Below are 72089 nucleotides of genomic sequence, written 5' to 3' on the forward strand. Positions count from 1 at the left end.
GTGCTTTAATACCTGAGGGAAAATGTCTTGCTTCATCCATCCAGATGAATTGGCCAAATCAAGGCTTCCAGCAGGAGCACCACGCATCATCTGGGCTGTAAATCTTACTCTGGGGAATATGAAGGGAGGTGGTAAGGCTATTCCAGCAGCACTGACACAGCAGCACATCGTAACGTTCACCCCACGCTCTCCTGATCTAATTTGTCCAACTTGCTTAGTGCCAGTTTGACATAAAATTTGTTGTGATTTTGGAACGGTGTTTATCCCTGTTTCATCCAAATTCTAGATTCTTGTTGGTGGGGGCTTTACACTGTCATAAATATTTTCAAGGTTGTCAAAAAATGCTTTGACGTTAATGCGATTGAATGCCATTGCTCTGGCAAGGCTGGTCGACTCTGGTGTTCTTAAGCTGAGATCACCCATTCGCTTACGGAAGCCCTTTAACCAATCTTCTCCAGCCATTTGATTTGTGTTCCATGAATCTGGAATTTTCTTCTTTTTTATTTGGGCATATTCAAATGCCAACTTTTTGACGTTTAATTTGTCGAGACCATAGAATAATTTTGACATCTTAACAATGTGGATTTTCAATGCGGATTCTTCGTCCATTGTAAATATCTACAAAAATAAACATTCAGATTAGTTTTTTTTTTCTCCTCTGCTTTATTTACACTTCTCCATCACCATTCTCTTCTGTATCAAATCATGATAAAGAGTTGGCTAATTTGTTGTTCCTGTTTTATTAAATTAGGCTACAATGACTGATGAAGCGAAATATTGAAATTTATTTTCTTTACCTACTTACCAGCTTACTGGTAGGCTATCTATTCACATCAATTCTGCTGTATATCATGCTTATGACTATTTAGAACTAGGCCTAGGTTTAAGTAAAGCAAAAACTTGTAATCTTAATGCTAAACAGAGCTATAAGTATCTTAGGCCTACTTACTTGAGTTGTAACCATGGTCTTTTTTTTAACTTCAGTACTTCCTGTAACCATATTTTTCTTGTGGCGATGCAAGGTACTGAGAGAAATCTCATAAATTTTGGAAGCTTTTCTAATACTCATAGCATTTGAAAGAACATCATTTATAGCTTTTTTCAGGTTTTGTTCAGTAAACAATCCCTTATTTGACTTTCTAGGTTTGAAAGTAGGCATGATCTGTAATTCAAGAACAAAAGGGACCTATGGAACACCTATGTGAAACAGTGTTCCATAGGTCCCACATAGCCATGATGTTTAGATAACTGGTTGTAAGTTTGAAATGATGCACTTCACTGTGCTGCATTCTTGTCTATATACTGTTTAAATAAATGGTTTCATCGGAGATTCTGCGCTAAAAGTCCTGCTTACCCTAAACTCCTGAAGAATTCTTACAAAGTTAGACCTCAAAGGTACATTTTCAAGCTCAAAAACATAAAAAAGCGTTTGCGTACTTCAAAACAGCCTTTTCCAGAATTTTTGAAGTTGATTTCTGCTTACATGTCAAAACAGTGTTTCTAAATATAAATATTTTTTTAAATCCACTTTTGGTTTGGGAGCAAATCTGGTGTTCCATAGGTCCCGGCGTTCTATAGGTCCCACACTTCCCCTACCCCAGAGTATTGTAAATGGCACCCCAGTGTGCCGTGGCACCCCGGTTGAGAACCACTGATCTAGCATGACTGGTGGCACCTGGAGCTTTAAATGTAAAGTTCTCCTTTTCTGATAATGCACTTTCGAAAAACACAATAGAAAGCACAAGAAGCTCTCTATAATCCTTACGGAATTTGTTTGAATCCTCAGAAGAACACTTTAGCCAGTTGTAACAAAACATCAGCACATCTGGTCTTTGTCCATCATGGCCAAGCACTGTTGTCACAAATATCGTAATCATTAAGATTCAGTGATGACAAGAGCTCCTTCAAAGCATTAAATGTGCTGTCTTCTGGAGAGGATGTCTCTCCACAAACAGTTTTGCATGCAGCACCACATGCTAACTTCATTTCGGTCATTTTCATTTCGCCTATCATGTAAACGTAGCCTCAAAGATGTGGTGCCGGCAAGCAAATAGAAGGAGGTTTCATCTAAAATATTTAAGACGAATCAAGGCAAACATTCTTGTTTAACATTTTTTGTTTCTTGCTTTGTAATATAACTGGTTTATACCGGTTTGCAACTGTGCTAATCATACCACTTACATTGCATTGTCTCAAGAAACAAATGAAAAGCAAAACTAGTAAAGCAGCTGGAATTTTATTAGTCAATTCTTTTGTTTATTTAACATATAGTGCAGTTCACATAGTTCATATAGTTTATTTAACATATAGTGCAGTTCAGTCAATGCATGTCAGCTGATCGAGCTAGAAAACTTTCATTTCATACATAATTCCAGTAGGCTATAAATATTCACATTTAGCAAGAATTATTTGTTGAATTTCGTGTTTTTTAAGATTATTTTTGAATAAATTCCTGTGACAACAGGGCAAAAATTACTTTTTAGCAAAAATCTCAAAAACTAAAGGCTTTAGGGTTTAGGCTATATAAATGTATTGAATGGTGATAGGAAAGTGGACATTCTGCATCCATAGCACCAAGAATGAAGTCTCTAGCACTTACGGATCTGAATATACCAAAATATAAATTTTGGGCCGCGTCGTCACGAAAACGCATAATACCGGCGTAAGACGTCTTTGAAATTGAAAAATTTTTGTTGTAAAGTTAATTGTAACCCCAAATGCAAGTTTTAGCAAACAGGCTAAAAAATCCAAAGAACTTTGTTTTACGTGGTACATCCTAATACGCAATATATGTGCTGAATAAAACAAAAATTGGTTGCTACGTCGGCAACTCATGTTTAAATCATATGTTTGCTGATGACATTTGCTGCATCTTGCCTAGTTTGTGTGGCTTACAAAATTTGTTAGATGTTTGCCACAAGTATGCTGTTAACATGAAATTACTTTCACTTCTAAAAAGTCATTTGGTATGTTATTCTCCCCCAAAACTTCTACCTTTCACGTGCTCCTCTGATTCATCTACAATAGATAAATCTGAAATTGTGTTCACAGACTCTGTAAAATACCTGGGTGTATTGAGAGTTTTCTGTCAGATGAAAAGATATTTCAAGGCAGGTACGCTCTCAGTACTGTACGGTACTGCAAACAATGCAAAATCTCATTTTGCTAAATGCTCACCCGCTGTAAAAGCATTGTATTTCGCTCATATTGTATGTCGTCTTACGCATCCCAGTTGTGGAACAAGTTTAGATCTTCCAATATAGAACGATTACATGTTGCTTACAATGATTCTTTTAGAATATTTTACAATTTGTAAGTTATCAGATTTATATCAGACCTGATGTCATGTGATTGTTTTCATCGTTCTGAATACTTTCGATTCTTCCAACGCTCATTGTATGTAAGTTTGTAAGAGTAGATATTTTGTGGCTCTTATACTGACGCATGGGCGCCGATCCCTATAGGACAGCGGGGACATGTCCCCACCATCTTTTTACATGTCCCCGCCATCTTTTTACATTATTTTTATAACGTAAAAGGAAAAGTAATAAACGAATGTCACAATTTTATTAGTCAGACGTTTAAAATCTATTGAAAGAAGGGACAACATTGTGAGGGGACTTCAGCATGAACATGGCCATGGTTAACCTCCTCAACTTCAAACACCAGAGACAAAATATCGGTCAGAGTATTTTGCAGTCATTGGCAGCGCGCAGCAAAATCTTACTGACTATTTCAAGTCGATCAATTTTGAGCACTACAAAATTCTACAATAATCACTCTTTAGTAGAAAGCTACAATCACATGTGGTAGACGATTTCCCGAGTTCTCTGACACAGAGTCCCTTGCACAAGAACTAGGCCTATGCTTCTTTCGAAAGCACTTCAATGGAAAGTCGGTGGAAGATTTTCGAATGATATTCAAGAAGATGCCATCCGCTGTTCGGCAAATGTTTCCGCAAGTGGAACTTTTTGTGCAACTTTACTCATTTCACCAGCCAGCTCGTGTTCAGCTGAAAGGTCACTTTCAACTTTCCGACGTGTCATTGGTTACGATCTACCATGACATAGAAACGACTAAAGCATGCAATGGTCTGCCATGTGCACAACAAAGTTTTGAATTCGATCAACTTCCATAACCTCTCCAAGGAATTTGTTCGCCGGAGACTCGTTTCCGAGTGTTTGGACGTCTGCTGTCTGACTGACAATCAACAAGTCTGGCTGAAACTGACAATCAACAAACACGGCGCCAGCCTTCTTCATAGCCGAGAAGCTGTCCTCAATGTCTTGGGTCATAAGTGTGACCTGATCTACGGTTGATCGTCCGTGTCGGAAACCAGCTTGTTCACGGGGGAGCTGTGGATCTATTATTGGTTCGACACGGGCGTAGATGAGTCTCTCGAGGATCTTGAAAGGGATGCAGAGCAGAGAGATTGGACGGTAGCTCTTCGGGTCCCCTGGGGGCTTCTTCGGCTTAGGAACTGCAACCACAAGGGCTCTTCTCCAGATTCTGGAAATTCTCAGGTGGCGCAAACAGCAGGAAAGGAAGTCTTTTAAAATATACATAGGCCTACACCGCATTAGACTTGTACCTACTGTATTTATTTGTTTGTCAGAACCAATAAATTTCCTAGCAACACCTTTTCTAGTAGGGGAGACCGGGGCTAAAAGTAACAGGGGTAAGTTGTAACACTATCATTTTCTCCCCATCTAAACAGAAAAATGTTTTTCCCTATTGCGCCCTCTATCAAGTGTATTGTAGCTAAGTTACAGAGAAACCCTCGTTTCAATATCTCTCCGTACAGTTGAGTTATAACGAAAAGCATTTTTTGCCTACTGAAAGTAAAATTTTAGAAAAATAAACTTGTAGTCACTACGACAAGAAAAAGTAAGCTAGAGGGCTGGTCTTTTTTTTTTTGATATAACCATTTACTTAAGTATTTAAAAAATTAAAGGTGACCAAAAATATGTGGCATTTTATTGGTGAAATATCGAACAGTTTATGGCTTACTGCTATTGGGGCAAGATGTAACAAGAGCTGTGTTATGTTCTTTGGCAGTAAATGAGCTAGATTACTTGGTAACTGTTACAATTATGCGTAATTATAAAAGAAAAAGTGAACGTGGGAAGATTCCACTTGCATCACTGGAAATGAGTCTATTCGAAAAATTGCCAAAGATTGCAACATATATATGCCATGTGACTTTGTACAGACTGGTTAAGAAAGTTAAAAGTAAATTTAACTAGCCTACTGATTGTAAGAAAAAACATTGAACACCTGTAGGCCTATGTCTTTCGAGCGTATTCGAACAGTTGTAGACCGGGAGAAAACTGGGTCAGGTGTGAAAAGTGCCATGGTTGGTCGCATTCTCAATGTACCGAGGGATTGCCAAAGTATTATTGTCACCTTTGTGAGTCAAAGGAAAAATTTTTTGAAATGCCTATTATATTGAGTGCAGTTTTGCTTCAGTGTGTACCTTCTGGTGAACATTTTCTGACCTTGAGGAGTGAATAAACCTTTCTTGAGCAAAAGTGAATGTTTAGTAAAGTGTTTGCTATTTATTAGCAGCAAAAATATTCTGTTACAACTTGCCTCTGCCTGTATTACAACTTGCCCCAGATCCGGGGCAAGTTGTAACGCTCGATTGAAGTTTTTCTAGGCCAATTTTCTCAAAATCCTTAATACATATCACAGGGCTTTAGGTGGAATAATATGCGTAAATAGTCTACCTATACAACTAATCTCCAAAAAATTCGCTCAGACTTGTTTTTACAGACATATAATAAATAATGCAAAAAATGTTACAACTAGCCCCGGTCTCCCCTACCTTTCCCAACACCTTTCCTAGTAGTCTAAATGTCCCCACCAATTTTAGAGAGCGATCGGCGCCCATGTACTGACGACATCCAAAGTAGCTCTCTGTGACCTTTGTGCATTTGCACTTTGCAGTGTGTAGTAATAGTAGTGGTCCAGTTTTAATCCGGTGATGTCCCCGTTACCGAGGGTGGCCGGATTCACCTCCAAGTGCCGCAATCGGCTTCATACACTGCCTCCACATCGATCTATCTAACGCGTCCTCTCTTGTGTGTATTATTTCGTTGTTTTGTTTTGGTAATATGACATGCGACCAAAAAAAGTCGTTTTTGTGTTGCCATTCAAAATTGAAAAAGCTTTCGATATTATTCATAAAAAAGTAATCCTATGCGTAGGATTATCGCGCCCCAAATCAAAACACTTTTAAGAAAAATGCTCTAAATCCAAAGAAGATACAATAGTTTCTTTGACTTTACCTAATTTCATCCCGGCTCTAAACGTAGACTACCCTGTCAATAGTAGGCTATTATGCCTATCTAGGCTACTTTATGTTGATATGTGGCAGAAAATATATTTGTTTACATTTCTGTTTTGTGAATTCTAAAATATATCTTTAATATTTATCATACAAATAGCCGTTCTGCCTTGAAATATGTGAAGGAATGATTCAACATTTTACTCTCGATGGACCCCTCTGGTATTGCTTAGTCAGATTCATCAATTTATATTTGATTATAAAATGTGAATCATCAGCCTCCCATATTGCAAATAAGAAGCTAATACAATTTTGCAATTGATTGAGTTTCGCTTTTGGCATTAACATAATTTTGCTCAATACCAATGGCTTTATAGTAGCGAATCTAGAAAAATTAGAGGGATCCAGAATGAAATACAGTTAACAAAGTAGCCTAGTTAACGCGACTATGTCCCCACCTCAACATCTTAATTGCAATTGGCTACAAACGAACCTGAACATCTGTTTCTTTTCTACCCAATGTCATCTTGGATATACATTTTACTTGTGCTTGTTATAAGTCAGATCAGATTTTTTAACGTTTAGGTCCATAACAATGTTATTCGTCAGTTTATCACCTAATAGGCTAAACAAGGGGTTTTTGACAAGTTGAATATTTTTAGCGGTCCGGTGAATAAGTTATTTCACACAGAACCACAAAAGTTAGATTCTCTGTACCAAACCACTTTTTCAGGTAAAATAGCCTATAACTCGACTTGGATTTCTGAGAAAGTGTTGGGGAGTCTGGGGGCGAAGCCCACCAGCAACTAGTAGGCTATAATCACAGTAAAGATTGCTTCCTCTCAGTAGAAATCTGTTTAAAGAAGCCCTGAAACGTGGCAATGAGGATATTCCTCCAAACGCTCAAGGTCCGGATTCGGACCGCAGTCCGCCAATTGTGTCAATACGTACAATCAGTCATTACTGGATGAAGATGATGACCAGGACTTATTAAGCAACTGAATGTAAATAACTCAATAAGTGGTGTGTGATTCTTGTACTGCCAGTGTTTCACTATTGGTTTTGTTTCATATAAGTCTTTCCATTAAACTAATGAGTTAATTTCATTTTGATTTGTTTTTATAAATTCCTTAAACCCAGGGATAGACGCCAGAATTAGAGCTCTAGCATGAATATTAAGTGAATTATTGTCACTATACTGTTTTGGCGGCCATCTTGAAAATGACAACTTTCCGGTGTTTTGATTCTCCTAGATTTTTAATATATTATTCTTGATGATAAATACTAGAAAAACCTTTTGTAGGAATTTTCTGGGGTCAAACCATAAGGGAGTGTGGGGATAATTGGGACGCGTTACAACTGGGACACCTGCAATATTTCCCGCGTTTTACATCCAGTCATGCTAACGATCACGTGTTCACGTAAACATCAGTTGCCTTTCACTTGTGTGCAGTTGAGACCATTGTTGTAGCAGCTATTCAACTTCAGTGGCTGTAAGTAGTTTTTGAGTGGTAAAAGTTATTTTTTAGGCTTGGCATTATTTTGTAATAGTGCTCGAATTATAAAGGTATATTACTTTTAGTGAATTGGCTGTGTTGCTTCAGGTATCAGCTTGCATTGATGGTAGTAAAGAAGTCATCCTTTTGCAAGACAAATGGTAGAACTACAAAATGGTGTAAAAACATCTTGCAGGAAAACTGGGACAGGCAGTCCCAGTTCTCCCCGATAGTAATGCTAGTTCTCATCGTAGGGTTAGATCTTGAGAAAAAACACCGGAAAAGGTCTATCTCTGTAGTGTCGCTTAAACGTCTGCAAAAAAGAAATACATTGCTTGTGATGAAAGCTCAGATGATGACAATGTTGTGATGATCATGGCGGATAGCAAAGATGACGAACTTGAGAAAAGTGAAGATGAATCTTTAGATCCAATTTATTTAGGAGGTGTGAATCCAAATGCCTTGCAAATGGGGTCATATGTTCTTGTAGAGTTTAAAATAGAGAAGGCTCCCATTCCTGTATTATATGTGGCTCAAGTTGAGGAAACATTTACTAAAGATGAAGAGGTGATGGTTAACTTTTTAAGGAAAACTAGTAAATTCAACAACAAATTTGTTCATCCGCAAGTCCCTGATTCCCACCCTATTTCTCCACTTGATATTATTATATTTCTCCATTCTTCCAAAGTCATCTTCGAAAGGAACAACACTTTGTAGGTTACCAAGGACAGCATAATATTTGCCGTCGAGTTTGGAGATCTTGATATTCGCTAAAAGATCGAAGATATTTTTTCACAAACATGTTTGAAACATTGCATTTCTATATAGTGTGCTGCTGACTGTTAACATCATTTTCGTTATTTGAGTTTGTTATTATTGTAATAAAACCAAAAGACAAGTTTCAACAGCAAAATTTGTGTGCATTCTTACCCCAACCCATTTCACCCCAAGGTGTCCCACTTCTCCTAACGACGTGTCCCAGTTCTCCTGCACGTGTCCCATATATACCCATTTGACTCACTGCTTTCAAATTCAAACCATTCATTTTTCTTTAAACCTATAATTTCATGCAATCCAAGATTGATGAAGGGCATCAAACTCCACAAAATATAAGCGCTACTAATAAAATCTCGGGAAGCAAAAAATCGTAATTTGCGTTTTTCTGAACCCTTAAAATTTTGTCCCACTTATCCCCAGTCTCCCCTATATTGACCTGACTATAAGTGAACAAAATTATCGTTTTTGGAACTACTGTATTATACATTAGCGTAGGCTATTATATAATATTTTGTTAATGTCACTTCATTTAAAGTCAAATATAGCTGTTATTGAGTGGGCCTACCTACTTGCTTATTAATTGTGACAATAATAATATCATATTTTAAAGAAGCCGTAGTATGACGATACTTCGGAAAAATATTTAAATTTTGTTTATCCGCCAATTTGAGAAGAAAAAAATGGCGGATTTTCAAAAAAGGCGGATAACATTTTTTCACCAAAAGATTTTCACGGGGATTTTTTTTGGTCAGTGTAGCCTACATAATCAACAGAAACAATGTGCAAAGTTTCAGCTTTACACCAATTAAGTCAAGGTTCGGCCCTTTTTTTCGCTTCAACGACTGGACTATAAACGCTTATCGTAGCTTACGTGCCGTCAGAGAAAGACGGTGTGAAGTTTAAAGACATCCCCAAAATGATATCTCTTCAGGCGTTAGTTAATATCACAAAAAATTCCACCAGTAGGCTACCGTAGCCTACGTGAATGTTAAAAGATAATTAAGGTAGGTGACCCCCTTGCTAAAAGTGTAGCTTGCTCTCAGTAACTAAACCATAAGTAGGCTAGTGGCGAAGGTAACATTTTCTCCAGGGGGGCTTTTGATTTTTTTTTTTTTTCGAAACGAAAACGCCAATTTGCGAATAACAACCAGTAGGCTAACGCAGGCCCGTAACTAGCTAGGGGGGGGCAATAAGTACAGTAGAATTCGCCTATAACGGCTTCGTTTATAACGTCAATTCGCCTATTACGTCACTTTTCGCTCGGTCCCGACAGAATTCCTATCTTTTACGTACATTGTAGTTCGGCTACAACAGCATCGCCTATAACGTCAATTCACATGTAACAGCACCCTTTATTGGTCCCCAGACGTCTTTTGTTCGTTTATAATGTCACTTTAAGCCATCACCTTCACCACGAACGGTCAGTCTTTTAATCCAGTTAGCGCTGCTGCTTGCAAAATGTCTTCCCTTTATTTTGCTACGTCGTTTGCAGCAGGGACTTTAATTAACTGAATTAACTTTTTTCTTGCTTGAAAAACTATCGCGTGTAAAAAGCAGCTCTACAGCTAACCTTTAAACAACTCAAAGCAATGAGCTGTGTTGCACAAATTTCCTGTAGCCTACCTTTCGCTGTAGGTTATTTTTTTTAAACAATTTTTTTGTTTACTGTATTTTCTGCGTGACTTTTGTCAGTTTGGTGGTATACAGTAAACCTGACTGGATCATACACCTCTTTCTTTAATCAAAAAACAGTTTTGGAATAGTTTGCGGTAGTTCGTCTATAACGTCAATTCGGCTATAACGTCAGTTTTTGCAATCCCCTAGAGGTGCCGTTATAGGCGAATTCTACTGTATTCTAGAGGGGGCCCAACTTTTACCTTCCGCATCATGTATGAAATCGACGTTTGTACATAATGTGGTATATTTGCGCAAAAACATTAATCGTAATAGCCTATAGCGGTTACATTGGTAAGCTATAGATTACACTGGTCTGCACGATTTTTGCGGCACAAATTTTGAAAACTGATTTAGAGTAATTTTGGGGCGCTGAATCCGAATCTGACCTCAGATTTTGCCTATCACGTCAGGTTTGTGAGATATGATAACAACAAATTGTTACTTTTGTCAAAAGTGGAAAATTTGACGTTGCGTTTATTACACATACACATTGTGCTACATCCAGAAATCCAGGCCATGTGGTGCATAAATAGCTGCAATACACCCACACACTATAATTTTGATGCCAATTTGTTTTCTAAGCAACATTATTAAAAAGGCGGTAATAACAAGCTAAAAAGGTGGCTAAAAGTATACCTGACTCCCCCCCGTCAATGTTTTGCATGAAACCACAAAGATTTAAGCAGACCAATGGCAATGCTTGTCCAGTAACCTTATTTAAGCTGTTTTGGCCTGTCTAACTTTAACCTTTCGTTATAGCACTGTGGGCTAATTATGTTGGTAGTAGCTTAAACGCAACGCCAAATCTTTCACTTTTGGCAAAAATAAAGTATTTTTGTTATCATATCTCAAAAATTTAATGTGATAGGAAAAATCTGAGTTCGGATTCAGCCAGGGATGGAGGAACCACGTGGGCCTAGTGGGCATGGGCCCCATCTACTTTATTTTCTGGGTGGGCCTGGCCCACGCATTTTTGAGAGCCAAATTTCTTTGAAAAGGTAGCGAAAACGGCAAATTAGAGAGGGAGTTCCAAAAAAGGTCTTCACTCATTTGATAGCCTACATAGTAGTTTGATTATATCTTTGATAGCTCAATGATGAAATCCAATCTTCAAACTTTTCTGTTGAGTCCATTATTGATGTGCAGCACGTGTGGGTGTGGTTGCGGTTGCGTGTGACTGGTGGAGCAATCTATCAATCAATATAATTATTCTCTATGCTCTCTATGGTTAGAACTATGTTATCATTACATATGCACGTACTGCAGCCTGTAGGCAGTGATGGGCATTATCGGCGATAATTATCGGCGATAAATTTTTATCGCTTATCGCTATCGCTCAATTATTTTTTCAGTTATCGTTTATCGTTATCGCTCAATTATTTTTTCAGTTATCGTTTATCGTTATCGCCAAAGGCAATATTTGATTATCGCCGATAATTAATCGCCGATAAATTTTATTTCGGATCAACGCACAAGTGGAAAGACCATGAAAAGTAATATTTTTACCAGCCACCTAGTTAATGAAACTAAAATTAAAACCAGTTCTTTTTCAGTGCCTGAAGTGTGTATGCACAGGTCGTTGTCAGGGGAGGGGGCACGCCCCCCTGCAGCGACGGCCCTGACAACACAATAATTTTTAGAGTTGCAAATTGCAATGCAATGAAATGCATGCAACAAGTCTCTTGTTGTTTTGCTGCAATCGGCAATCGCGAGTAAATTTTACAATTAAAATGTAAGCGCACAGGCGGTACAGATTCCTTTGAAGCGAAGCGAAAGAAATTGGCAAGTGGTTTGTGAAAGTGTCGCAATACGAGGCCGCTTTTAGATTGGAAACATGGTCTTTCGCGCTACCTTATGATCAACTATTTTATTCTTGTGTTTTCTTTTTTCTTTGGAAGTGTTAGCTTTTAGTAATTGTCGTAAAAAAATAAAATCTCTCTAGTCAAAACATGACACCTACTGTTTTAAGTGCATTAAATCTTTAGATGAATAGATTAACTAAAATTGCAAGAACTTGCCTTGAGACGTGCGGTTACGTCACAAACTCAGTTTAAAAGACAAAATTCACACACAATAACAACACAAGATCGGTTATAGACTGTAAGATCGATTTTTTTCTAGCTTGGCGATATAACTTTAATCCAAAAAGAATAACCAAATGCGTAAGTGCCATTTAACTTAAAAAGTTAACCCATTTGTGCCGAAAGTGAAAGTAGGCTACTTAAAAAAAATTTCGAAAAATTTAAATATTGCATAATTATGACCTAAAAAACATATCACAATTATTTTTTTCCTAATTGTGTTTGTACTTTTTGAGAAAAAAGCCGTCCTATATATAAGACGCTAGGCAAATCCGTTATCAAATTTCACAAGCTTGATGGATTTCACAGTGTATGCACATTTTTACTACCAATAACGCTTAAGATAACTAATAAATTTTCAAGCATTTGGCGCTTTTTGGAATTTTTTCAATTATTGCTGACTTTGCTGTAAACAGCCCTGCAGAAAGCAAAATACAAAGTTTGGAATTTTTTATGGTATTTTTATTTGATTTAATTTTTTTGCCTACTGCACGTATGCGGCAGTGTAACTCAATTAATAAAAGCATCCAACTGGCATCTGAAGGTATAATTATAAGCACGGCGGTTACCTCAGTGGTTTGATTCTGGATCAAGAGGTTGAAGATTCGATACTACTGCCGCTGTTGCGATTCTATTCATGCATAACTTACAAAAAGTTTTGTCCCTTTACAGTATTTTATGTTCGATTTTTCGTCATGTTGATGAAAACAGTTCGTGCTGCATGGGATGGGGCAGCGCTAATCAAAAAAAAAAAAAATTATCGTTATCGAACATTATCGGCGATAATTTATCGTTTATCGTTATCGCTTAACTTTTATTTGATTTATCGTTATCGCTTTAGGCATTTTTCGATTATCGATTATCGTTATCGCCTCACTGAAAAATGAGTTATCGCGCCCAACACTGACTGTAGGCTATAATGCTGCATATATTATGACTCCCAGGTGGTACGGTACTATAGCTGTGTGTGTATTGTGCACTAACCCTAACCCTGAGTTTAACCCAGGGATCTCTGAAGAACAGAGATCTTTTATTCAGAGATCCCTGCCTTAAAATTTCGTCTTTGAATCATCGGATTTGAATTGTCGGCTTTGAATTATCTGCTTTGAATTGTCGTGATACCGTGTATTGTTGCCTTTTTATTTGTGTGTACATCGCCACATTTTGTACAGCGCTATAGAGCAATTCAACAATTTTGTAAATTTTTTGACTAAATCCGGCCCAAAAATAGAAAATTTTGCCTGTTGTCACGAAGGGAAATTATGAAAACGCAATGTGTAAACCAGGGGTCGGCAACCTTTTTCTAAGAGCGGGCCAAAGCCAAACTTACATGGTCTTGGCGGGCCGTAGCCTATTAATAGGGGAGACTCGGGTAAGTTGGCCCAGCAAAATGAAAAATTGAATTTGTGAGCTAATAACAAAACATATGTTACAGCGAATGCTATTGAAGAGTAGAGAACTCATTACTCTAGAAGTGGACATATTTTTGCATCAAACATTCTTAGGTATATAATTTTTCAAGTTTTTCGAAAAAAATAAAATGGACCATCTTGCCTTCCTGTGCGGGTAATTTGTCCCACCATAGAAGGTAAGTTGGCCACGTGGGAAACATGTCCATCTACGGTATATTAAACAGTGGAAAAGTTCTTTCTCCCCAATTTTATTTTCTTTCTAATTATTTCTTGGTTTTATAGAGGCATACATACCGTACATAAGTTATTCTATGTATGCATTCATGTATGGTTTATAATATAATCTACTATTAGGCTATAATGCTGTATTTTATCTCAGTAAACTGTTTTTTACATAAGTAGCCTACACCAAATAAGCTTTCGAAAATAACAAAGGTTGTATCAAACATCATGTAGTTGGAACGGCATGCCTTTATTCCTAACGATCTGGTCACCTCAACGATACTGATAGGTAGGACCTTGTTTGCAATAGGCTACAAACCCCATTTTTGCATGGGTACCAATATCGGAACATTTTTTAATGTATCTCCGAAACGAGGTACGTTTTAGACCGTCGCTTGAGAAGTGGTTAATACACATTTCCGCGATTGGTTTTCTTGATTACTTATTATTATTACCATATGGGTTAGGAATAAGTTGTCGCAATTTGTGGCATAAAAACGATGTTAGGAAGTGTTATATTGTTATTGATCGCTTAATGCTGATGTAAAGCCGCGATTTACTTACTTTGGATACTTGATGATAGGCTACTTCAATCTTGCGAAAATAAGTCATCGTATTAATTAGTCAATTATTATCATTCTATATAATACTTCATGAAGGCATGGTGGCCAACGTACCAATCCACGAAATGGGCCAACTTCCCTGCATGGCAACCATATTGTAAAAACTAAAATTTATGTCAAACTATCGAGCTTCTAACAACGGTTTCACCGTCAAAGTGAGCCTTAATAACCAATCTAGCGCTGCACTCACTAAACAATAACCTTTCTTAAATAGTAAGAAAAAACTCACTCGACATCTAAAAAATTCTAAAATCCAAAAATTTCAAAAATCATAATTTTTCATACAAAAATCGTGCTCACATGTTTATACTGCTTGCTAGAGCCTCCCAACCTGGTGATAAGATAGTTTTAACAGCACTTTCTCAGTATGCGTACGATACGTAACAATAACTATTGTAGTTAAAAAATTATTTAGAGTGGGCCAACTTGCCTATTGGGCCAACTTACCTGAGTCTCCCCTACCAGTTTTGATAGATTCAGACTTAGAGGCATGATTTCAAGGCGTTAATGTAACCTAATGCCTTCAGAATATCGGCTAGTAATATCCTTGACGAGAATCAGCTGAACAAATTCTTAAACATCAAAATCTTTGTTTACTGCAAGCACAAATACAGCCAGGTTAAAAATTGGCAGTCGTTGATTGTAGCCTACAGTTCTTTCAGTAGCCTACTATAATGTTGGAATCCTGGTGTTCTGCAACTTCCACATGGTCATGCAGGAACTGTTTTATTGCGACTTGCAATTCCTCCTCTGATGGAATATCTATCTTCAGTTTCGTATATAGTGGAACTGGAATGAGGCATTCACGGTCCAAGAAGTTTTCATTTTTTCTTGAAAGGTCACGAACAGATGTGTAAAACCATGAATTGTCTGCCAATCTTAGTTTCAAACTGCAAGTACAGAAGCATACCTAGAACGCAAATGCCAAGGTGGTTGTCCGGTACTTCAATAACGCTTAGTGGCAGTCAACTGCACAGTATTCTAGAGACTGATCGGCTATTACACTACTTAGCTCAGTTCGAAACTGGTGTAGGCCTACTCTGGATCTTACCAGCAATAAATCTCGAGTCTGTCTGTTTAACACAACATTCGACCAAACCATTGGACACACAGTGTTTGCAATTAAACAACACAAGAAAATTGAGTATAAAACTGAAAAGTTAGCGAACAGAGCTAGTTAACATCATTTTTTCCAGGGGGGCAAACATTATTGCAGGGGGGGCTTCGCCCCCCCTGCGCTCCTCCTAGTTACGGGCCTGAGGCTAAGTCATATTGTGTAAGATCAGCCTACCATTCTCAGCTTACATAGACGATAATTTTTTTACTTTGCGGCAACCAGTTTACTCATTTAGATATTGTGATATAACACTCTTGACGTCTGATATAATGTTTTACATAGACGACGTAGTGGGCTTAGTCAACCCAATGAACCACGCGTATTGAGAGCACGTTCAGTGGCGTAGGCTACGTAGGATTTTCTTGCTGGGAAAGAGGAGAGTTCGATATACGTAACTTGATATTTTCTTTTTTATCAAGAGTAGCTTAATGTTGCTTTATAGTCTGGCCATTTGACGAAAGGTTTAAGGTACCGTAGCTGAAACTATCTGTTGATGAAATGTAAACTCTCACGGTCTTTGTAGGCATAGAGGAACCGCCTACGCCCACGTAGGGGAAGGTCGGGACCTGCGAGCCACTTTTTTCTTTTAGATGCATATCTTCTACGTTTCTCAATATTTTTCTCTAAAATTTGGTTTTGCAATGCCTTGTAGTGCTACCTACTCTACAGCAAAAGCACAAGTTATTATTTCAGCAAATGTTTAATTTACGCTTAAAAACATAAACACGCGCCAAGCGGGTTATCGCACCCCACATGTGGGGAGCGATAAGCCACAATTGCGATAAGCCAAAAAATGTTGTATTTTAGCAAAGAAATCACTTCGCCATATCAAAAATACAATTCTAAAACATAGTTGTATTATTTATGTGTGAAATCAATCTTCAAGCCAGCTTCCAAGCTTTAAATTTAGAAATAAGCGATGGAGAATTTTCAAATGATTCCTTGGGATGAGTTGTCAGAATTTTCATGTGAAATAGCATAATTAATAGTTGCAAACGAAACAAAAGTCAGAATTGTGATATATCCTAATGGAAAGGTGTGAAAGCAAAAAAATGATGTCATATGACACTTTAACATCTACTATCACAGGCACTTGTCATGGCTCGTAGGTCCCAACACAAGGTGACTCAAGGCTCCCTACCTGATCGTTCAGAAATGAAACAACAGCTGAAAAAAAACTAACATTGCTATCTAAAAAACTTTCAGCTTAATCTCATCATAAATACATCACCTACCACTACAAAAAAGTTCATGAACATTTCTTGCATAACAAAGGAGTTATTTTAAAACACAATCAGCCAAAAAAATTTACTTTTTTAACTCAAAACCTATAAATCCTCTTTGCACCTCCATTTTTAGCACAATTTTGACCAAAGGTTTGTGGGAAAGTTATCCAGGCATAAAAAATATAATGACGTCAAAAAATGCAAAAAAAGTACTTTGTATTAAAAAAAACGGGGGTGGATTATGGCTCCCACCATGATCATGGGTCCCGACCTTCCCCTACTTTGTTTTCTGGGTGGGCCTGGCCCACCCACTTTTGAAAGCCAAATTTCTTTGAAAAAGTAGCGAAAATGGCAAATCAGAAAGGGAATTCCAAAAAAGGTCTTCACTCATTTTATTCACACTAGTTTGATTATCTTTGATCGCTCAATGATGAAATCCAATCTTCAAACTTTTCTGTTGAGCCCACAATTGATGGGCAGCACGTGTGGGTGTGGTTGGTGAAGCAATCTATCAATCAATATAATTATTTTCTATGGTCTCTATAGTTAAAATAATGATATCATTACATATGCACGTACCGTAGCCTACTGTATAATGCTGCAGATTATTGCTCCCAGGTTGTATTATAACTGTGTGTGTACTGCATTGTTGCCTTTTTATTTGTGTATAGAGAAATTTAACAATTTTGTAAATATTTTGGCCAAATAGGACCCAAAGCTATCTTGTTGGCACGAAAGGTAATCATGAAAACACAATTTCAAGAGTTAAGTTATTATTAAAGATGTCAGGTATTAGGAATGCAACAAGGTTATGGGAGGTCTGAAGGGCTTTGCCCCTCAGAAGTTGGATTGACTTTGACAGCTGTGCCTCTGGGCCCACCTACTTTTAAAATGATTCCTCCATCCCTGGGTCTTTGAGTGTGTCACTGTACTTTTGGATTGAATTATTAGATATCTAAATATGAAAAGCATGATTGAAGGCCTGAACTGATAAGTAAAAACTGTCATAGTTCGATTCACAGGCAATGTCTTCAGATTAAAGCACATACTGAACCTCTCTTTGAAAGTTTAAATATCGAATGCAATTTATTGGGGTATTTCAAACAAAAATTATCGCACTCTGAACACATATAACGAAAAAGAAAGCCTACCTTACAGGGACGTGTGAGTAGGGGAAGGTATGGACTGATTAGCCACTTTTTCACATTAAAAGCTATAGTTGGTTAACCAATCACTCTATGATGAGGAAACTTCCACACAACATAGCGTGATCACTTCAGTATATTGTGTAAAAAACTCAACCACATATAATTATAGGATCAACAAAAATATTTGACAACATTGACGGTGATCAGAGTGGTTCAAGGGTGCAAACGCGTTTGGACCCTTGAACCACTCTGATAAGTATGACCTTAAAGATGTTTAGAGCAAACTTTTATGATACAATAAATACACTGTCAAATGCGCACACTGCTAACAGTTTGCAAAAATAGATTAAGCAATATTAAACTGCGAAAAGTCGGTTCAAAACTTTTTAATGTCGACTGTTTGTTTTGTCGTTCCTGCAAGTGGTGGGGGGAGGACAAAAACAATTGATAAGGCATCACCAGCTTTGCTAGTCATTATAAAATACTTTACACTCTACTTACAATACACAATAATTTCTAAAATAAAAAATAAATGAAACATGTTTATTGTTCCTCAATTAGGCATTGTGCTAACCCATGAACTATGTGGTTCAAGGGACAACACTTTTGGTGGATCATCGGTCAGAACTGTTGGAGACAAAGTTCCATCTTAGCTTTACTTAATTAGAATGAAGTAAAGTCTAAATGAATTGTACTAAATCCTGCACTATATAGCCCATTACAATTTCTGAATTTTATATCTCAATGCTAGCTGTATTTAAGTTTCTGTAAAGCTCCAAACGCAAACGAGAAATTTTACTAAAACACCTCAAAATCACACCCCAACCTCTAACTTGCAAAATTTTAAAAGATTCCATCCAGAACTTTCCAAGAAATACAATTGAACTAAATGCAACTTATTTAGTTGATAAAAAATCTACTATAAGGTTTTATTCGAATTTGGAAGGGGGTGGTTCATGGGTCAGGTATGGTCATGGGTTCATACCTTCCCCTACCATCGCGTTCCCCTCCAAAACGCACTAGTGGGTCTCTACTTTTTAGTATAGATGCTATGTTTATCAAACCATAGGTTGTGAATTCAGATCAAAAACATCAAACTGCAGGTGTCCCACTCCACAAATCTTATTTTTTGTTATGATTTTATGACAAAAATTGACTTTTTTTATGATCTTTTTGCTTATTTTATGCTATTTTTATGCTTTTGCACCGGCCACATTATATTGCTTAACTGAAGTTACATTCGCCAAAAAAGTTTGAAAGTAATCCACACTACTGACGAGATACCAGCGACTTAAGGGAGGGATTTCAAGCAATTTTGATTATTAACTAATATACCATAAGCAAACGAAACCAAGCAACAACACGGCGTTTATCATGATACACAGGAAAAATATCTAAAAATTGCAAACGTTTTCGGCTAACATCAAGCCCTTGTCAAGCAGTTTGAGAAATGATTTGTACTACAATGAAGTAAGAACTGCTAGAGAATTGATTACGCAACAAAACTGATAACGGCACAACATGTGATATTTAATTAAAGACGTTTAACAGATAGGATCCTGCGGCAAAAAGCTGACTGTTAAGTGTTGGATTGAAAGATTTGATAAACAGGGCTTCGTGAATTTTTGTGTCGAATTCAGAAAAGATTGTTCGTATTCTCATTCTTTGAGATTGTTCCAAAGTGTTTTTCTGAATTCGACACTAGGTATCCAAGACCACTTCTGCTTTTAAAAACAGTCCACATAAAAAATTAACTTTTTTAAATCACCAAATCAAATGAGCTGCAATTTTTATGATTTTTTATGACTGAGGTAAAATTTTATGACTATTTTATGGTTTTTTCAAAAAATGATAAATTTTATGATTTTATGCCGAGTGGGACCCATGAAACTGATTCCACAATCTGTTGGGACTCAATAACAAAGAGCTATGGAGTTTAACTGTAATAACTAAAGCATTTTCATCATCGTCATTTTCGGCCTATGATAGCCCAGTAAGACACTGGGTTGAATGCAAAACATCCCACTTCAACAAGGTAATTACAAATAAATTGGCCGACGTGGAGTTTCCCTCTGTATACAAGCTCGCCTCCTAAAAAGTTTCTGAATTAAAAATTCATCTCGAATGCAAAAGTATACTTTGGATAATCCCTGTCAACGTTTTTGGATGCCTTTATTGAACATCTTCGTCGTTTCACAAGCATTTAATTTTGCACATTAAGTCTTATGCTATCAACCATTAAAAGACAATTTCCAAGAAAGCGTACCCGGTTAATTAATTTCTTCTGTAAACTCTTAAAATAGCACAAATCTGCTGGTTTCGCTAATGTAAAATACAGTAGAATTCGCCTATAACGGCACCTCTAGGGGATTTGCAAAAACTGACGTTATAGCCGAACTACCGCAAACTATTCCAAAACTGTCTTTTGATTAAAGAAAGAGGTGTATAATCCAGTCAGGTTTACTGTGTAGGCCTACCACCAAACTGACAAAAAACACACAGAAAATACAGTAAACAGAGAAATTATTAAAAAAAAAAAAACTACAGCGAAAGGTACAGCGAAATTTGCGCAATACAGCTCGTTACATACAGTAGTAAAGTTCATTGTTTATTAGCAAAAAAGGCATTGATCTTCAGCTGTTTCGGTTTTGACACGGATTTCTCTACCACATAACGTTCAGCTTTTGCTAAATAATGTAGGATTTGCTCGCTATTGTCGTGACTTCGGATTTATACAGTAGGCCTATACACTTTATACAGTACTGCACGAGTGCACGTACAACTGTTGCTTTGAGTTGTTTAAAGGTCAGCTGTAGAGCTGCTTTTTACACGTGATAGTTTTTCACGCGGGAAAAAAGTTAATTCAGTTAAAGTCCCTGCTGAGAACGACGTAGCAAAATAAAGGAAAGACATTTTGCAAGCAGCAGCGCTAACTGGATTAAAAGACTGACCCTCGTGGTGAAGGTGATGGCTTAAAGTGACGTTATAAACGAATAAAAGACGTCTGGGGACTAATAAAGGGTATTGTTACATGCGAATTGACGTTATAAGCGATGCTGTTGTAGCCGAACTACAATGTACGTAAAAGATAATTCTGCCGGGACCGAGCGAAATGTGACGTAATAGGCGAATTGACGTTATAAACGAAGCCGTTACAGGCGAATTCTACTGTAGTCATATAACCGATGGATGCAAATAAAATGCTAAGCTATAAAATGTCGAGTTTTTGTAACATTGTTGTCACATTTTTTTAATTTGAAATTGGCGATAAACGCTGAACCAACTGAACATGGGTGGGCCTCTAAATAGAAATGTGAGCCAACTAAGGCTTTGGAAGCGGTAAATAGGGGCTCGCGTGATGCCATGGAATATCCAGCTTCTGTAGCAATACTTACATTTTTTTCAAATAGCCGAAAACATTAAACAAAAGAGAAACGAGTGGGCCTACACAGCCGTAACCTCGATGTAAACAATTTGCTGGACTACCTTTTTATAGGACTGGACTGTAATAAAGGACTGGGAGGGACTTCGAGAACAAATCTAAAATGGACTTTCTGAAAGCGCACTAGCAGCCTATAAGTGATTTATTTGCTGGTAACAAAGGCAACCTCACGCATTCTGATTGACACATCATGTAAACGAGTTCTTTGAATTGCTGTTGTATTGTTGCTCACTTCTCCACACTAAGAAATGGAAAGGCAAAAAGCGTATCGAAACGGAAAATCGAGATCAAACAAAATTTCTTTGTAGAAACGGAAAATCGAGAACAAAATGTAACTGGGAAATGTAACTGGGAAATGTAAGTTAACGCTATTCTTAAAAACTTAACAATGTGTAAACGGTGGAATCATTTAAGCTTCATCTCCTTCTTCTTCCTCCTCGTCGAACTCTCCTTCCTCTTCGGCGGTGGCATCCTGGTATTGCTGGTATTCGCTGACCAAGTCGTTCATGTTGCTTTCGGCTTCAGTGAATTCCATCTCGTCCATACCCTCACCAGTGTACCAATGCAAGAAAGCCTTTCGTCGGAACATAGCAGTGAATTGTTCCGAGATACGCTTGAAGAGTTCCTGTTGAAAAAAGCATGAAAATATAGGAGCTGGTGATAGTTCCGAGAACCCAAATAGCCGAGTTATTGAAATACAGTTTTAGGTTGACAAAAGTAAAATCATTTACATTGCACTGTAAAAACAATACCTGAATGGCTGTGCTGTTGCCAATAAATGTGGCAGACATTTTAAGACCACGTGGTGGGATGTCACAGACGGCGGTCTTGACGTTATTGGGAATCCATTCAACGAAGTAGGAGCTGTTCTTGTTTTGGACGTTCAACATCTGTTCGTCGACCTCCTTCATGGACATGCGGCCACGGAACATGGCGGCAACGGTAAGGTATCGTCCGTGTCGTGGATCGCAAGCTGCCATCATGTTCTTGGCATCGAACATCTGTTGGGTGAGCTCTGGGACGGTGAGGGCGCGGTATTGCTGGCTGCCTCGGCTGGTCAAGGGGGCGAATCCGGGCATGAAGAAGTGGAGACGAGGGAATGGAACCATGTTGACGGCCAATTTACGAAGATCAGCGTTCAACTGACCTGGAGAAAGAACAGTGTTAGGCTGCTAACTTTACTGCGGATACATGGGCAGTACCAATAGATGACAAAAGCTATTACTAAAGCTCTAGCAAGGTTTCTACTGTGAAATTAAAATTTGTAGTTACCTGGGAATCTAAGACAGGTGGTGACACCAGACATGGTTGCAGACACAAGGTGGTTCAAGTCGCCGTATGTTGGGGTGGTAAGTTTAAGGGTTCGGAAGCAGATGTCGTACAAAGCCTCGTTATCGATGCAATAAGTTTCATCTGTGTTTTCAACGAGTTGATGCACGGAAAGGGTGGCATTGTAAGGCTCTACAACGGTGTCAGACACCTTTGGTGATGGTACTACGCTGAAGGTGTTCATGATTCTGAAACAAACAAGTGACTACGTAAAAATTGTAATACTTTAATAGAAATGGAAAAGCCACAGACCCATAGCAGTAACCAAGCATACCTGTCTGGGTATTCCTCACGGATTTTGCTAATGAGAAGTGTTCCCATTCCAGATCCGGTACCACCGCCGAGTGAATGTGTAAGTTGGAATCCCTGGAGGCAATCGCAGCTCTCAGCTTCCTTGCGTACGACATCGAGGACTGAGTCAACAAGCTCAGCACCCTCTGTGTAGTGACCCTTGGCCCAGTTGTTACCAGCTCCACTCTGTCCAAAGACGAAGTTGTCTGGTCGGAAAATTTGACCGAATGGACCGGATCGAACGGAGTCCATGGTACCAGGCTCAAGATCAACAAGGACGGCACGGGGAACGTATTTGCCACCTGCAAGACAACAGAAAGTCAAGTGAAGAGTAAAATCAGCAGACAGCTGATGTAAGGCCCTGGTTACACACCGGACTAGCTTCATCAAAGGTTATGCAAAAGTTCTGCGGAGATGTGAAACCCCAATTTCTAATGAAAAAGGTATGAAACGAGCAAACAAAAGTGTATTACCAGTGGCCTCATTGTAGTAGACATTGATTCTCTCAAGTTGGAGATCGCTGTCACCATGGTAAGTTCCAGTTGGGTCAATGCCGTGTTCATCGGAAATAACTTCCCAGAACTGGAAAATAAAAGTTTATTTATAGTTTAAAATCAATACTAAGTCCTAATCTAAACAGTGAACGCAATGCTATACAGCATTGCTAGGAAAACGTATCCGCTCGCAGTTTCAAGCAGAAACCAAGCGACATGGGTTTCAACGACATGCTTTAGTGCCTGTTCGACTCACCCAGTTTGCCAAGAACCCACTCAATGAGACACATAAGCCAACACGGCATGTTAACTTTCAAAACTTTAATAAATCCACCAGCCCGTTAACCGAGCGAATTTAGCACAAAAACTCATCGCTCTCTTTAAAGATTCACACGCGACGCCATTTTACCATACGCGTCATCTACCACGTGACTTCTAATGGATGCTGTTGAAAGTCAACCACTATCTGGAAATGCTTCAAACAATTTGCTGAATTTGTCGTAGTAAAAACATAACCAACAAAACTATGAATAAAGTGAACGTTTAACAAGCTTTCGCTTAACACAGGACACGAAACCAGTAAAAAACCTAGATTAGTTTTCACTTTATAAGTAGATTGTTAACTTCTACACTGCTGTCACTTTACCTTGGCTCCGATCTGATTTCCACACTGACCGGCTTGTAAATGAACTATTTCACGCATTTTGATCAAAAACAATACTGAAAGTGAACTTCTTAGTTTGTGATATCAACAGTAACGCAATTCGAGACTTCAGCAATCAGTAGGCACCGCTCACTCTGATCAACAGTTTAGAAATCGCTTAACATATTCATCCGCTTTTATACTTGCGCTTCCCGCTTTTTTGCTTCAAGACATTTCGAAAATTAGCGCGAAGCGTTTAACAATGATCCGCGCAGGGTTGAAATTCGAAATTGCATGGAATTTTTCTTAGAAGACGTTGTTTCGACATTTTGAATAGAAATTTTTAAATAAACAATAAACGTTTCCATGGGATTAGCCTAAGCCAACTTTGTTGTGCCACATCCATATAAATGATTTAGTTACACCATGGCCACCTGGAGATGCCGCCTGATTTGTCACATTTTGATTACAGCTACTGCTCGTGCTTGACTGACATTTCTTGAGATGTTTTTACTTTTTGCAGTTTCCTAATGACATAAAACTTTTTTGTTGCCTTGGGGAAGCAATAGCAAATGAGAAAAAGTAAGTTGAAAAACGCTAAATCAGACTGTTATTGAAAAATTAACAGTCTGACTAAAATCTTCGAAATCAAATTTTCTTTGTTTTTTAACATGTGAGGATGTTAAAACCTATTGTGTCATCTGGGGAAAAGAGTAAAGAAAGCGTAAAAATCTAATTTTTAGAAAAATTTATTTAAATGTTCGCCCAAAGTTAGAAAAACCTGGAAATTTCTGCAAAATGTGACAAATCAGGTTACACACTAGCCAAATTGCACAATGTTCAACATTTTTTAATCGTTTGTGTTATTTGAGTTTCATATATGATTTGTGATAGAACAAAGTGAACTCCTCGTAAGTTTCAAAGTAATCTCAGCATAAGTGACAGGATGTGTTTCAAAGCAGCTGCTACGTCACTTTTAAACGTAACAGATCTGCTATCTACAGAAATACCGCTATACTTTAGAAACCAACAAAGTCTTACCTTGGCACCAATTTGGTTACCGCATTGTCCGGCTTGAAGATGGACGATTTCACGCATATTGCTTGTTAGGGAATAAATACAAATCGACTTAAAAACAATTCAAATAGCTCGGCACAGAATGAAGCAAAGTTCCAACGGACGAGAATTTTAAGCACGATGTTTGTCTTCCTCAGTGACGTAATATCCCGTTTGTTTCTTTATGTTGAACGCCTTTTTCGTCGCGTGACGTTAATAGATCCGATCTCTCGATGTACCAGCGGTTGCTGAGCAGCACGTAGCAACGAGTTGGTCTCGCCTGGCAACAGTACAAATTGATTGACGAGTCCCGTTTTGTCTGAGCTTGCCTTGGATTAACGTTCAGGAAAGGTTGTTATGACCGTTTAGTTTCTACGGTTACGAAGACGGTGGTCAGAGAAGCGTGACATCAAGTTTCTGAATCTATAATTGCCAAACATAACATGATTTATAATCTAGTTTAGTTCAATGATACAGTATTTTTCATTTACTTGTTCGAATGACCAAAAAAACACAATGAGAACAACATTCATCACATACTGCAACAATAATTTAAATTCAACTTATTTTTTCTTTGTCGGAAAACAACAGCAATGATAAATTTTTTTACAACAATCCTTTGTAAATAGCCTGAACGTCAACAAAAATCTCCATAACTGACAAATGTCACAAATTTCATCCGTTTCATTCACATTGCAAGAGGGGATTAAATTCTTCACACAAATCTTTGGACTGGCATTTCTCGAGGTTTCCCTTTAAACAGTAGGCAATACAAATTTTGATGGTTTTGGTATAGGTAGCCTACTGTACATTGGTACTGTACAAAAAATTGAAAAACACAAAAAATGAAAAAACGGATCGATGCCTTCGAGCTCTGGTCATACAGGCAAATGTTAAAAAAATTCATGGAAACAAGATCACTATAACGATGAAGCATTATCCAAATTCAATTCAAGCAAAATTCTCCTACAAATAGTCAAAAGAAGAAAATTGAAGTATTTCGGACACACAAAATACTCGTTACACACAAAAGACAAAACTCGTTACAAAGATCATTAATGGAAGGGAAGATAAACGGTAAAACAAACAAAGGCAGACCAAGAATGATTTGGACATCAAACATCACTAAATGGACAAAATTAAGTTATGAAAATGCAGTACAAACAGCTCATGGTCGAGAACAATGGCGCATTGTATCCAACCTTCAATACGAGGAAGGAACATAACGATGATGAGTTGATGACAGTACATTGTAATAATGCAAACTGTAGGCTAGGCTAATAGCGTTGCCAGATTCCCAAAAAAGTTTGTCACAAAAAATCTCATTAAATTTCACCTAATGCCACAGAATCACACCATTATTTTAAAATCTTATAAATCGTAGCTATAAACTTGAACTAACACATTATTGTGTCATCAATAATAATATAAGAGAAAATGTCTCAAAGACACATGCTTTTATGACATTAAAAAGCATTGTTTTTTTGTCACTTTTGATGTCCACAGTTTGGTTAACCAGGTACAACAAAAACAACGGTCAGTCAAGGATACACATTTCTCAAAATGGCAAACACTTTCTATTGCCAACCTAGAGGATGTGGTTAGATTTTGCTCTCTTTTTGTTTTTTTTGTAATTGAAATAAATTGAAAATTAATTGAAATTGAAAATTGCATCAAATTGTTAGACTTTTTGTATCAAATTGTTTAATTTTGTTCAGATTACACAAGATTTTACCAAATTTTTGTCTAGTTCTAAATTTATTTTTGTCGGCACCAAATTGTTTTAAATTACACTAAATTTCACGAAATTTTAGTTTGGTTCCAAACTTATTTTGTCAGCACTAAATAGTTTTAAATTTTACAAATTGTTATATCTGGCAACTCTGCAAAAGCTATGTTAGGTTTTTCAGTTGTGGAGGCAGTCAGCGTTGCCAGGTTGCTTCGTAAAAACAAGCCCAAAATACCCAAATCGATAGAAAATAATGATTTTGTTCAGTCACAATACTATTCAAAAAAGATTACCACCAGCGTAATTTTTACATATATAAACTGCTGTAAAGTAGTTGTAAATATATAGTCGGCAGCAGTGGCCGAGTGGTTAGTACGTTGGGCTCGCAGTCGAGAGCCTGCATGTTCGACTCCAGCCACTCGCACTTGCTGTTGTTTCTCTGGTCAAGAAACTTTACGATAATTGCCTCTACCCAGTGTTAGTACTAAATTTAAGTCATACTCATAAGTAGAGTAGACAACCGGAAACAGACATTGCAGTCGGCTCCAGCGTGGGTCAGGTGTACGTCGGAAGGCGTACATCGATGCATTTAGCGCTCAAGCCCGCTTTCCCGCAATGCAGGATAAAGATAATAGAACAAAGAAACAAACAAAAGTAACCTTGAGACGAGCCTAGTTTGGATATATGAGGGGAGATTGAAAAAATTGATTTTTCTGAAACATCAATTAGGCTAATCATCCCTGTAGCCTAAGAAAGGGATGAAAATACAACAACAAAAGTTCTGCTGCAACCAGTGGCGTAGCTTGGGGGGGCGGAGGGGCGGACCGCCCCGGGCGGCACGTCTGGGGGGCGGCGCTTTCAGACAGGACGTTTTGTTTTTTTGTTGATAATGCAAAAGTACACGGAAAATAAAAGCAAACAGAATGGCAACGTTCAAAACAGTGGCGTAGCCAAGGGAGAGGAGGGGTTTGGGGGTTACAACCCCCCCTTTGGCACGCATGTGACGTCACGATATGGAGAATGATGCTTTCAGTCTCTATGTCTCTAAAACAAAGTTTGCCTAATTTTAATCGAAACTCCATTAAAAGAGCGAGTTTTGCCAATACCAAACATTCAAATATCTCAGCCAGGAATTAGCAACAAGAAAACATAGAGACTTAGCTTTATTAAGTTACCAAAAAATTTCCAAGAAAACATGATCTTATCCTTTTGCTATGCTACCGGACAGCATCATTTTACAGAAATATTTATACTAGGGGATTTATACCCACATTTTTGTTGAAAATGCTCTCAGAATGCACCAAATCCAAAGTAATTTTTCAAAATTTTCTGGAGGAGGCCCCCCAGCCCCCCGCCGCTGGGTGTCGTCTTTGGCGAGGACGCCGTCGGGCTTCGCCCGCCGGCCCTTAAAACCCCCCCTTTCAAAATTACTGGCTACGCTACTGGTTCAAAACATACAATAATTCTACTTTAAATCAATTAAAAAAATTTTATTTTCACATGCTTTTTCTTGAAGGGGCGGCAAAATCTGAATCCGCCCCGGGCGGCACCTTCCTTAGCTACGCCACTGGCTGCAACTACAGATAATTTTAATTGCATTTGTTTCAGTAGTAAGCGTTGGGCTCGCAGTCGAGAGCCTACATGTTCGACTCTAGCCACCCGCACTTGCTGTTGTTTCTCTGGGCAAGAAACTTTACAGTAATTGCCTCTACCCAGTGATCGATTTCGAGTAATGGGTACAGGGTAGTACCAAATTTAAGTCATAAGTAGAGTAGACAACCGGAAACAGACATTGCCGTCGGCTGCAGCGTGGGTCAGGTGTACATCGGAAGGCGTAGGCTACATCAATGCATTTAGCGCTCAAGTCCGCTTTCCGGCAATGCAGGATAAAGATAATAAAACAAAAATAAAACATTATAGCCTACTAGGCCAATATTTATACACAGTGATAACAATATGCCTGAAAATTGGCAAGTTGCTGCATTAACCGGTCACTAGATGTATTAACCGAGAGGTTTTTATGACGGGGAATGATTAGGAAAATTCTATTTCGATGCAATATGGGTTTAGTCGTATTAACCATGGGATGGTATTTAACGGATTATAGCCTACTGCGGTAGCCTACTCATCCAGTAAATTGATTAGTGGACCGTATGGTCGTCTCGTTGTCTCCCTGTCGGTATGGGAACTTGTGTAAATTTTGCATTGTGTATCATCCTCATCATTAAGTTCCTTCCTCTCGTCGAGGGTTGGAGGCAATGAGACGCCAAGTTTCTCTGTTGTAAGATTTTTCTACTGCAGTTTTGTAGTTAAGTCCTGACCAGTCTTCAATATCATTAGTCCAAATTTTTGGTGGTCTGCCCCTATTTCGTTTGCCGTTCATTTTTCCTTCTAGTTGTTGTCTTTGAATAGAATTATTGCGAATCATGTGGCCAAAATATTTCAATTTTCTTGATTTAATTGTTTGTACACTTCCACTTTGTTTTGTATTCTGGATAGTACATCTTTGTTTGTGATTTTATCCTTCCATGAAATTTTAAGCATTTTTCTATAAATCCACATTTCAAATGCCTCAAGTCGTTTAACCATCTGTGATGACAGTGTCCATGTTTCTGCATTGTAGAGTAGGCTAACGTAGTCCATATAGAGCATTTCGCAATTCGTTTTCGAGTGTTGATGTTAATTTTGCGTGTTGTTAATGTCTTTTTCATTTTTACGAAGTTGTTTCTTGCTGTTTCTATTCGTCTCGATATTTCCGTATCGCATCTGCCATTTTCAGTTATTGTGTGTCCCAGATAGGTAAAGCTTTTTTTTCAGACAGATTGATGGAATGGAGGGTATCAGCATAGGAGGTATGAACATATGCAACCTACGGTATGCAGACGATACTGTTTTATTGGCGGAATCAGCAGAAGCTCTCCAAATAATAATAGAAAAAGTGAACAATATTGGAAAGGAATATAACATGAAAATCAACACAAACAAGACAAAAACGATGATTATTACAAGAAAAGAAAACGTACCAAGTTTAAATATTACAATTGACAGAATGCTGGTCGAGCAAGTCAAAAGCATTGTGTATATTCAGGGTTGCCATACCGTCCTTATTTCTAAGATTTGTCCTTATTTTGAACGGTCATGTCTTAGAAAACCTAAATGTCCTTATTTCTAGGAAATGTCCTTATTTTCGACTTGCGTCCTTATTTTGTCTTATTTTCAACAATTACAGAACTTCGATCGTTTTCCTTTGGTAATGGTATCCAGTGTTGCATAATATTCTAAAATTAGTCTAATTAGTTTTCTCTAGTCATCAGAATTCTTCAACGCCAAAGTTGGAGTGCGGGTGCGTTTTCTTGACCTGCGATCAATGCCAGGCTAGACCTCGGCACAGATCACGAACTTTATTCTCTCCTCTATTCAAGAGAATGGCCTGAACATGAAACAGCTGTCATCCTTTTGTGCCTATAATGCAACAGTGAGTTTTGGAGGATCACAGCATAGTGGAAAAAACAACGTCTTCTCTCGTCTCAAAGAGCAAACATTGCATCTGATCCTAGTCGGCTGCCCTGCTCATATTTTGCATGATGCAGCAGAGAAGAGATCAAAGCGCCTCACACTTAACATAGAAACAATCGTACTGAAGATTGGTATCTACTTCAAAAGCCAAACTGGTAGAACGTTGGGGCTCAAGCATTTCTGTGAGGAGCTTGATAGCAACTACTCGACTCTACCAACATACACGCCGACTCGATAGACCACACTTTATGCTATACTCGAGCGAATGATCGATCACTGGGAACCACTCAAAGCGCATTCTCTTTTGCTGAAACATCCACCAAGAATATTGGAGGATTTCTTCAAATCAGAAGAGTCACTAATCATCGTATCATTCCTCCACAGCGCTCTCTTGCTCTTCAATAAACCACTGTTACTCCTGCAAAGTCAACTGCATTGTTTCCAGAACTGGCAGAGATAATTGAATCTTGCAAGATCAAAATATTGCAACGCCAGTGTTCAGGGTTTTTTGAGCAACAACAGACGAACTACAAAGAACACTCGATGAAGAGCATGCTAAGGTTCTAAAAACGAGCTTCCAGGAGTTGTTCACCATTTCCAAAAAGTGTTCTCTCTTGTTTCGGCGCAGTGGATCAAGGAAAGGAACAGATTTAGTGAAATGACAGTCAAATCCCAGCTACAAGTAAAGCTAAACCTATAGCCTACCTGAGCTGCCGTGAGATCCATGAAGCAATTTCTAACAACAAGGAGTTGCTGGAGCAGATTGCTTCGGGCAAAAAGTATGGAATGTGATATGACACGGCTCGTATAAATACAAAGTATGTCCAAAAACGTTTTTTAAATGCTAATCTAATTTTTTGGTTGTCCTTATTTTGGGGTCTTTGTCGATGGCAACTCTGTGTATATTACTTGCATATTTCAAACATGAACTATGTTCCTGTTACTGACAAATAAGCCATTGAATATTACAACGCAATGAACAAAGATAATAATTAATCATCATAATAATAATGAACTTTTATTTAAAGAAAGTCCAATTGCAAGGACAAACAATTCCAATCTCTTGGCAGGTGCAAACTACGCATGCCTGTTCGTGTGCCTTCATAAGAATGCGTGACATTTTTTAAAAAATTTCTCATGTGATGAAAAAAAATTACACAGACCAGTAGGCTAGGTTGCAGGGCATGCTAATTCCATTGCTTTAGCGCTGTTTTGTGTACTCCATCAATTTACATATCAACCTCCAGAAACAGGTACTGAGACGAGACTATCAAAGCATTTTGACTAATGAAACGTGTTCCTTTGAGACCAATTTCATTTACTAATGACACAAACGTCTTATACTTTCCCAAGTCAAGGTTTTACGATCGATCACAGCCGCTTTAATTAATTATTTTCCATGGCGATTTATTTTATGGAAACATTTCTCTGCCATTTCTGAACAGCCACTGCAGTGAAGGATTGAAAAAGCTGGTGCTTCTTGTTTATGTTGATATAACGTCAACTAATGCTAGGTTGCTTCTCCTGACAATGCAAACGGTGGGCTTGTGCTTGTTCATCGATTTCACTAGTCTCGCAACAGCTGTTGCGTCACAATGAAGCCAGCCATATTTATTTATTGATGAGCCTAAAATGGTGACATCATAGAGAGTGAAAAGTGGTTTAGATGACGTTTAGTAAACGTTTTTTGACTTTCACTTTGTTGAACAACGAAAAACGCCCTATTCGAGCAACTGATAGAGAAAACAATTGTAGTAGGCTAAAGTCTCACCGGTATAGCCACAAACATAACTTCATCTTTGGCAAGCTGTAACCCAGCTTTCAGGAAGCGATATGTGCACTGTGCAGTGACATGTAGCGTGTCTGGAGTCAGAGTCGTAAAAAAGGCTGACTTCGGACAAGCCAAAGTCCCTCCGACTCCACAGTCCTAATTTCTACCCAATTGTTTTGCTCTGAAATGGAAGCAACTTGCTGGTCAGTTTACAGTAACAAACAGCCACCCCTGACCAGATAAATGTGAGCTTGGTCCCCAAGATGGCTTCAATTTTTTGTTTGTGGCTTCAAATAAACATGATATGCTTTTAGGCAATGTAGGTAAAAATCCAGAAAGAAAATATCTCGAATTGAAAATATCCATACCGAAAAAATTTGATATTCGCCCTTCGTTTTCGAAGATGGCCATTTTTTTAACTTTTAGCCTTGTGGGCAGCTTGATTCCCCGCCTCTCCCACATGTTGATTTCCAGGTCAATGTTGGCTGTGTTAGAAAGAGTAGGCCTACTCCCGAGATACTTGAAACTTTGACATGCATGTAGTTTCTGGTCGATTACGGTGATGAATGGTTCGCTATAGGATTTTCCAAGGGCTGGTTGATACATTGCCTTAACCGAAAAAATCTATAGAGAAAATAACCACACAGAAAAAGCCATACAGGAAATATTCATAAAAAATTATTGATTGTGGTAGCTGGCCTACAGCATTTGAAGAAAAAAGTAGTCCCCTCTTATTAAGACCACCGGTGGGCCTGTTGGTGTTAGCCGTGAGTGTAATAAACGGGAAATACTGTAATAATCAGTACGGTAGGCTAATGAGCAATGAGCCAATGACCTAGAGTGCAATTGTACTGGACGTTCTGTAAGTGTTTCTTCAAATTTCAACAGCAATACGGAATCTCTCTTTAGAGCACTGGAAACAACTAACTTATTCGAAAATGGCCCATCATGCACTGAAATGAAGGTCCCACCATCAGAGTCCCTCCCCCCAGGAGCAAGCGCTCCTTGGGCAAAGTGGAAAACATTAAATCGACTCCAAACCGGTGTTGGACGCCCTAAGTCTGCAATGGTGGAGTGGGGCTACGACACGGGCCCAGTTGCATGTAGCCTATTTGTGGCACCGAGCCCCAAACAGCGGACCACCTTCTTGTTTGCCCTCGGCTTACCGCCCGGTGCAGTAGGTGGGACCTGTCAGTGTATAATTCCGTTGTGGAAGAATATGTCAATCTGTGGTGTATCAACAAACTTTAGAAGACTCGATAGAAGATGAAGCAATACGGAATCAAATTTTGTTTTTACCGTGTTAGCCTATTCAAAATATCGTTAGAAGTTCTACTCTCCGTTTTATCTTCGCCAGTCTTAGGCTTCCAGTTTTACCAAACTTTAAGCTATAGGCATAATTATGTAAACTTTTTACGATATTCAAAATCAAATCCCATTTTGATTCTGTTCAAATTCCATTTGAATAAGCTTAACTGAAGATGATCTAGCTGCTAGTTGATCGAAATCGATTTTTCGTTGTTTATGACTGAACTGACTTGTGTGAAAATAAATTCGTTTGTATTAGGCTTCAAGACATGTGTATTGTGTAACCGAGTCATTCATATCAAGCATTGTTGTGGGTTTGACACCTGTCAGAAGATATTGTATTTTCTTTGATTTTTACTTTATAGATTTATACCTATTATTTTTATTTATACCGTTTTTAGGAGACCGCTTTTGTTTTTAGAAGCTGGAGTTGTCATCGGTATTCGGAAACATAACCCTAGGCTGAATTAGGCTTCCATCGGCCCTGACAACACGCTTTTTCGTGTATTACAATTGAAATGCCGAGATGGTAACATGAGAGAATAATGTTGAAACAAAGGCTGATAAAATTAACTTTAGAAATAATCAGAATTCTATTTGTTTTCAGAAATGGTTAGTTCAATATGCCGAGCAAAGGATCGGTTTGTGTTTGCTTTAAACGATAATATAACCTTTGTCTTCAAACAATGAAATCTTTTGCCTAGCACAATGGTAAGTAACAGAACGGCTTGAAATCTGATAAGCGACATGTTTGGATTCAACAAACCGCCGTGGTCCAGCCTTTGTCCTTCGTCATTGTTGTCATAACAGCAAAAAAGCTTTTCACTTGGAGATTTCATATCAGTCCCGGTATTCAAGAAAAGTCTTACTGTTTCGTCACAGCAGCTCAACGATGACTTTTGACACGCGCATCTACCACACAATGTCGCTTGTAGTTGTCGGCGAATGAAAATAAGTATCTTACACCCGTGAAAGCCTAGGTTCAAAAAAAATATTGGGCGCATTTCCATAAGTCAAAAAAATGAAACCATCATTTCTTTTCCATTACAAAAAGATTGATTTTCAAAATTCTTGCAAACCAAGCACAGTGGATACAATGAAGCAATTATTGAATTCGTAGTCCCTCTAAATTGGAAAAGTAATGACGTATCTTCCTGAGAAAACTTTAAAATGTTCTCGTTTATCCCAATTACATTATGTTAATTTATTCCCACGGTGGACGGTAATTAGGCTATGCATGGGCTACATTTTTATGCTGTCGCTGATTATGAGGTGGAAAGGCTTGGTCACGTGCCTTTCAAGAACTGGAAACTATATATTTTCTCAGTTGAATACAATTTCTCAGTGAACCACATTGAGTTGACTATTCATTTTGTCTACTCAGATAGTAATACCAGATGCTAATACAAATCAAGTGGCAGTAAAGATACGGTCGCACAATGTCAAAAATGAAGCTCACTCAAAAATTTGTCGTAAAATAATTCATTAATACAGACTGATCGTCGCAAAAATAATGTTTTAAGCTTTGGTAGTTGTTTTAATGTTGGTATTAACCACTCAGCAAGAAGATGCTCGTGACGCTCACTCCATGTTCCACTTATATTTGCAAAACTGGATTTTGCGATCTGGTAAATATAGTTCATACGCAAAATACAAAATGCTTCTATAAAACGAAACAAAGTGTTTTCATAATATCGAACCGCCATGCATTTCATCACCTAGCAGAGAATGAGAAGGGTAGAAAGTGTCTTTGCATTGTGACGTAATTTTCCGCCTAGCTGATAAATTATTGATTGAAAACCATGAGAGTACCATATATCACGTGACTTTTGCTTCAGTTGTTGAAGTGATTATGCTGGACATCACAACAAAACCTTAGAATTAAATTTTTTGAGACTCATTGGAGAAAGTCTTGTTTTGTCAGAAAACACAACTTTTGTAAAGGTTTACTTTTACAGAACAATGATTCTTCTCTGTCCGAGACTTGAGTTTTGTTTGTCATACCGGTAACCTATTGTGTATTGTGTAAGTTAACCCAGCTCTCGAAATTGGTCTTTTTTACATTGTTTCAACGTCTGATTACGTTTCATTTTCGCAAATAATCCTTTTTTGGTTTCAATAGATGATTTTTTCTTTCAAAATGTCGGTTGCTAACGTGCAACCGCGACTAAAGTAAAAGAAGTCCTCTGATTGTAACGTACGTATTTGAGATACCTGTACGAAAACAATAACGAAATAACGCATTGAATAAGCTTGTGAGAACAGTTTTCTTAACTGTAATTATCGTAAAACGGGATGACTACATGGGCGCTGATCGCTCTCTAAAATTGGTGAGGAAATTTACTAAGAAAGGTAGGAAGGAGCGACGAGCGAAGCGAGCTAGTAAGATCGGGGGTCTGTTCTGACAAACAAAGAAATGCGGTAGGTACAAGTCTAATGAGATGCATATATATTTTAATTGTCAGTGTCTGCATTGGCCAGCAGACGTCGAAACACTCGGCAACGAGTCTCAGGCGTATTCAAAACGAAGTCCTTGGAGAGGTCATGGAGGTTGATCGAATTCAAAACCTTGTAGTGCACATGGCAGATCATTGCATGATATAGCCGTTCCTGTGTCATGGTCGATCTTAACCAAGTTTTGACACGTCGCATAGTTGAAAATGACCTTTCAGCAGAACACGAGCTGGCTGGTGAAATGAGCAAAAGTCGTACAAAAAGTTCTACTTGCGGAAACATTTGCCGAACTGCGGATGTCATCTTCTTGAATATCATTCGAAATCTTCCACCGACTTTACATTGTACTGCTTTCGAAAGAAACATAGTTCTTGTGCAAGGGACTCTGTGTCAGAGAACTCAGGATAATCGTCTACCACATGCGATCGTAGCTTTCCACTAAAAAGTGCTTTTGTAGTGCTTAAGATCGGTCGACTTGAAATAGTCAGTAGCAGAAGGGGGGGGGGGGGAGGGGGTTTGGGGGTTACAACCCCCCCTTTGGCACGCGTGTGACGTCAAGATATTGAGAATGATGCTTTCAGTCTCTTTATGCTTGAGAATGATGCTTTCAGTCTAAAAAAATTGCCTAATTTTAAACAAAACTGCAATACCAAACATTCAAACATCTCAGCCAGGAATTAGCAACAAGAAAACAAAGAGACTTAGCTTTATTTCCGAAAAATGCCAAAGAAAACATGATCTTATCCGTTTGCTATGCCACCGGACAGCACCATTTTACAGGAATATTCATACCCACATTTTGTTGAAAATGCTCTCAGAAGCGCGCTGTCAGTGACTGCAAAATACTCTGACCTATATTTCGTCTCTGGTGTTTGAAGTTGAGGAGGTTGACCATAGCCATGTCCATGCTGAAGACGATTTGAGATCTTTTTGGGGACGTGACAGTTTCAATGACTCAAGGTTGCAATCCTCCATTAGCCTCTCAGCATTTACAAAGACAAGATGAAATTCTTCTTCACTGCGTACACGTCGGAGTTCAGCACTACAAAGTTCAGCACCTTCAAGCATGCCAGCCACAGTCAACGCGCAACCTTGCAAGGCTTTGTTGAAACGTTCCAAACACTGAATGACAGACAATGCCGCTAATAACCCAAGCGAATGCTAACAGCCCTGGTGTAACCAAAACAAATACAATTTGCGAGTTGCACCAGGGTTTCCACGCATAATAAAACATTTCGACTACGGTCGGGGTTTCTTCCAGATAGACTTGGATACTTGAGAGGTAAAATGACACTATCGACTTTCAACCCCAAGCCGAGAGCATGGAGTAAGAGACTACTGTCAATGTCAACAATCTTACTATAGCCAGCTAGGAAGATATCTTCCGTTCAATATCCTGTAATTGCAAATGCCTAAGATTACAGAAAAATATTTAGGCCTACAAGGCAAGTGATTGGAAGTTCTCTAAACTTCGGTTTGATAGCACGGAGGATGAACACACGTCAAGCAACGATGTTTCAACTCTAGGTTTGAGCGCGCCACGATTAAAGACTACTGTCCATTTAGCGACACCCAGTGAATGAAATAATTTTCCGAAAACACCACTTCAACAATGCGCGAAAACTTTACTGTCGATTTGGTTGACTACGCTGCGTCAGATAAATTCAAATTTCCTTAAAAGTGTCTACAGCCGTGTATCTTGGCCAGTAGCGAATGCTTGACTGCGATTCTGGACCCGGCCCTCTCCCTGGTCTGTTGTCAGCGGGTGTCGTGAAGGCATCTGTACCACCCTTGCCTTTCATTTAAATTTGTAGTGAATATTGTGGATATGTATCACGCAAATCTGTTTAAACCTGCGTCTTTCTATGTGTTATCCGCAGGACGCCAATATGCCTAACTCGACAACATGTCCTAGTAGCGTATGCTCTATAGCGGACTCAGTGCTTTGCGTCATTATATATATAAGTAGCTAGTTGGATACTGTTTAGTGCTTTTTGCTACTGTGTGTCTCATGCAATTGCTCTAGATATTATTCGTGTAAGTATTGCGCCGTTATAGCAGGAGAGTCACCGACTGTTGTGTAGCTTTGATGTGACTCAATAATTATGTGCTATAACTAAGGGCCGCAATGTTCCGACGCGTCAATTGTTCTCTTGATTTGTAACTTAATTGTGATGAAGTTGAATTTTCGTTGTTTTTTTGCTCGCCTTAACTTGGCCTGCAGACCCAGATGTTTCACTCGCAGTTATCGCTGCCGTTGTATGTGGAGAGACCATTGGTCACAGCGGTAAACCATAATCTCTTCGTGGGAAAATTGTAACATAAGATTCCCGAATCCGTTCGTCTGCATGTAATGACCGAAAAAGAAACACTCCTTTGAAACGTCTATTCAAAATTGTATTTCTGTAAAATTAGCCACCTGGCTGTCGAAAATGAGATGCAACGCCGTACACCACTAAAACTTGTCACTACAGAACAGATTACTTGGATAAAAGACGGAAATTTTCGTCCAGCTGACAAGCACTAAGCAAACCAGTTAAGCATGCGACCAACCTCTTCAAGCAACAATTTTAAAATGAATGACCAGAATAGATATCAATATCTCAAACTCACGTACGCAGTACTGTGACGTAACAAAATAAGGTAAATACCATTCGAATCCCTTTACATTTTCTGCTTCACCAGCACGCTCAATATAGCCATTAGATTTAAGATCCTTCATGGTGTCAGTAAGGAAATCACAATGTTCAGGTTGTTTTAAAGCCTTCTTCCTTAAAGCAGCAGCTCTATCTGACGCCAACACAAAATTGTTAGGTAAATCAATATCTTCCTTCAACGGTACAGGTATCTCAAATCGACCATCTTTCAACTCAATATTCGGTTCAACAAGTTCTCTGTAGTTTAACTGCCACCACACTGACTGGGGGTACAACTCCATCAACAACGACGGAGATAGTCTGGCCGCTTGGGCAACCAACAACAACCTCGCCCTCTTATACGATCCTAAGGGCGCACCGAGCTTCCACTCCGGTCGTTGGAACACTGGCACGAACCCAGACCTGGCTTTCGCAAGTGATGACCCCGATGATCGCCAGCCGGACAGACGTGTGTTAGAGAAGTTCCCAAGGTCTCAACACCGACCCTCGCTAATCACGGCCCCCTTGCTTGCCACACCTATTCCGAGCAAGCCTGTCAAGCGATGGAACTTCAGAAAGGCCGATTGGGAATACTACAGCTTCCTCACAAACGAAGCTACGCAGTACCTCCCACCCCCACACACCATCAAAGTGGATGAAGCCTACCAGGACTTTTGTGATGCAATCATATCTGCGGCAAAAGACTCCATCCCGCGAGGTCGACGGAAAAACTACATACCTTGCTGGGATGTGGAGTGCGACAGGCTTTACCGCGACTTCCTCCGTTCCCCCCAGGGTACCGCCACCACCAACTCAGCAACAGCCCTGCTGGCAAGATTGGATTCAAAGAGGAAGAAGCGCTGGACAGAAGCCATAGACTCAATCGACTTCACGCACTCCAGCCGCACAGCTTGGAGTACACTCAACAACCTCACTGGCAGATCACGTGCCTCTCGTCGCCAATGCCCCATTTCAGCAAATGCCATCGCCTCACAACTTGTGAAAAATGGAGTGCACAGAACGAGAGACCGTGAATCAGACAAGTCCGTCCTCAAGGAAATGACGAACCTCTGGAAGGTCCCAACACCTGTCGAGGGCAACATCTCTGGTGAGTTTACCCCAGAAGAATTTGCCTCCGCCCTCCAGCACCTAAAGCCAGGCAAATCCCCGGGCCTTGACCACCTATGCCCGGAACTAATACTCCAAACTGCCCCCTCTATGAGGTCCTGGTTAAAAGAATTCCTTTCCTGCTGCTTGCGTCACCTGCGCATCCCAAGAATCTGGAGAAGAGCCCTAGTGGTTGCAGTCCCAAAGCCGAAGAAGCCCCCAGGGGATCCGAAGAGCTATCGCCCCATCTTTCTGCTCTGTATCCCCTTCAAGATACTCGAAAGACTTATCTACGCCCGTGTCGAACCGATAATAGACCCTCAGCTCCCTCGGGAACAAGCCGGCTTTCGCCACGGAAGATCAACTGTAGACCAGGTCACTCTGATGACCCAAGACATCGAGGACAGCTTCTCGGCAAAAAAGAAGGCTGGCGCCGTGTTTGTCGATCTCACGGCTGCCTACGACACTGTATGGCACAGCGGCCTTACCTGCAAACTACTCCGTCTCCTTCCTGACAGGCACATGGTCCATATGATTATGGAACTTGTGCAAAACCGCAGCTTTACCCTTTCCACCGGTAGCGGCCGACGAAGTAGACTACGTCGACTCAGGAACGGCGTCCCACAGGGCTCTGTCCTGGCTCCCCTCCTCTTTAACACTTACATCTATGACCTGCCTGACACCATCTCCAGGAAGTATGCTTATGCAGACGATCTGGCTCTCCTGCATCCAGCCGGAGATTGGCAGTCAATGGAGAGGAACCTAAGCCAGGACATGTCAACTATATCAACATATCTCCAGAAATGGAAGCTACAGCTCAGCAAGGCAAAGACAGTGTCGGCGGCCTTCCACCTAAACAACAAGGAAGCAAAACGTGAGATCAACATTACCACCGATGACGAACACCTACCCTACTGCGCCGAACCCACCTACCTCGGCGTAACCCTGGACAGGTCACTCACGTACCGACGACACCTAGAGTCACTGCGCAAAAAACTATCTGCGCGCGTTGCACTTTTGAGGCGGCTGGCGGGTTCCGGCTGGGGAGCTGATGCGAAAACCCTTCGCACAGCTACCTTGGCCCTTGTCCATTCTACCGCTGAGTACTGCGCACCAGTGTGGTGCCGCAGCTCTCACACCCGCCACATTGACACCGCCATCAATGACGCACTACGCACTGTGACTGGATGCCTGCGTCCCACTCCAACGGATTGCCTTCCCATCCTTGCAGGCATCCAACCTGCTGAGCTTCGCCGTAAAGGAGCCATGATTTCCCTTGCTCGTCGCGCACTGAACCCCGACCACCTCCTCCACAGTACATTCCAGCGCCTACCTGGAGGACAGCAGCGACTGAAATCAAGACGCCCATTTGTGCCCGCCGCACGACAGCTTCTGAACAACGTTGAAGATCTTGGAATAAGTGCGGCACACTGGACGAACTACACATGGAACATGGAGTGGCAAAACAACACTTCCCGACTCCGTGATTTCCTACCCGACGTCGATCCCCATCCTCCGGGAATGTCCCTCGCAAGACTTGCGTGGGTCCGGCTTAACCGCCTACGAACCGGCGTCGGTCGCTTTCGTTCAGACATGTGCAAATGGGGCCTGGCTCCCTCACCGGGATGCGAGTGTGGCGCCACAGACCAGACAGTAGATCATGTCGTCCATGACTGCCCAATCCATCAACCACCACATGGAGCTCCTGGACTGAAGGCCCTGAATGACGAGACTGTCGAGTGGCTGATGACATCATGCCCAAACATATAGTCCAGAAGAACAGCTCATACGACGAAGAAGAAACAAGTTCTCTAGCCAAAATGTCATTGCGAGACAATTCACAGGTTTCATTTTGCAAGGTCAAATCCTGAATGACTTTGTTCAGGTCTGCTATTTCCATATCACGACACTCAATTTTACGCTGAAAGCCAGAGATGACATCCGACTCTGAAGACGTCTGCACTCTGCACACATTTGCAACGCTTTCAACTAAGGGTGACTTACCACCACAAGCCAACCAACCGAGAGGAGTGAGTAAAGCATGCGGTTCACTACGATTTTCACCAACACGTTCTTCTTTTGCCCACATCAAATAAGCGTTGTCGTTGCCAATCAGTACATCTACAGTACTACAATCATTCAAATGAAACATATTCACGTCATGAAAATGACGGAAACCACTTAAATCTTGTTTATGCGGTAAAGTTTTAACATCGTCAGCCCAAGCTGGGTTAACCACCGAAGTTATATCACAAAACAGTTCATCTGTCTCTAACGACTGGATGTTGAGTTTAACAAGGTTGGCACAAGTAGGTTTCTGACCAGCCAGGGTATCCATTTTAAACGACGCTTTATCATACGGTTTAAGACCAAGTTCGCACACCAAATCACTCGAAACCAACGTCAACTGCGAACCAGGATCATGCTGACAATACACCAACTTCGATTTGCCAGTCATTGGATTCAAAACACGAGCAGCAGTAACGCGGTTAAAAGCTGCTTTAACATTTCCAATCTTAACATTACGCACAGGAACTCTGGCACCAGCATCACCTTTGCAGATCGAATCCAGAGAATCATGTGACGTCACATAAAAATCATGCAGAAGAAAATAGTGTTTCCTATCGTTGTTAGGCCCACACTTACGACAGTTATTTGCATGAACGCAATCCCTAACCATATGCTGGCGCAAACAATTCAAGCATTTGCCAGCTTTCACAATGGCATCTCTCCGATCTTTAGGTGTCAAGCGCAAAAATTCTTTACAATTAGACAAAAAATGATATTCAACTTGACCACGTGACGAACAATAAAAACATGCCGGTATGTCACTACGTCTGGCCACACCACCGCGCGGTGCGCCAACAGCAGTCGAGTACTGTGAACTCCTTGAAATCACATTATCATGGGGTTTTACCGACGTCTGCCTAACCGGACAAGAAGGCAATTTTCCTTTGCCAAACTTTTTAAATTGCTGCGACTCACCAGAATCGCCCATTAGCATAATGCTAAAATCAGTCGACTTGCGCGTTTCCTCCCGTACTACAAAATCGAACAAACTCTGAAAAGTAGGCTCATCAGTGCCACCATACTGATCACCTAAAAAGTCAAGATAACGCTGCTTAGCGTCAAACGGGAGTCGCTTAGCCAAATCCAAAACAAAACGTCCTTCTAATTTGTCGCGCTGACCATAAGCTTGCGCGTAAAGCAGACACTGCGACAATTCATCTTTAAACTCTTTCAAATCACTGGAAAAGATCGAAGTCAATTTGCTACCATAGCGATACTTTCTAATTTCCGGTTCGGCGAAAAGACCTCCACGAACTCCAAAACGTTGAGACAAGCGATCTAACGACATTTCTATCCTGTCTTCCTCTGACAAGCCAGGAGTGTCCGAAACCAAATTAGCAATCGTTTGAGCAGCTGTCCTAACACAAGCTGCTTGTAACAAAGTCAAACGAGTTCCTTTAAAGGGAGAAGCTGCCATTAAGGCCGTAACACGATTTTTAAAGAAGATAAATGGCATATTATTACCATCGTAACCAATCAAGGCCGCCTTATCGAAAAACGTCCTACTATTTTGGTATTCAAAAAAGCAATCCTGCTGTTGAGAACTCGATTTAGCGGGAGAAGACAAGCTATATCCCTTAAGGGGCTGAGGGGGCTCAGTCACGTGCACAGCACGATCAAGATTCTCACAAACGTTAAAATCAGTAGACGCGACACGCCTCTCACAACCACCCAAATTACGTGTAGCTGGGCGATTAAACCCTAGCGGCGCAGAAAACTGTGAAGAGGGCAAAGCATTACTGCTAATGGCGGCCCCGTGACCTGTACGCTCTGGGGGAGGAGTTCTGTTGTAATTCGCAGGCCTTGGCTCTACAGCCTTCGGAAGACCCTTAGCCGCGGCCCCGAGACCTCCTGAAACAGCTGGAAACCGTGTGGATTGGACTGGACCACTTACGGATTGAACAGGTGTCTGGAAAAGGTTATCTAAATTTAACCGAGATTGAACCGAGAAGATTCTCGCTTCGGCCTCAGCTCTCGCGGCAGCCTCTGCTCGTGCGGCCTCAACTCTTATGGCCTCAGCTCTCGCGATGGCCTCAGCTGCTCTTGCTTCGGCCTCAGCTTGAATCTGGAGCTCCTCTCTTCTGAGCTGTAGGTTAATTTGTGCAACTATCTGTGACGAGCTCTCAGACATCCTAGTGCTTACATTTGAAGCGCTATCCTCAGGATGTATGTCAGCGTCCAACATATCTGAGAACTCTCTTACTTTTTCTTCGAAGTTATTTTTTAACGAGTTAAATTCGAGATCTACCCTATCACGAAGTTCTGCCAAGATTGCAGAGTTAAAAATTTTAGTCAAAAGAGCATGGAAATGCCGTAAATCCTCTTCCAAAGTAGAGAACTTAGATCTAAAAATTAACATTTCCTGCTTATCACTCAAAGAACCTAGGGCTACAGAAAGTTCCCCAATTTGAGTCAAAATATCCCGTCTAAGATGCCGGGCCTCTCGAACTGACTTAGCCTCATTGTTACTGGGTCCCTCCCCAGAATGGCCTGCCCGACCGCAAAGAACAACCATTTACCTTAATTGTGTTCAGTGGTGCCGAAGTTAGTTGAGGATTGGGGGGAATAAACCAAAATTTTATCAAATTTTAGACGATTTTGGACATTGGGGGAGATACATTGGTACTTTTATACACTATTTTAGTGGTACTGCTATTAAGTTTATTAAACAATCACCGGACCTCGGTAAATTAGCTGCTAAACAGCATAATATAGGCCTACAGACAAGGAATCATGAAAATAAAAGCTCTACCAGTGCTCTTGTAAATGACTGCTGCAAGATTAAGAAACAAGCTAAGAAAAATTGGTACCTCCAGCGGGATTCGAACCTATGACCTTCCAATGAATAGGCCCTACTTAGTTTTTCCAAAAAAAACAAAAGTTATACTTTTCTTCTTGCCCTCTCCTTCACTAGAATCACTACACTCAGTGCACTCTAGGACAAAAGTCACTAGACTCACTAGTCAGGAGACTGAAAACAATCGTAGCTACAGAAGAACATCTTCAAATTGATGACAAAGATACTAACTTCTAAACACATCACAAGAACTTGTTACAACCGAACATAGCCTATTGCGTGTTACGGTAGTGCGCATTGAAAACTCATTAGCACTGTCATTTATGCTGATGTCATTAAGAATATTTTGGTGAATGTTGCAAAATATGCTAGCATTCAACCTTTCCTGTCCCAAAGTATTTCTCAGCCAGGTTTTCAATCTACGAAGATTGGAAAATGACCTCTCACAAGCAGCAGAGCTTACCGGGCAAATTAGTCTGAGCGTAAAATGCGAAAATATAGGGCCACCTGGAATAAATTGCGACCTTAACAAATTTGGTATCGTTGGAAAGCTTAATTCCTCCAGTTTAGGATTATCACTCTTCTCCAACCAGGGACCCTTGACAAAAAAAGTTGTGGCCGCTTTTTAAGCAGGTTTATATCGATTTTTGTAGTTAGTATCTTTTTCGTCCCGGACGCGTTAATGACGAAAAATAAAATGATTGATTGATTGATTATTTTCTCTAAGCGTTTTCTCTAAACACCTTGCGCCGCTAGTGGCGCAGCTAATCTAGCTATGTTTTCAGCAGAAACAGCAAGGCGTGTAAAATTCTGGCAGTCGAAGTTGCTCGGGTGGGCGGTGACCACTGACCAGTGACCAGCTTATTAGCCATGTAGTGGCATCCATCTTGAACTCTGAGCGTTGCGCAAAAAGAAAAAAAAATAGCCATGAGGCTTGTAAGTAACTAGGCAGTAGTGAGTAGGTTTGGGACAGCAAAGATACTTGATCTACCGCTCTGCACTGGCTGCAGTATAATACTAGCCTAAATATCACAGAACTGAGTACCGTACCAGGCAAGTCTACCGTAGTTTAATTTGTTTTGGGAACTGTTTGCAAGAACACCACTATCGGTACAGTAAGTTATGTCAGGTTATTCATTTAATTTGGTTTGCAACAGAAGTCAAAACGTTAGATACGGTACCGGGCAGCAGGCGATACACAGGTGCACTAGGCCTATAACAGTGTACAGTACGGTATGCTGGGCTATGATGAAAGTTAAAGGAAACAGGTCTAAATGTACTTTACATGCAGAATGTCTTAATTGTCTTATCATCTCTAGCATATGTTAAATTTTTGAATTTTCTGTTGTTCATTTAGTTGAGTTGTCTTTCATTTAACATCTTGGATTTTAAATGGCATTGCATGCAGGTGTGAAGTATTTGTACCAATGAATGCAGTATGGTAGTAGTAGTAGACCACTGTTACCAGTGCACTGGTGCACAAACTGACAAAGGAAGGGTGTTTATTGAGACCTGGTAGCTTATAATGGTATCCATGCAACAATACGTTTTCTGATAATTGCACACACTATCAGTTAAATAAGGAGGCCAGCCTACCAGTAGGAGCTATGGTTCTTGTTAATTCTGAGACCACCTGTAAAGGCTATAACATATTCAGATATAGATTAATTTTGAAAGAGCAAATGTTCTGTGTGGCCATTTTTTTCCCAGGTCTGATGTTAGTTTTCTCTCTTTACAGCTTTAAAGATTTTTATGAAATACCGGTAATGATTTCTAAGTTGTATAGCTTAGTTTATTAAACAGTTAGAATTGATAGACTAGTTTTCAGATGTTATGGAGATAATTGAATAATGGAAAATCAGAATCAAGCTTTTTATAGGCTAATGAAAGTTTATGCATCAAATGCCAATCTCATAATTTATCGAAGCTACAAGAAGTGAAACGAGGTGGACTGAAGACATTAATCAGCTATGCACAAAACATTGGTGACAGTCATCTTTATCAATATCTAAAAGAAAAAGAAGAGAGCGAAAGTAGTTGTAAGGTGCATGAGGTGTGTCAAAAATTACTTGCTGTTTGCTTATGCTTGGAGTGGATGTGATACAACTTCTGCAATATATCAACAAGGTACCAGTATAAATTAATCAGCTTTGGTAGCAGTACATTTTAATCTTGCTTTCAGTGTTTTATATATAGTGTTTGTTACAGTGTTTTATATATTCCTGAACTGCTTACCATGCTTGTCTGAAAGTACATTTTTACCATTTTCTGATCAGCTTTTAAAAGATATGCAAGAATTCAGATGGCAGTCATTACCAAATCCACTCAATATTATTCTAATATTGTAATACTTTTATTTGGAATGCCAGTGTATGGAGTGTATGCACACATTATTTGGTGACAATGATTAATTATGTCATCTGTCTTGTTGCTTAGGAAAGCTAAAGATGTTCAATTACCTGAAGAAGGAAGAATTTCAACAATCTGCTGATGTATTTGGGAGATTAGATTCTACACCTGAGCAAATAGCTGATGCTGGAAGAGATTTGTTATTGAAAAGGTTAGTTACTGGGACTGTATTGGTGCACAGTTAATTAAATAAGAAGAAATGAAAATGTTGCTGAGTAGCCTACCAGTCTGAATGAGATTCACCGATAGTAATGCTATATTTTGTTGATCCATCAAGCTTTAGTGCAAAACCTGCCGATTCACTTGGCCAACTACGGTACGTCAAGTACATGCAGATGGTTGCAACAGCTTCCACTGTTCATCCTGAAAGATTGCCACTCACTGAAGCTGCAATTCGTTTTCATTCCTTCAGAGTACATTTGCAGGTGAAATAATAGTGCGTAGCCTAATGGTATTGTAACACAATACCGGTAATCATTTAGTATAAAAGCGTCTTTGCTCTATAGATTATACCACTTGAAGATATTTTTCAAGAATTGTTTATTGTCGGTAACTTCAAAATATTACAGCAAATTGCGCTATTAAACTGCTGTAAGGAAAAGATGCAAGTTATAGCAAAACAACTTGCGTTATAATATGACTAGCATAAACATGTGGTGTACTACAAATCAAAAATTTTATGGCAGCAAGACTTGATTTATCTAAGTTGATATAAAACTGTTGCTTCAGGTATGTCAGTGGAAGCATCTTGACACTGAAATCTTAAATCTCGCACAATGGGGATGGAAAGCTGACGCAGCAGGTGCAGTTATGCCAATAAAGGCCAATTTAGATCCGGCACCAGAATGGCTATTGAACGTTGTACGATGCAAATGCAAAGAAGGAACAAAAAATCAATGTGGTACAATGTCTTGCAGCTGCAGAAAACATGGCTTAAAGTGCGTAACAGCATGTGGAGAGTGTCGTGGGGAAACTTGTTGCAATCTCAGTTATGTACAAGAAGACTGCCCTGAGGATTGCGACATTTTGATCATGTTTCAATAAATGATCTGTTCTGCCAACAAATTAAAATCAAAACTTTACTAGTGCTCCAGTGATATTAAAAATGTTCTATTCCGTTCATATTGTACTCCAATGTTTGCATGTCATCTGTGGGAAAATTATCATCAACGTAACATTAATCGCCTGCGTGTTGCCTTCAATAATGCATTTAGAATTATACACAATTTGTCAACACTATAGCGTACGTGAACATCAAGTCTTGTGCAACATCATAACATTTGATGCATTACTTCGAAAATATGTTTTTTCTTTTGTTGGAAGATGCGAAGTATCGTCTAACTCTATTGTTGCCTCCCTGATGAGGTCCGATTGCCATCGTATATCAAATTATCGTCTTCATTATAATAATTCTATGTATGCTGATATCTAGTTTTGATGGCTGCCATGTCATCTGATTGTTTTTATCGTTCTGAATACTTTCAGTTCTTCTAACTTGCAACACTACCGTACCATTGTCTGTAAACTTGTAACATTAGATAGCCTATTTAGTGAGATTTTGTGCATTTGCAGTTTGTGTATTATTTCGTTGTTGTTGTTCGTTATTTGTGCATTTGCAGTTTGTGCATTATTTCTTTGTTTTGTATATTGACAGCTTTGTCTGATGCAATAAATATTATTATTTGTGTAGCCTATTGCCCAAATTTGGGCTACCCGAAAGATTCCACTGGATAGTTGAGCTGTACTCCTCAGACATGGCATATCCAGTCCACTAGCAGTGTGAGTCGAATTTTCACCGTCGACAAGAACAATAGTTAGTTACACGCCTTGAGCACTGGCAGCAGTGGCCGAGTGGTTAGCGCGTTGGGCTCGCAGTCGAGAGCCTGCATGTTCGACTCCAGCCACCCGCACTTGCTGTTGTTTTTCTGGGCAAGAAACTTTACGATAATTACCCAGTGATCGATTTCGAGTAATGGGTAGTACCAAATTTAAGTCATAAGTAGAGTAGACAACCGGAAACAAACCTTGCAGTCGGCTGCAGCGTGGGTCAGGTGTAGAGATGTAAAAAAACGGTTTTTTTTGTTTTTAAAAAAAACGAGCTCGTTTTTTTTGTTTTTTATCGTTTTTTTTGTTTTTTATTCGTTTTTTTTGTTTTTTTTACCTATTTTGACATTAAATGTCACAATATGCAGCAATTAGGGTAAACTCATTGCAATAGCGTCTCTTTCAACAAAAAAATAGTCTCATAACTCGTATAACATCTTTCAAATGAGACAATATGTCTCTCAAGTCTCAACACACAAGCCATAAAGGTTTCTCATCGTCTCAAATAGTAACACAGTGTCCTATGGTTGGCACATCTCAAGTATTGTCTGTAATTTGGTTCAGCCAGTTGTTAAATGCAGTACCACACTCGTGTACAGTTTCGAAGCCACCTGGGATTTTGGTTAATGGGCATGTTACGTTAGGACCAGGTGGTCAGGGTCCTGTTTCTCTACTTCACAAAGGCACTTTTCACCAGCACACCATTACCAATACAACGTCAAGAGATTGTTCCAGTTGATGTGCATTTGGTGCAAACGTGATGAAAATCACACAAGCGGTTCTCGAGTTATAAGTGAAATAACCTTAGCCACTAAGTGGCTTTATAGATAAGGAGCAATAGAAAAACGGCCATATCTCAAGAACCGCTCAACATATTTACATAAGTTTTAGCTCTACCCCCATGTTTTATGGGGTGGGCTATCTGTTTATGAATATTAAAACAAGTTTTGGCTACTACTTTTTGAGCTAAAAAGAAATTAACCTCTTGTCGTTACGCACCAATAAAACCATGGTGCGTAAATTAAAAAAAAAAATAATTGGGTAGAAGAAAGATTGATGACAAGTTTGGCAAAAGCAGTGTAGTGCTAAAGTCCCAACTTTTAGCCCAAATCACATTTAAATGTAGTGAAAGATGGAAACGTTTTGATGTTTGTTTATTTTCCCTGAAGAGATTCAATAATCCTTTGTGACGTCATAGTCATGTTTGTTTTCCCTTAATCACACCATTGTGCTGTCATAGACATGTTTAAAAGAAGTATGGTTATTGGTTGCACTTAATCCATCCAATTTGAACTAGTTTGCAGAACTTTGAGACTTTATCACTTTTTTGTTTTTGCCTAACTTTTCGTCAATCTTTCCTCTGCCCAATAAAAAAAAATTAAAGTTTGCATCATGGTTTTATTGGTGCGTAACGACAAGAGGTCAATTTCTTTTTATCTCAAAAAACAGTAGGCCTAGTTCTCAAATAAAATAAGTTTTCATCTTTGATGTTTGTTTTGTATCTTTATCCTGCATTGTGGGAATATGGGTAAAACTTTATTCTTGTCAGGAAAAGCATTATAAAGCATTTATTCACTATGTGAACACTGAGCAGTGCTGAAAAACTCCACTTTAAAGGAAAAATTTCTTCATTCAAGGTTGGTAGAATGGTAGTTAGGCTACTAGCAATAGTCAACATGGGTGGTGGGCATTTGAAAGGAACATTAACCTAAACCTTTTCTGACAAATGCACTAACTTTTGACAGCTAAAAATATCAGTGATAAGGTCTCTTGCATTATATGTCCCAAATAATCTGCAAGAAGCATCAATGACGAAGTGTCCAATCCAAGATCTTACAACACACGAAAAGAATACTTCTGTTTCAACATTTATAAAGCATATACATCGTTGGCAAGCTATCAGTTACAAAACATGTTTAAACAAGCTATTGGCAATAGCTTGCATTAGTAAATTACCACGTCCACAAACAAGGTAAATGTGTGTACTGAATACTGCCACCTTGTTTTGTCAAAATTTCGTCAACCCATTGAGTGTGTACAAGAATAACCAGTACCACAGTATACTAACATCATAGGCTAACTTCCATAAAAGGAAAAAGAAATTAACTCATCTACATTATGTCATGTATCAAATTTCATTAATTCAATGTTTGTCAGGTCTACTGCCACAAACATGCCAGAGAATGAAGAAGAAAGCGAAACAACATAGGTCCTCATAGGACTATGCAAGAACATATGCTGCCAAACACAAACACTTAGGAATTTCAGCACACCAATAAAACTATTTTTAGTAATTTAATGTTTTTCAAGAGCACTATAATGAAACTAAGCTGTAAATTGCAAAAAAATTGCAACTTTTTCAGAAAAATATGAAAAAAAACCAAAAAACGAGTGTTTTTTTTGGCTCAAGTTTTTTTTGAAAAAAAACACGTTTTTTTTAAAAAAAAAAAACGGTTCGTTTTTTTTGCATTTACATCTCTAGTCAGGTGTACGTCGGAAGGCGTACACCGATGCATAGCGCTCAAGTCCGCTTTCTCGCAATGCTGGATAAAGATAATAAAACAAAAACACTCCACGGCATAATTATTGAAGTAAAGTTTTAAAAATTTTCGCATTTTTTGTATAATGCCCATTATATGGGCTACTCTAGCCCAGTGGTTCCCAACCTGGGGGTCCGTGATTACCTTGATGAATTTTAGAAAAAAAACAACTTTGTTCTATATGGACCACCAGCTATGCTCGGGAACAAATCCGGATTGGCTGCTTTAGTAAAAAACGAAGCTCCTCGCGTGGTTGTTAGGCTACCCATTGCTTCTTGCACAGGTACGAATTAGCAGCAAAAACTTTACCAGCAAGTCTCAAAAAAATTCTGACGAATTGCATGAAAGTCGTTAATTTCATCAAAAGCAGAGCTGTAAACCACCGTACTTTTGGAGCGCTCTGTCAAGAAGTAGGGTCAGATTACGAAGTACTTTTGTATCATTCTGAGGTACGTTAGTAATCTAGAGAAGTTTAAAAACGACTGCAGCAGCGAAAAAATGAGGTAGGCCTATTCATATCAACTCTTTTGAAAGCAAAAGGAAGTCCCCTCTCAAAATTGTTCGAGAGTAAAAGTTTTCTATACGGCATGGCCTACTTAGCCGATATTTTCGGTCCTATTAACAATGTTAATCGTGGCATTCAAGGACCAGGTGTGACAATTAGGCTATAGCCTAATTCATGCAGCTGAAAAATTGTAAAGCGTTTTTAGCCAAGTTGCCAGTTTGGAAACGCAGATTGGAAGCAGGTAATTCCGCTAACTTTCCAATGTTAGAAGATCTTATCTTGATGGATGAAACTCAAAGAGAATGTAGGCCTACTCTTTTGATCTCTATGAGAGAAAATTTTGCGCACACTTGAAACCCTGCAAATCTCATTTCAACGTTATTTTAATTTAGAACACCTGCCGCACGAAGTTGAAACATGGATTCGAAGTCCTTTTCTTTTTGACTTGAACAACATTGGCGATGACGATCTCAGTAAAGATGACCTAATTGATTTGAGATCAAAAGAGTTATTACGCATTGACAGGGCCGGATTTACCAGTAGGCAGCTGCCTAGGGCGGCAAATTATTGGGGGCGGCAAAATATACGAATATATTACATTGATAATACTGTACGTGAATATAATAATCCAGAACAGATATATAGCAATTAATAAATATGTTATCACATCACACACATTTATAAACAATGCGGCAAGTCATGTATGGCAAGTCATCGCCCCTAGAGTACTTCACGCTTGATTGGTTTTCAACAATATGTGCTGCTTAGCGCTTCTTTTAGTTATCTGTCTCGCTTAGTAGCTATGGAGGACTAGGCTTTGTCTGTGCAACTTTTATTAATCTTTGTTCGGTTTGTTTCACTGTTAGTAAATTTAAAGGAGCCTAGAAAAAATGTTTTTAGTCAATGTTAGGTTGATGGAAAAGTTGCAGGCTATTTTGTGTACTTGCCTTGATGCTTAAAGTATGTAAACAAGCCAAAAAGCAAGACTAGTTTACCAAAGAACTTTAGTTTTATGAAGTTTTATAAAAATGGCGGCATTGAGGACAAATGAGAACAAGCGCCTGTGTTGTATCAAAAAATCGAAAATCACCATTGAAACATTTTTGGGGGGCGGCACTTTTCTCATCTGCCTAGGGCAGCACTTAGGCTAAATCCGGCCCTGCGCATTGAGTTTCATTCAAAAACTGTGGAAGAATTTTGGTGCTCACAACTGCAAACCTACCCATTCTTGGCAAAGCAAGCAATTATTGTTGCGAGGCAGGATTCTCAGCTCTTGTTACAATAAAAACAACATCGAAATCGCCTGGACAGTGGACGTTGAAGAATGAAGATGACATGCGTGTTGCATTGTCAAAAACTCAACCTCAGTTCAGTCGTTTAGTTCAGGAAAGGCAACAACAACCATCTCATTAAATTTGCTTACGTTGAAAAAGTTTCGGCATGGCACTTTGGGTCACCTATTCAAATACTGCTGACATTTCTTGAACAATCCATTCATTTTCTTATATGAGCAACTGTTTAACCTGATATTTGCCGCAGGAGTCATAGCGGCAATGCAATATAACACAGTACAGTAGTTGAGTAGCATAATTATTACAACAGTCAATAGTATGTTAATTGAGTTTCAGGCAAAATTTAGGCAGGGGTCCGCAGAATTAATAATTTGTCTAAAGGAGTCCGTGACAACAAAAAGGTTGGGAACCACTGCCTAGCCACTTGTAGCGTTTAGTTTCGTCATTAAACCGGACCTGGGGTCAAATGCCCCCTTGAATCATTATATGAAGCTCCGTTATGTCTAAAAACGATTTTTTAGAACAAATGTATTGGATCTGTAATTATCAATGGGCTGAGAGTAATAGGTAAGCAATTTTAATTTGATGACATCAGAGTGACGTCATTTAAATATAAATAATATTTTATCAAATGTGAGTTGTCTCTTTCTTATACACATAGGGAAAAAAGTTAAAAATGAGCCTAAAAACTTGTGCAAAAGGAAAAATACAGTTGCGGCGCAAGGTGCTGCTTTAAAAACGGCCATAACTTTTTTTGCCAAGGGTTTCTGATTGGAGGAGAGTGAAAATCTTAATCTAGAGGAGTTAAGCTTTCCAACGATACCTAATTTATTAAGGTCGCAATTTATTCCAGGTCAATACGTTTTACGCTCAGACTAAATTAAGAGGATCTTAATCAGTTGGATTATTTGAGAAGGCTAGACAGTGTTGGGCGCGATAACTCATTTTTCAGTTAAGCGATAATCGATAAACGAAAAATGCCTAAAGCGATAACGATAAATCAAAAAAAAGTTAAGCGATAACGATAAACGATAAATTATCGCCGATAATGTCCGATAACGATAATTTTTTTTTTCTTGATTAGCGCTGCCCCATCCCATGCAGCACGAACTGTTTTCATCAACATGACGAAAAATTGAACATAATATAGGCTACTGTAAAGGGACAAAACTTTTTGTAAGTTATGCATGAATAGAATCGCAACAGCGGCAGTAGGTATCGAATCTTCAACCTCTTGATCCAGAATCAAACCACTGAGATAACCGCCGTGCTTACAATTATACCTTCAGATACCAGTTGGATGCTTTTATCAATTGAGTTACACTGCCGCTTAGCCTACGTGCAGTAGGCAAAATAATTAAATCAAATGAAAATACCATAAAAAATTCCAAACTTTGTATTTTGGTTTCTGCTTAAAGGGCTGTTTACAGCAAAGTCAGCAATAATTGAAAAAATTCCAAAAAACGCAAAATGCTTGAAAATTTATCAGTAATCTTAAGCGTTATTGGGAGTAAAAATGTGCATACTGTGAAATCCATCAAGCTTGTCAAATTAGTCGTGTTTGTTTAAGAACAATAACATAATTATCGTAATTTACTGATAATTTCAGATAATTTTTTTTGTTTTCTTTGTGAACACCATCATTAAAGCAATAGCAGAACGCTGAGTTGTTAAGATAAGAATTACAATATAGCATAGGCACTGTATTATTGGGAATAAAAATATTTCATTGAGGTAGGCTATGTCGCATAGGTAAATGAGAAAGGTTATACTGTATTTAGCATAATTTTACCACGCAATTCGATGCGCCTGTTGTGTTACTTTGCTAATTTTCTTCTTCATATTTTATGAACTTTCATTTCAATAAAATGCTTGATGACAATAATGACATGACAAGACATTTCCCATTTATCACTTTGAGCGATAAGTAAAACGTAGATAACGCTTAAGCATTAGGCTACGCACAAGAAACTTGTGAAATGTGATAACGGATTTGCCTTGCGTCTTATATGTATAGGACGGCTTTTTTCTCAAAAAGTACAAACACAATTAGGAAAAAAATAATTGTGATAGGCCTATGTTTTTTAGGTCATAATTCGGCTATGCAATATTTAAATTTTCCGAAATTTTTTTTAAGTACTTTTACTTTCGGCACAAATGGGTTAACTTTTTAAGTTAAATGGCACTTACGCATTTGGTTATTATTTTTGGATTAAAGTTAAATCGCCAAGCTAGAAAAATCAATCTTACAGTCTATAAATAACCGATCTTTGTGTTGTTAGCCTATTGTGTGTGAATTTTGTCTTTTAAACAGAGTTTGTGACGTAGCCGCACGTCTCAAGGCAAGTTCTTGCAATTTTAGTTAATCTACTCATCTAAAGATTTAATGCGCTTAAAACAATAAATTTCATGTTTTGACTAGAGAGATTTTATTTTTTTACGACAATCACTAAAAACTAATACTTCCAACGAAAAAAGAAAACACAAGAATAAAATAGTTGATCGTGAGGTGGCGCGAAAGACCATGTTTCCGATGTAAAAGCGGCCTCGTATTGCGACACTTTCACAAACCACTTGCCAATTTCTTTCGCTTCGCTTCAAAGGAATGTGTACCGCCTGTGCGCTTACATTTTAATTGTAAAATTCACTCGCGATTGCCGCTTGCAGCAAAACAACAAGAGACTTGTTGCATGCATTTCATTGCATTGCAATTTGCAACTCTAAAAATTATTGTGTTGTCAGGGCCGTCGCTGCAGGGGGGGTGACCTCTCCCCTGACAATGACCTGTGCACACACACTTCAGGCACTGAAGAAGAATGGTTTTAATTTTAGTTTCATTAACTTGGTGGCTAGTCAAAATATTACTTTTCATGGTCTTTCCACGTGTGTTAATCCGAAATAAAATTTATCGGCGATTAATTATCGGCGATAATCAAATATTGCCTTTGGCGATAACGATAACTGAAAAAATAATTGAGCGATAACGATAAGCGATAAAAATTTATCGCCGATAATGCCCATCACTGAGGCTAGAGAGGTTTTTCCAACTCGGACAATGCCTGGTAGGCCTAAGCTCTTTTGGCATCGTACAGAGATTTTGCTCCTGTTGCCTTTATAAATGAATCAATTTCAATTTGATAACTCATCGATTGTCTATTCAGCTCTGGATAATTTTTGACCATTTTAGGAATTAGGTTTAGCCGGTCTTGAAAATTGGTGCAAGTTCTTTATGGCCTACTTTTCCGAATCAGAATTCAGGCAACTTTCAAACCGTTCGGTCAGTTCAGAGATAACTTTGTCCATGAACTGATTGCAAAGTATTTTATAATGCAGTTGAGTGTCTGCAGTAGCTGCCATCGAGCCTCCACCTATCTTTCAGGGACTCTTCTTTGCCGTAGTGCTTGCAAAGGCGTGATAAAATTAGCAGCAAATTTTTCCGGAAGTGAAACTGCATTTTTGTAATTGTTCTCACACTCCAAATTACGATATTTCTCTCGAGTGATTTTCAGGGTCTGAAACAGCTCTTCACAAGAGTCAATGTCAATTAAGCTTTTCTCCTTTCCACGTGATACCAAATTGCTCTATAGGCCTAAGGCTTCAAAATCAGCACAAGTCCCAAATATGTTTCTGCAGTTTCTTCATTACTGCAGTGCCGTGGCCAGTGCCCTGGTCCAACTCGTCCTTAATACCTTCACTGAAAGTCCTTCGCATTGACTAGCGTCAAATCCAAGACAATTTAGAAGTGTGATCAAACATCAATAAAAGAAAAACAACAGCAATTCGAGATGCCTGCAAACAACTAAATCGAAGTAGGCCTACAACTTAATAGCAATTTTTTTTTCTGAATTATTGGGGGGATGCTGCCAAAATATTGGGGGGGATATATCCTCCCATCCCCCCTACTTCGGCACCACTGCTTGTGTTAAAATTCAGTATTGGTAAAACAAGCGAGAGATGATGCCAGGTGGCCTTTGCCCTTTACGAGATGTGTAGGGTACTTTGAATTTAAGTTTAACCGTCTTGATGTTCGTAAGTGAGTACAAAAAATCAGGTTTTACCCCCACTTCAGACTCAATAAAATAGAAACAAATAAATGATTGCAAGTTATGGTTGTGACAGGAAGACGGAGGAATTGTATTGCTGTGGGCAAGCTCTTACTCTTGCAACCAGTTATCACCAAAATATGTCATTTGGTGTAACTTATGATGACCAGAGGCGAAGATCCGGATTAACCGAGTTCTACTGTAGTTAACTTTTTTTATCTCAAAAGTCGTATTTGGACTTTGGTAGTTCTCTAATAGCTTTAAGGTGTGCCATCATACATAGGCGTAGCCAGGGGGGGGGGGGCGAAAGGGGCCATGGCCCCCCCAAATTTTCAAAGTTTAGATTCCGAAGTTGAGCCCTTTGTTGAAAATATAATAAAACTTGTAGAAATTTATATCGTTTTCCAAAACATCTGGCTATTTACGCCCCCCAGGACTTGTTTTAGACACACAGAAAGACACCAATAAATTTTGCAAATCGTAAATCGCACAAAGTTTACGCGATTTACGCTTCTTTTAACTAATCTGTGGAAGCAATTTCAGAATCGCTTACTCTGTTGGGTTTTTGTGTAGTTTTTGGTGTTCTTTAATTTTAGCCGCAGTTTTTGTGCAAGACCTACCTTTAATAAGTTAATAGCTGTTTATCTGCTAATAAATTTCATACAAATATTACCCTAAAAGTGTTTCCAGAAAGCGCTATAATCCATTATTTGAGTGTAATTTTGCAAAAATTTTCCGGGTGAGCATGCCCCCCGACCCCCTAGAAAACGCGTGCCTTCGGCACGCTCTACCCCTCACCAGTTCCCTTGCTTAACCCACCAGGATACGCCACTGCACATCAGGTGGCGATGTCTTTAATCAAATACTATGTCGTTCTCTTCGATCTATCAAATATTTGCCTCCCCCAAATATTTTTTCTGGCTACGCCACTGCCATCATAGACAATGAGCTATCATAATCCGCCCCGATTACTTGGTGAGCGCTTGACCTCGTAGACAATGAAGCTTCAAGATAAAGCGGCGCTGGTTCGACTCTCGGGGTGTGCGCCTAAGAACTGCTCTTCATTCGCCGGCAACAAGATTTCAACTATTGGAAACTTTACTCTGTCAATCTCGGTAACCGGCCCTGCGTCAAAAGCCTTTACAAGTATGCGAAACTACCAGGAATAACCTGTCAAGGCATTATCAGTCCGAGGATAAAGAATTAAAAAATCAAAACCAACCAGCCAGGCTTTTATAAAACCTCATTACTTACTGCGTGGTTTGGGCCTCAACAGCGCCTGCTCAACAGTCAGGGTCTGTTTGAGATCGATCTTGTTATAACCCACTGGGCACTTCTGTTGTTTGTGAATGTAAATATGATGAGGTAATAGGCTATGGAAAATTTTAAAGCCATAAGGTAATTATTTTGACGTAGGCTATATTAAATCTTTTGGCTTCCAAAATAACCGTTTGCAATTTATGTAATTTTGATGATAGATTTAGTTGTGGTGGCTATAACGAAACACTTTCTTTAATAACTACCGAAATCATAGACCTACATACACAACGCAACACCATTTCCACAAAAAGAAATCGATTTTTTAGGTAGATTAAACGTAAGATGCAGATGACAAAGAGGGAAATGTTTGAAAAAAAATTTGCCGAATAACCTTTTTATGTCTGCGCTTTGGTAGAATAATTGCTTTGGATGTTCAGTTGGCTACACTTAACTGTGCCCAATCACATCAAAAAGATATAGCCTACTACAGCCCTTTCTGCGGGTTCCTAACTGCTTCACCCATTACACTGTGTCCAATAACATCACTATCAGCCATCATATTGAGACTACTTTTAGTTTGAAAAACGCTTTTCATTTTATTATTGACCCCTTGATTTCCCACCTTCCTCTCGTGTTTAAAATAAGAATGAGGTTTTAAAATACTGTAGCTCGGCCAAGTTCATAATTTTCCTTGTCTTCTGCGTCGGATTTGTGGTGATATTCAGGAAAGTGAACTTTGTGAAACTGTAAACTTTAATTATCCCATACCACACCATTCAAGACAGCAAATCAACGCTTGTTTTACATTGATTCAACGTTTGTTGTAAAAAACAGTTGATTTGCTGTCTGGGATATACAGCATACGATAGCCTACATATTTGGCTAGTTTGGAGATGATAAAGCAATGTAAACTCACTATGATTGAAAACTTAGACTTCAAAAAACAACAACGCAATAAACGCTTTGAAAACAACGCCCACCAGAGTAGGTACATAATTGCACATACGATCTTAAAGCAGAGTACAACTATCTTAAGCAAGAGTACAACATCGCAAATACTGCCATCAAAGTTTTGAACTGATCACAGCAAACGCGATGTTTGACAAACAAAACATAGAAAAGTAAACGCTTCCCCGACGAAGGTAAATTAGTTTCAGGTAGTCAAAACGCAAATAAAAATGTTTAGATGGAAGATAGAACCAGTTTAACTGTGTGGTTTGAAGCATGTAACACGATAAATGAAAATTTAAAGCATAAACATTAAACAATTGAAGTTATGACTGAAGGAAAATGTCCAATATACTGGAGAGTACAGCAAATCACATACGGCAGTACCGGTTCTTCTAGCTAGCGAGAAAAAGAGTTAAACGTATATTTTATAGAAACATAACTAGTAACTACAACAAAATTTAAAAACGCCGTGTCGAATCTTCAATGCTATTGTCGACTTGTCCATGGAAGTTTCCCTTGCGCCATAAAATTATCTCCTGCAATGCAATGGGCAGTTGTGGTCATGCTTTCACTCATCAAGTAACAAATCGTTGGATGCGTTGTTTGTCAGCAAATAACGCTCAACATAATCTGTTACAAATCATAACAGGGATTCGCAACATTTTTACCCTTTGCGGACATTTTGAAGGTACACTTAGATCCAGCCAGCTTTTTTCATGTCAGAATTTAGGATTTTTGTATGCATTCTATGAGGTGAGGGCAATGTGTGGTGTGAAACCGATGGACAAAAAGAATACTGAGAAACTTATAAACTTGCTTGGGTTGAATGAGAATGTTGATAAGCAAACAAAATCGAATGGAGTGGTACGGGCAATCGGACATGTTTTGAGAAGGGATGAAGATGATGTTTTGAGAGGAGCGCTGAAGTTGCGAGTGGATAGTCGTAGGAAACAAGGACAATCCAAGAAAACGTGAAAACGGCAATTTAAGGAGAAAAGCAGCAAGGCCAGCTTGACAAGAGAGGATGCTTTGGATCGATATAGATTATAGAGGCAGGGTGTGAAGGCGATTGCGGCACGTGGAGGTGGATCCGGCCACCCTCGGTGAAGGGAACGTCACCGGATGAAAACTGGGCACACCTTCTACCTTTCCTTTTCCTGGAAATTTATCCTCTTGAATGAAATTACTTCCAAAGGGTAAATTTACCCAATATTGAAAAGTCTTGAATTAGGAGGATATTTGCCTAAAAATGACACAAATAATTGCGACGCCTACTTGCTGCTTAAAATATCTTCGATCTTCTTCGTCGATGAGGACGAGGTTGAGAAAATATCGGACAGAGAACTTCTTGTTGATGTCTCTCATCGTTGTGGTCAAACCATAACCGGCCAAAAACAAACGGATGGGGATAGACTCTCCTGCAAGCGGCACAATGAAAAAGTAACAATGTTTTACCCTACCCCAGACAAGTCAACTATTCTACTTGGTGTCTGGGGCGTTGACGCCGGTATCAAATCTGTTACTTTTGACAATTTTGAACATTTATGAAAATAGTCTTTTTCATTTTCCCAGTAAATTGTTTTCGTTACATGTGTCTGTAGTTTTGCACAAAAGTAAGGGGTAAATGTGATTGCTTGCTCTGAAAAGGTGTCGTTTCAATCACTGCTTATATGGTCTTAGCTACCGACAAAAACTTAAAAGGATAGAGCAATGACACGGCAGGTGTGTGCTGCTTTGCGTGACGTAGTGTGAATACGATCTGATAAGCATAGTCTAATCTAAGATGCAGCATAACAACGTGACAACTTTCTGATATTTACAAGTTAAAAAGTTTATTTGCACTATTTTGAAACAATAATACAAGGTAGTTTCAAACGGGGAAGAAAAAATATGACTAGATCCTAACAATGAGATGACATCATCGAGCTCGCAGATACGAAGCAAGTTTCAAAAAGTAACATCTATGACACATCGTCGCGCTCAAATTATAACTTCAATTTCTTCCTCGTAGGAAGAAATTTTCAGCTTGAGAACATTGCCTAATTAGGGATTGTTTTTATTTGCTAATGAAGATGAGGCCTCTTTTTTATAAAGTGGCTTGTTTTATGACAAAGCAGTGGTGATGTGATTGCCCTTTGCTGTTGAAAAATCTTTATTACCACGTAGAAATCTTGACTAGCTTCTAAAATCTAAACAAATTAAGAATACTCCGTTGCAATCAGCTAGCCAGCATGGCTACAAGTTGCATCGAGTGCTTTCCACACTATTCGTGTGCAATCACTTTACACATGCAACAACACTTTGTCAAACTTTTGACTTCGTCTTTTTGTAGCAACCGACAAACGTCGCAACAATTCCATACTATTTGGGGTAGATGTGGAAGACGACTTCGCTATTGATGTGCAATCAAAGGTTCTTGAAATCGTTTGATGATTGCGTGCCCTGTGACAGCTGCTAACGGAAAACGTATTTAAATCTACGGCTAAAAGAAGTTCAATCGCATAGCATCCAACCAGAAAAAGGCTGTCCATCTTCATCTCTGAATTGCAACCAAATTTCATTTCCTATGCCTGCAGCACACTTACCTTTCACAGGAGCCCCGTCCATTATCTCAAACTTTGTTATTACGTCGTCTTCATTGAAGACACTGGGACCTGATCCTGTGGTTTCCCTCTTGATGATGTGGACTTCCATGTGCTTGATTTTGACTCTTACGAGAAGAAAATAGATCTTTCCAATGATAGCATCATTCAAATGGTATCTGCAAGAAAAAAAAACAAAACTGACATTTACATACAAAAACAAAATCGGGAGTAATAAAAAAGTATGTTTAGCTCAGATCAGCACTGTCCAGATCTTCGAGTAAGGCAAACTCACGTCTTATTCATATCTGAGCAGAAATCTACAACAAATCGACTAGAATTTTATCTCAAGAGTGAAGATACGATACATTATACGACTGACACAGTTTGTTCAAGATCAAAGGACAAAATCGTAGTGCACATCAGAGTTTCAATAACTTCACGCCAACATTTCCTATAGCCACAATCCAAAGCTACATGCAATGCAGCACACAATTACAAGCTCTCTAGAATGATAAAAGTAGGTTACACCAATACACCAGTCACCAACATCCAATCAATTGGCAGTTGTATGGGTGGTATAGCATTAGTATTGTAGACTACTGGTTTACCTCATGTTCATCATAGAATATAAAATTACAGCAACAAACCCGTTCATGAAGCACTACAAAGTGAAACCTACTTCTGACGATTGTATTCGAATTCAAGGTGAAGACAGTCCTCAATCCCCACTTCCATTTTGATGCTGGTGCATTTGTCATCGGGATACGTACTGAGAGTGTGAACAACAAACTCCAGTTCTTTAATCAGATCGGTCAGACGCCTTCCCACAGTCACTTTAAGCAGATATCTGTTCAAAGTAAGAATGCTGTCAATACACTAAGATGTCGTATCAATTATAATTATCATTCAAATATATAGAAATGGTAGAATAATTAGACTGACTCTACGCAACGATCAGCAAAAGCCAAAGGTAATGCAAAATTATTATTTGGCAACGAAACATTTAAAATAAGTTGACCAGCATGATCAAACCGCAATATCATAAATACCAAAGTATATATAATGCATACCGCAAGTGTACATTGCTTCCAAAGTACGATTCGTATGGTTTTTCTACATGGGGAAATTCAAAGGCAAACGCTTTGCTCTGAGTAAGTGTACCAGCACTGGCAAGATGTTTTGTGAGTGTTGTAAACTCATAATGACTCGTTCGGTCATAAAAAATATCTAAAAGACATGAAGGTCAATAAAAAAGTTTATAAAGTTGTACAATACCCGTGGAATGCGCCAAGTTTCAAACAAGTAACAATATAGATCGTTGAATGATCCAATGTTGCAAAAGGAACATCGCTCAAATAATGCATTACAAAAAATAGCATCATCAAAAACAAGCCAAAAGTTTGCCTCCAAGTAATTATTGTAGGGAGCAAGTCTTTTAGGCGCAGACAGTTAGGCGCCGGTCAAACAGGCGCACACACTGTGGCGTCTGGATATTTAGGTGCGGAGCACTGTGGCGCCCGTTCATTTAGGTACAATTCCTAGTAAAGTCTGCAGATTGTATTAGCTTGGCAGGTAGGGCAATGCTTTTCACAGAAAATGTTATATTGAACAGAAAAATATGTCATGGCTTCCGTGAGTGAAGCTGCTTAAACCGGCAATGCTTTTCACACAAAATGTTATATTGAACAGAAAAATATATCACATTGTTTTTTAATGCGCGTGTTCGGCGTTTATTTGTTAGTCCAGGTTTGCGTCGGCGAAAGCTTTATCAATAAATTATTCAAGTTTCCGAACATGACTGAGTTTACTTTTAGTGAGTCAAATAATAACTACACTAAACGTCAGTAAAAAATATACCGTAGCCTATATTCAAGCGGGTGGTAGGCTTGAGTGAAGATTAACTTAGTTTTCCGTCATAACTCCGACTAGGTTTAATAACGAGCAAAGTCGCACCATTATGCTTGCAACTTGTAGCCAGGGTTCATACGGAATGGCCCGTTTCGGCGAGTCCGATTCGGCTAATCCGATTCGGCTAGCCCGATTCGGCGAGTTCCCTATTCGGCGAGAGCCTTTTTCGGCGAGTGCCCTATTCGGCGAGTTTTTGAAATTTTATTTTTGAAAGGGAATTATCGGGTACCGTAGCCTAACTGTTTTCACATCGTTTTAATGTCGCTGAACGTGCATAAAGGAATTAAAATAAAATGTTTGAACTATTAAATTAAAATTCGTCATGTCAGTTCAGTTGTTTTTATTTCTGACCATCATATCAAAAACAATACACGTCAACATAGCAAAGATAAAAGCGACAAAACGCGAACGCTAAAACGTGCTTGAATTCGTCATGTCCGTTCAGTTGTTTTTAAGGTAGAAGCGACAAAACGCGAACGTTAAAACGTGCTTGTGACCAAAGTAAGTTATTGAGTTGAAAGATATTTGGCACGGTCGCAACACCTTCAGAAAAATTTAAGATGTGAAGGGAAAATAAAAAAAATAAAATGTTACAAAAAAAAATCATGTTTATATCTATAAGTTAGTACTTTTGAATAGTTAAAATGATTAGGTTGGATCAACAAATGTGTGGCCTACAGCTTGGATTGAAAGGAAATTATCGGGTACCGTAGCCTAGTTATCCCTACCAGCAAAAATTTGTTCCAGGAACCCAGTTAGCCTAACAGTTCATTTTTACATTGTAGTTACAGAATGAAAAGGCTAACCAAATGTGCGGCCTATCGTTTTAACGTCGCTAAACGTAGAAATCGTGTAGAAAAGAGAACTTTGATGACCAGGATACGTTGCAAGCCTTAAAGCAGCCGGTGGCCATGGCCGCTAAGTAGTGCTTGAATGACCGCCTGTGCTACCTCCAACGTCGGCCAAGTTTGGCCGCTTCTTCTTCGCAAGTTTCTTCTAGCCAATTATTTAATTTCGCAATAGAATGATCGTGGATTGAATGTCGAAAATATGTAGTATCAAAGAGTGACGCAGAATTAGGTCAGCGCATCATAGTCACTACTGTTGTATTGAATATATCCAGCTGCGATCACCAGCGCTGTAAGTCTTGTTTGCAATTCCCGTTGTTAATTTTGATGAAGTGTTAATCCGAAGTGCTAATTTACATCGGCTAGCAATATTGTCGTTTTTATATCGATTCAATGTTGTCGGATATTGAATCGTTGTTAAAAAGGAGAACTAGGTTAGTTGACATCCGTGGGTAAAACACGTGTCTTCATAGTTGAGAACGCTGTGGGTTAGTGACTTCACACCCTCAATGGCATAGGCGTCGATTTTTTCTTAGAAGAGAGGAATTCTGGGTGGGCAAGAGTTTTCAAACAGATTTCATTGAATGTGTGTTTGCAAATTCGCAATGGTTCAGTCTTCAAAATGAACATATTTTTACTTCGGCAAAAACGTTGCCGAGGCCAAACGGCAAAATTTGAAATTGCCTCGGCAATTACTGTGAATATTTATTAGGAAAAGATTGTACTAAAACATGTAAAACGAGAAGCGAAAAATATACTAGAGTAGTCTATTACGAACGCATTGTTTGATTTGTTGTGATGTAATAATACCAAAAGTAGTGATAAAGCGAGCAACGCGATACGCACGCTGTTACGGTAATTCACGTTAAAAAACTCACGGGGAGGGGAAAGTAAGTTAATTTTGGGTTGATTCAACGTTTGAGTCAGCACAAATCGATTTAATTTTTCCGGCGGGTTATATTGCGTAACAACAATGCCCAATAAGAAATTTACGTTTGTTTTACATGAATTCGACATCTAGCGATGTTGAATTATGATAAAATAACGTAAATTACTCAACCAGGTACAGGTAACATATTAATAGCTCCCTGCGAGAAGATCGCCTCGATTTACGTAAGCTTATAAGCCAACATAATTTCGGCACAATTGGGACACTGCGAGCAACACAAAGTCTGTTTGATGAACTAGTCAGAATCGGTATCATCAGATGCTGTATCAGCTGGACGAGATAACGGAAAGCGAGGCGCAACAAGGAGTAGATGCTTACAATAATTTGACGTCTACTGGAGTTAAATCAATGCAAATAGCAGGCCTTGAAACACCTTTTTTTTCCGGCGGCCAAACGTGTCCGACTGAAGCAAGCTGTTCGGCGGCCAATCACAAGCACATGGCGGCCATCGGAACTTCGACACACATTTTTACTTCGGCAAAAGCGAAAAATATACTAGAGTAGTCTATCACGACCGCACTGTTTGATTTGTTGTGATGTAATAATGCCAAAAGTAGCGATAAAGCGAGCTACAAGATACGCACGTGGCACGCTGTTGCAGGAATTCACGTTAAATAACTCACGGGGAAAAGTAAGTTAATTTTGGGTTGATTCAACGTTCGAGTCAGCACAAATCGATTTAATTTTTCCGCTCGGTTATATTGCGTAACAACAATGCCCAATAAGAAAGTTACGTTTGTTTTACATTAATTCGACATCTAGCAACGTTGAATTATCATAAAATAACGTAAATTGCTCAACCAGATACAAGTAACAAATTAATAGCTCCCTGCGAGAAGATTGCCTCGATTTACGTATACACTAACATAATTTCGGCACAATTGGGATACTGCGAACAACAAAAAGTCTGTTTGATAAAGAACTAGCTGTCAGAATCGGAATCATCAGATGCTGTATCGGAGCACGAGGTTGTCGCGTCATCACTGGAATCAGACACATCAAGAGGCTCATAGCTTGGCTGTAAATCTATATCGTCTTTGCCGTTCGCAATGAAGCGTCCACGTTTTGCGGCTTTCGGGCTTTGATACTACTCCACAGGCCTCTTTTTTTTCATAAAGATCCATCAGGGTGTTGACTAGGGAATAAATCTATGCTGTGCCATAACGACTGGGAGGAATGTTTAACCCTAACATTACAAGCGCTCGTATGGCCTCGGCATTTTCATTGCCGACGCTAATGCGCCATTTGCCGACGCTAATTTCGAAGACTGAATATATCGCATCAATAAAGTGTATTGTGATGTCACTTGCATCCAGCTTATCGTCAGACATCAGCTGCTTGATCACTCAATAATGTTAACAATTCAAGCATAAATACAGGGTGTATTGTGATTTATCGGGTGCTTTAACTCTTTTCTGGTCCTTTGTGATTATAAGTGGCAAAGTACTACTACTTTATTTACAAGGCCGCTTGCGTAAAATTTTCTCGGAGCTTCATGGCGGACAAATGCGGCCGACGGGAGGGCGAGACCCGGCGGACAAAATGTCGGTTTTTGTAGGTTAATCGCGGCGATGGCCGCCTTCAGTTTCGAGGCCTGAATTATAGGGTGATATTTTTATAAAAGATTCTCCCAGCTGGGCACGTGTCTAAGCGCCGGCGAAGTAGGAAGTAACCCAAATAAAAGATCCAGCAATAGTAAGATTAATCAATCTCTTAGTCTGGTGTAGTCTAAGAAAATTAGTTTTTTCTTGTAATCTTGTTGTCCTTACAATCACCTCGGCAATTGCCGACGCTAATTTCGAAAAGTGTGGTTAGTCTTTCTCACAAAGACTGCGTTTAGCGTCGCTGCAGCAATTAAGCTTTAATAGGTTGGATGTTTTCTTTCTTGCATCTTGCGATCTTATGAGCGCTGCTAAACTAAACAAACTTCTTTTATGTTTTCCTTTGCGACCTAAAAAGCGCGTGACTCGTGACCTGTTATCTTTAAAGTGGCGCCTTCGGATTTGCCGCATTTGTAAAAGCGATTGTTTTTAGTACGTCTTTAGTTTGTATCGGTTATTTTATTGTCATGTTCATTATGATGTCATATTCACATTCCCTTACGCTGACCGGGAACTGAAGTTTGATTGTGACGTAACGAAAGTGAGACCATTCGGAGAAAAGATCAAATTGCCGACGCAAATTTGGAGAAAAGATCAAACGTGGCTTTCTCTCACCAGGAATTGCCAGCTGTGGCAGTTGCCGTAGCAACAACAATGCAGTGCGTACCGCCGTTTTTCCATGCAGCGTTGTTACGGAATTGCTTTGTTCTGTCGGATACCTAGCGAGAGACATAGCGTAAAACAAGAAGTTGCGCTGCAGTTGGTTGGATAGTCCAGCGTTTAAGAAAAACGGAAATAATTGTAACGAACACTTCATAAGTGGCATGAAAACAGGGTGGGCGAAACATATTTTGCCCACCCTCGTTTCACGGCAGGGTGGGCGTCGCCCACCCTGCCCACCCTATTTCGACGCCTATGCTCAATGGTGACATCATAATGGAATGAATGGTCAGGTTTTATGAAAGGCGGTATGCAGTTGAAACAATTGACTGAGCTGCGAGCAGTTAGAACAATTTAGGGTCGTTAGATGGTCCCGCAATATCGGATTACAATCTCGATAAAGCATTTATTGCGTGGTACAACGATTCTATTGCAGGACGTCGCCCAGACTTCAACAACGCTAAGTGATCATTTTAACTTTGTTGCAAATTTAATGCTATTTACTTGTGCTATCGTTATTGTATTTTGGCCTCCAAGCACGCAGATTTGGCCGCCGAGAAGGAGCTCTCGGTAGGCCACGATGGCTGCCGGAAAAAAACACGAGTTTTAGGGCCTGCGTTGAAACTGAGAAACATTCACAGAAGCCCTTCGATACGTTGCATTTTTAAGATAATGTATTCAGACGTTGAATCAATGTACAAATGAACTGTTAGGCTAAATGGGTTCTCGGAACAAATCGAAGAGCTTCTGTGAATGTTTCCCAGTTTCAACGTATCCTAGTCAGCAAAGTTCTCTTTTCTACACGATTTCAACCTTTAGCGACGTTAAATCGATGTAAAAACGGCAATTTCTGCTGGTTGGGATAACTAGGCTACGGTACCCGATAATTTCCTTTCAATCCAAGCTGTAGGCTACACATTTGTTGATCCAAACAACTAATCATTTTAACTATTCAAAAGTACTAACTTATAGACATTAAACATGATTTTTTTTTGTAACATTTTATTTTTTTTATTTTCCGTTCATTTCTTAAATTTTTCTGAAGGTGTTGCGACCGTGCCAAATATCTTTCAACTCAATAACTTACTTCGGTCACAAGCACGTTTTAACGTTCGCGTTTTGTCGCTTCTACCTTAGCTATGTTGACATGTATTGTTTTTCATATGATGGTCAGAAATAAAAACAACTCAACTGAACTGACATGACGAATTTTAATTTAATAGTTCAAACATTTTATTTTTATTCTTTTCTGCACGATTTCAACGTTTAACCAACGAGATATAACACAATGAGTGGAAACTCACTCTTCTCTTAGTGTTTCTCTTTTATCTCTCTCGTTTCTCTACGTCGTACGTTTCATGGTTCACTGCTTGCACATGGAAGGCTACAGACTGCGACCGTACGGGTGTACGGCGTGCTAAGAATGCACTAAAGCAAGGCTAAAGTGACAGCGAATACCACGAAGCAATTGGACTGTTCCGACCATAGTATTATTGTTAGGTGGTTTAAAAGTTTATTTTCGTTACCGCTTGTCTTTTCAGATTATTGTGTGAAATTTTGAAGTAGGTTAATCAGGATGTTACAGGTCAATAAGCAGGGTAAATACATAGGCTCTTGCTAACAACAATATTAAATTAGTATAGGGTAGCAAAGGTCTACGAAATACGATACAAAACGACTGACTGTAGGCTATATGGTTATCAAAGTTTATCTTATCCAGCTATAAACAACCAACAGGGCTAGAAGAAGTTTGGCTTTTTATAACAGTGCAATGGAAAACAGTTCTGATAATTTAACCGTCGAGTATCTTGTGGAAATAATCGAAGATGAAGAATTTCAAAGTATTCCCATTTCAACGAGCGCGTCTACAGTGCAACGTGAATTTGGGTAAGAAAGCGTTTCAAAGGACCTCGCACCTCTAATTAAATTGTGCAGTTGTGTGTTGAAAGCTGAATAAAATTGTTTGGATATATTATCCGGTATTTTTGCAGATGTCACTTATGTCCGAAAACTTACAAAACCAACGGGAGAGCACGCTGGAAACACATGTAATAACACCAGAAAAGGTATGGTACTACATTTCCGCATATTACCTGCCTGTAGACTGGCAAGACAACTTTATAGCCTGAATCGTTCATTTACACATTGTTTCTACGTCTGGCGACGACGGATCAACGTTAAAATCTGACTGCAGTCAGCAACTTGTGTGTAACAATTGCTGTGGTAGGCATATCCAGTCTGCCAAATTAAAACATATCGCAAATATTGCATCTATTCAACACCTGCCTACGTCGAATCGACGTAAAAAGGGGAAATTGTTAGACCACATTCCAGACGTCAAAATAGCAAAATGAGGCCCCTAATTTCTTGAAACGGAGGCCCATACCCCCTTCAGGTTGCAACTAAGACATCATATATCGCGTTTTCGTTTGTAGAGTTTGTAACCAATGTAGCTTATCAACAGTGATTTACATTTATTTCAATAATGTCTGGTACGACGAACGACAGTTCTGCCAGATTTCAGAAACTGCCTTCAATGATTAATATGCTTATCCAGTGATCTCGTGGGATTGCTGTTGACTGAGCCAATCCCAATCTCTCCGTCTTATCTTCAAGTACGAAACTTGTCTTAATTCAGTCTGTATTTATTGGTCGATATCCAAAAACTTCATATAAAGTCGCCAAATAGATAACGCAATTGTCTATACCAGCCAGTAAATGAGACATACTCAAGATGCATAAAACGGGGCAAGATGCATATTTTAACTTTGCCTACATTACCGTAAAAAATAGCACGAATTTACGATTTGTATACCATTAAATACTCTTGCCAGCATGTATGTTCAATACACAAACATTAACGTTTTGAAATTTACATTTCAGAGATGAAAATAGCAAAGTTTTACAACAACAACAACAAACCACTAATACGGTGCTTACAACTGATGAAATACACATAATAGAATATATTGGGGGATACGTGTTACGAAAATTAAAGCGCAGTGCCACAGATGAACAACAAGGCATTTTGTCTAAACTAGAAAGTGACACCAGTTGCACAGCGGGTTCATCTATGATTGACACACTACAAAACGACGAATACGGAACATTACTGAAGCCAAGTCCTACTCTGATGAAAATTTTGCTGAGGCTGGAAGTGGATTTTCGAAAACATTTCAGCTTTTGTAATACAATGCAGACTGTGTTTAAGGAGATTGATATAAACAGTTTGTATTTATTAACCAACGACTGGGACATTGTGTCATATATTGTAAACCACATTTGCAAGCTATATTTTAAAATTCGTACCTATCAAAAAACGAAGATTTTAAAGCTCAAAGTCATTGGTGATGTTCAGAAAAACAACATCAGTCTGCGTAAAGCGTTACAGTAAAGACACTAATGTACGGAATATTGCTCGTTGTTTTACAATAAAATGTAAATGAAAGTACTTTATGTTGTAGTGCTACGCCTTCCCATTGCCCATTCTTGTTTTCTTTACAATAATTCTTGCTAGGCACACTAAACAAGTGATGGCGTGGTGTGCCATTACTACATTAAGGCATACAGCATATTATCGGCATTATATCTCTGAGCTTGTGATTCTACCTATCAATTATTGCCTTTTCACTGTTTTATTTGTTACTTACTATTCTATACCTAAACATTAAATTGAGAGCCGCTCTGATATCAATCATTCATTAATCTGAGCGGGATATAAATGCTATCATTATTATTATTATTATTATAATTTCACGATTCAACTAGCAACAGTGCAAGACTATAGCCTAAGGTTTTAAAAACATTGTAAGACTTACGACGCTAGTCTAGACGGCTTATTAGAAATTCAGGTTCTTCAAAATTGATTAAGTTGCTGACAGGCTAACAGTAGCTTGGCTGGGTTAACTTTAGGGCTGCACTAGAGTTTAATTTTAGGCTTCTGACACTAACATAATGTTAAATAACAGGTTGAAAATAGCCTAACATGTGGATAGCACCTTAC

General features: G+C 39.1%; 3 protein-coding genes across 4 annotated transcripts in view; 1 reads left to right on the plus strand and 2 right to left on the minus strand.

Annotated features, from left to right (window-relative positions):
* Positions 1-21711: 21711 nt before the first annotated feature.
* On the minus strand, positions 21712-25465 carry LOC145769975 (tubulin beta chain-like). Of its 2 annotated transcripts, none has more exons than XM_082581543.1 (6): positions 25309-25465; positions 23604-23712; positions 23114-23432; positions 22783-23027; positions 22263-22657; positions 21712-22135 (listed from the first exon to the last, which is right to left on the minus strand). In XM_082581543.1, the coding sequence occupies exons 1-6, from the start codon at positions 25363-25365 to the stop codon at positions 21920-21922; spliced, it is 1341 nt and encodes a 446-aa protein (XP_082437669.1). In that variant the 5' UTR covers positions 25366-25465; the 3' UTR covers positions 21712-21919. The 2 variants fall into 2 exon arrangements, with proteins under 2 accessions (XP_082437669.1, XP_082437670.1); XM_082581544.1 differs by lacking the exon at positions 25309-25465 and adding an exon at positions 24271-24421.
* Positions 25466-46078: 20613 nt separating this feature from the next.
* LOC145770836 (uncharacterized) lies at positions 46079-48726 on the plus strand. The gene is made up of 4 exons (XM_082582569.1): positions 46079-46838; positions 47148-47271; positions 47398-47545; positions 47850-48726. Exons 1-4 carry the CDS (start codon positions 46760-46762, stop codon positions 48162-48164), a joined length of 666 nt encoding a protein of 221 aa, XP_082438695.1. The 5' UTR covers positions 46079-46759; the 3' UTR covers positions 48165-48726.
* A 10189-nt stretch (positions 48727-58915) lies between these two features.
* Positions 58916-72089, minus strand: part of LOC145770074 (vacuolar protein sorting-associated protein 26B-like) — a 16394-nt gene continuing 3220 nt past the window's right edge. The window contains exons 3-7 of the mRNA XM_082581662.1: positions 63191-63347; positions 62800-62967; positions 62121-62296; positions 60811-60953; positions 58916-60071 (exon numbers count right to left, since the gene is read on the minus strand). Of these exons, the coding sequence (XP_082437788.1) occupies positions 59994-60071; positions 60811-60953; positions 62121-62296; positions 62800-62967; positions 63191-63347 (722 nt within the window). The 3' untranslated portion in view covers positions 58916-59993. The remainder of the gene's footprint in view (positions 60072-60810; positions 60954-62120; positions 62297-62799; positions 62968-63190; positions 63348-72089) is intronic.

The sequence above is a fragment of the Aplidium turbinatum genome, chromosome 5, assembly GCF_918807975.1.
Source record: "Aplidium turbinatum chromosome 5, kaAplTurb1.1, whole genome shotgun sequence".
In the NCBI taxonomy this organism is placed as follows: Eukaryota; Metazoa; Chordata; class Ascidiacea; order Aplousobranchia; family Polyclinidae; genus Aplidium; species Aplidium turbinatum.

Bases quoted from the DNA above. Each gene is read 5' to 3' on its own strand.
- LOC145769975 (XM_082581543.1), bottom strand. From the start codon at position 25,365: ATGCGTGAAATCGTCCATCTTCAAGCCGGACAATGCGGTAACCAAATT. The intron at 22,658-22,782 runs GTAACTACAAAT...TTCTTTCTCCAG, and splicing joins CACCTGTCTTAGATTCCCAG to GTCAGTTGAACGCTGATCTT. The intron at 22,136-22,262 runs GTATTGTTTTTA...TTTTTTCAACAG, and splicing joins GCAACAGCACAGCCATTCAG to GAACTCTTCAAGCGTATCTC.
- LOC145770836 (XM_082582569.1), top strand. From the start codon at position 46,760: ATGAGGTGTGTCAAAAATTACTTGCTGTTTGCTTATGCTTGGAGTGGA. The intron at 46,839-47,147 runs GTACCAGTATAA...CTTGTTGCTTAG, and splicing joins TTCTGCAATATATCAACAAG to GAAAGCTAAAGATGTTCAAT. The intron at 47,546-47,849 runs GTGAAATAATAG...CTGTTGCTTCAG, and splicing joins CCTTCAGAGTACATTTGCAG to GTATGTCAGTGGAAGCATCT.